The sequence below is a fragment of the Balaenoptera ricei genome, chromosome 19 (genome assembly GCF_028023285.1).
Source record: "Balaenoptera ricei isolate mBalRic1 chromosome 19, mBalRic1.hap2, whole genome shotgun sequence".
In the NCBI taxonomy this organism is placed as follows: Eukaryota; Metazoa; Chordata; class Mammalia; order Artiodactyla; family Balaenopteridae; genus Balaenoptera; species Balaenoptera ricei.
In genome coordinates, this window is record NC_082657.1 from 26,677,523 (window position 1) to 26,749,611 (window position 72,089).

A 72,089-nucleotide genomic window follows, 5' to 3' on the forward strand; every position below is an offset into this window, starting at 1 on the left:
CACCTATCAGACTGACCATCATCAAAAAGACCACAAATAACAAATGTTGGCAAGGATGTGGAGAAAAGGGAACCCTCTTACACTGGTGGTAAGCCACTGTGGAAAATAGTATGGTGCAGCCACTGTGCAGCCACTGTGGAAAATAGTATGGAGCTTCCTCAAAAAACTAAAAATAGAACTACCATATGATCCAGCAATCTCACTCCAGGTTATATATCTGAGGAAAACGAAAACATTAATTCAAAAAGATATATGTACCCCAATGTCCATAGCAGCACTATTTACAATACCCAAGGTATTGGGACAATGTAAGTGTCCATCAACAAATGAATGGATAAAGAAGATGTGGTATATATATATGCAATGGAATACTACTCAGCCATAAAAAAGAATGAAACCTTGCCATTTGCAACAACATGGATGGACTTGGAGGATATTATGCTAAGTGAAATAAGTCAGACAGAGAAAGACAAATACTGTATGATATCACTTATATGTGGAATCTAAAAAAGAAAACAAATTAGTGAATATAACAAAAAGAAACAGACTCACAGATATGGAGAACAAATTAGTGGTTACCACTGGGGAGAGGGAAGGGGGAGGGGCAATTTAGGGGTAAGTAATTAGGAGGTTCAAACTATTATGTTTAAATAAAGCTATAAGAATATATTGTACAACACAGAGAATATAGCCAATACTTTATAATAATTATAAATGGAGCATAACCTTTAGGAATTGTGAATCACTATGTTGTACACCTGAAACTTATATAATGTTGTAAATCAACTATACCATAATTTTTTAAAAAAGGAAAAAAATAGAAAAAAAAAAAAAAGAGGAGTCCCAATTGGCTTGTCCACTTGGCCCCTAGGTGGGGTATGGGGTCATTGCTCTAGCTCCTTCTCATACCCCAAGTTGCCTTCATACAGTCAGGTCTGGCACAATAAAGCCAATAAAAGGGTTAAAAGTTCAGTCTCTGTAGTCAGCTCGCTCTGGGCTTGACTTTCACTTGTGTGACCCATGGCAGGCAGCCTAACATCCCCGAGATTCACTGGCCCAGACTCACAGATGAAGAAACTAACAATTGTCCCACTAGCCAACATGGTAGTTCTTCCCTCAGCTCCTAGAACATAATTAATGCCAGCCAACATTTATTGAGGACTGAATACCATCATCATTAGTAACTAACTTACGGGCACTTAACTGCCTAAAAGAAAAGAGGGAGAAAGAAAAAGTTTAGAATCAATCAAGAGGTTAACTGTAACGTAGAAAAGGAGAGAGCCCTGGCACAGATGTTGCCTCATCTTATTCTAGTGAATGTGTAAAAGAAGCAGGACAGGAACCATTATTCCCGTTTCACAGGTGGGAGAAACTGGGAAATGTGAAAAGATTTGCCCAAGGTCACATGGCCAGGAAGCAGAAAATCCAGGTCTGAGATCCAGATCTTCTGCTCCCAAATCCTCCATTCCTCCCACCAGGCTAAATTGTTTCCGACTACAAACCATGAGTTCTATTCTTCATAACCTTCCCAGAGGGCCAACTTTGTAACTCAGCAGCTCGGAAGGTGAGTTTGCTAATTAAGAGTCACCTCGGGAAAAGCCAAAGGGACCCTGCACAGGTGCTCCTCATCCTGGTCCCCAAACGCCCTTGCTCTTCAGTGTGGGCAATGAGGCAAGATTTGCCCCAAATCCTCCTGACACCTTTTCTATCTGCCCTACTACATTTAAAACCACCATCCCTGCCCAGGGGATGGGAGCTCTGCAGCAAGCTCATGGGCCCATTTCGTAAGAAAACTGGTGACTTTGAGAATAAGTTAAATGGTAATGAAAACAGTCAAGCTTCAAAATAAAAAATCACCAACGTAGTAACTTAAGATATAACAGGACCTGCGTGACTTTTGAAATTAAAAGTGAAACATTTCTTATAAAGTGATTATTGACTTGATATCTTAGACTCTTCAGCTCAAATGCTATAGTTTATGCCCTCACTATGATATAGTCTCCAGCTTGGGGCCTTTTTGACTCACCCCGAGACCACAGTGAAGCTTCCTAATTAAAGCCCTACCTCTCCCCTCCAAGTCCTTGTGTCCATGATAAGTCTCAGAGTACTTTCAGCGTCAGTGTCCTGGGTTCATCATCTTTTGCCTGGTGTTCAAAGCCCTCAACAGCCCACCCCAAATTAACTGTTGGCTTTCTGTCTTACTACTTCCCTGCACAGCCTAGCACTGCAGCCAGAAAACTCTCCCAGGAAGGGCCCTTGCTTAAGTGGCAGAGGAAGGGTTTCCAAAGCCCCTGTAACATTCTTCTCCTTCCCCCCAAAATATCTGTGATCAAGTAAGTTTGGGAAATTTTGCCTACTCTATCCCCTTCCCTTAGTTCCACCGTTTGGGAATTCACAGTGCACACTGGCATACTAATCCTGCAGTAAAGGGTTACACAGAACCCGTTTAAACACCCTCCAAACTTACTTCACCACAAGCTCTTTTTGCAGACAACACCTGCAGAACTGCTATTTCTTGAAACACCCTTTGAGAAATATTTTCTTAGTGGTTAAGAGAAATCCCCTTACCATTTCTGGGTCGAATGCTTAAAGTGCCCAATACTCACACCAGGCAGGATTCCTGTGAGGATTATAATGCTTAACACACTGCAGGCACATAGGCAGTGCTCAATAAATTGTACTATTAAAAAAATTTTTTTCGGAGTTGGTTCAAGATGGCGTAGTAGAAGGACGTTCATTCACTCCCTCTTGCGAGAGCACCACAATCACAACTAACTGCTGAACAATCATCAACAGGAAGGCACTGGAACTCACCAAAAAAGATACCCCACATCCAGAGACAAAGGAGAAGCCTCAACGAGACAGTAGGAGGGGTACAATCACAGTAAAATCAAATCCCATAACCACTGGGTGGGTGACTCACACACTGGAGAACAATTATACCACAGAAGTCCACCCACTGGAGTGAAGGTTCTGAGCCCCACCTCAGGCTTCCCAACCTGGGGATCCAGCAATGGGAGGAGGAATCCCCAGAGAATCAGACTTTGAAGGCTCAAGGGATTTCATTGCAGGACTTCAACAGGACTGGGAGAAACAGAGACTCCACTCTTGGAGGGCACACACAAAGTTGTATGTGCATCAGAACCCAGGGGGAAGGAGCAGTGACCCCAGAGGAGACTGAACCAGACCTACCTGCTAGTGTTGGAGGGTCTTCTGCAGAGGCGGGGGGCAGCTGTGGTTCACTGCGGGGACAAGGACACTGGCAGCAGAAGTTCTAGGAAGTATTCCTTGGCTTGAGCCCTCCTGGAGTCTGCCATTAGCCCCACCAAGGAGACTGTGGGCTCTGTGCTGGGTCACCTCAGGATAAATAACCAACAGGGAGGGAACTCAGCCCCACCCATCAGCAGACAAGCGGATTAAAGTTTTACTGAGCCCTGCTCACCACCAGTCCCTCCTATCAGGAAGCTTGCACAAGTCTCTTAGATAGCCTCATCCACCAGAGGGCAGACAGCAGAAGTAAGAACTACAGTCCTGCAGCCTGGGGAACAAGAACCACATTCACAGATAGACAAAATCAAAAGGCAGAGGACTATGTACCAGATGAAGGAACAAAATAAAACCCCAGAAAAACAACTAAATGAAGTGGAGATAGGCAACCTTACAGAGAAAGAATTCAGAATAATGAGAGTAAAGATGACCCAGGACCTCGGAAACAGAATGGAGGCAAATATTGAGAAGATGCAAGAAATGTTTAACAAAGACCTAGAAGAATTAAAGAAAAAACACCTAGAAAAATTAAAGAACAAACAAACAGAGATGAACAATAAAATAATGCAAATGAAAAATACACTAGAAGGAATCAATAGCAGAATAACAGGCAGAACAACGGATAAGTGACCTGGAAGACAGAATGGTAGAATTCATGCTGCAGAAGAGAATAAAGAAAAAAGAATGAAAAGAAATGAAGGCAGCCTAAGAGACCTCTGGGACAACATTAAACACACCAACATTTGCATTACAGGGGTCGTACAAGGAGAAGAGAGAGAGAAAGGAACCGAGAAAATATTTGAAGAGATTATAGTCGAAAACTTCCCTAACGTGGGAAAGGAAATAGCCACCCAAGTCCAGGAAGCACAGAGAGTCCCAGGCAGGATAAACCCAAGGAGAAACACGCCGAGACACATAGTAATCAAATTGACAAAAAGTAAAGACAAAGAAAAATTATTAAAAGCAACAAGGGAAAAATGACAAATAATATACAAGGGAACTCCCATAAGGTTAACAGCTGATTTCTCAGCAGAAACTCTACAAGCCAGAAGGGAGTGGCACAATATATTTAAAGTGATGAAAGGGAAGAACCTACAACCAAGATTACTCTACCCAGCAGGGGTCTCATTCACATTTGATGGGGAAATCAAAAGCTTTAAAGACAAACAAAAGCTAACGGAATTCAGCACCACCAAACCAGCTCTACAAGAAATGCTAAAGGAACTCCTCTAAGTGGGAAACACAATAGAAGAAAAAGACCTACAAAAACAAACCCAAAACAATTTAGAAAATGGTAATAGGAACATACATATCGATAATTACCTTAAATGTGAATGGATTAAATGCTGCAACCAAAAAGACACAGGCTTGCTGAATGGATACAAAAACAAGACCCATATATATGCTGTCTACAAGAGACCCACTTCAGACCTAGGGACACATACAGACTGAAAGTGAGGGGATCGAAAAAGATATTCCACGCAAATGGAAATCAAAAGAAAACTGGAGAAGCAATACTCATATCAGATAAAATAGACTTTAAAATAAAGACTATTACAAGAGACAAAGAAGGACACTACATAATGATCAAGGGATCAATCCAAGAAGAAGATATAACAATTATAAATATATATGTACCCAACATAGGAGCACCACAATACATAAAGCAAATGCTAACATCTATAAAAGAGGAAATTGACAGTAGCACAATAACAGTGGGGGACTTTAACACCTCACTTACACCAATGGACAGATCAACCAGGCAGAAAATTAATAAGGAAACACAAGCTTTAAATGACACAACAGACCAGATAGATTTAATTGCTATATATAGGACATTGCATCTGAAAACAGCAGATTACACTTTCTTCTCAATTGCACATGGAACATTCTCCAGGAAAGATCACATCTTGGGTCATAAATCAAGCCTCAGTAAATTTAAGAAAATTGAAACCATATCAGGCATCTTTTCCAACCACAACACTATGAGATAAGAAATCAATTACAGGGAAAAAAGCCGTAAAAAACAGAAGCCCATGGAGGCTAAACAATACGTTACTAAATAACCAAGAGATCACTGAAGAAATCAAAGAGGAAATCAAAAAATACCTAGAGACAAATGACAATGAAAACACGACGATCCAAAACCTATGGGATGCAGCAAAAGCAGTTCTAAGACGGAAGTTTATAGCTATACAATCCTACCTCAAGAAACAAGAAATATCTCAAATAAACAATTTAACCTTGCACCTAAAGGAGCTAGAGAAAGAAGAACAAACAAAACCCAAAGTTAGTAGAAGGAAAGAAATCATAAAGATCAGAGCAGAAATAAATGAAATAGAAACAAAGAAAACAATAGCAAAGATCAATAAAACTAAAAGCTGATTCTTTGAGAAGATGAGTCTTCTCATCTTAGCCAGACTCATCAAGAAAAAGAGGGAGAGGACTCAAATCAATGAAATTAGAAATGAAAAAGAAGTTACAACGGACACCGCAGAAATACAAAGCATCATAAGAGACTACTACAAGCAACTCTATGCCAATAAAATGGACAACATGGAAGAAATGGACAAATTCTTAGAAACTTCTAAGACTGAACCAGGAAGAAATAGAAGATATGAACAGACCAATCACAAATAATGAAATTGAAATTGTGGTTAAAAAACTCCCAACAAACAAAAGTCCAGAACCAGATGGCTTCACAGGTGAATTCTGTCAAACATTTAGAGAAGAATTAACACCTATCCTTCTCAAACTCTTCCAAAAAATTGCAGAGGAAGGAACACTCCCAAACTCATTCTACGAGGCCACCATCACCCTGATACCAAAACCAGACAAAGATACTACAAAAATAGAAAATTACAGGCCAATATCACTGAGGAATATAGATGCAAAAATACTCAACAAAATGCTAGCAAACAGAATCCAGTAACACATTAAAAGGATCATACACCACAATCAAGTGGGATTTATCCCAGGGATGCAAGGATTCTTCAATATACGTAAATCAATCAATGTGAAACACTGTATTAACAAACTGAAGAATGAAAACCATACGATCATCTCAATAGATACAGAAAAAGCTTTCAACAAAATTCAACACACATTTATGATAAAACCCCTCAGAAAGTGGGCATAGAGGGAACATACCTCAACATAATAGAGGCCACATATGACAAACCCACAGCAAACATCATTCTCAATGATGAAAAACTGAAAGCATTTTGTCTAAAATCAAGGATGTCCACTCTCACCACTATTATACAACATAGTTTTGGAAGTCCTAGCCAAGGCAATCAGAGAAGAAAAAGAAATAAAAGGAATAGAAATTGGAAAAGAAGAAGTAAAACTGTCACTATTTGCAGATGACGTGATACTATAGATAGATAATCCTAAAGATGCCACCAGAAAAGCACTAATGCTAATCAATGAATGTGGTAAAGTTGCAGGATACAAAGTTAATGCACAGAAATCACTTACATCCCTATACACTAACAACAAAAGATCAGAAAGAGAAATTAAGGAAACAATCCCATTCACCATTGCAACAAAAAGAATAAAATACCTAGGAATAAACGTACCTAAGGTGGTAAAAGACCTGTACTCAGAAAACTATAAGACACTGAGGAAATAAAACAAAGATGACACAAACAGATGGAGAGATATATCATATTCTTGGATTGGAAGAATCAATATTGTGAAAATGACTATACTACCCAAAGCAATCTACAGATTCAATGCAATCCCTATCAAATTACCAATGGCATTTTTTACAGAGCTAGAATAAATCTTAAAATTTTGTATGGAGACACAAAAGACCCTGGATAGCCAAAGCAATCTTGAGGGAAAAAAACGGAGCTGCAGGAATCAGACTCCCTGACTTCAGATTATACTACAGAGTTACAGTAATCAAGACAATATGGTACTGGTACAAAAACAGTAATATAGATCAATGGAACAGGATAGAAAGCCCAGAGATAAACCCACGCACCTATGGTCAACTAATCTATGACAAAGGAGGCAAGGATATACAATGGAGAAAGGACAGTCTCTTCAATAAGTGGTGCTGGGAAAACTAGACAACTACATGTAAAAGAATGAAATTAGAACACTTCCTAACACCATACACAAAAATAAACTCAAAATGGATTAAAGACCTAAATGGAGGAGAGGACACTATGAAACTCTTAGAGGAAAACATAAGAAGAACACTCTTTTTTTTTTTTTAATAAATTTATTTATTTTATTTATTTTTAGTTTGGGTTGTGTTCAGTCTTCATTGCTGTGTGCGGACTTTCTCTAGTTGCGGAGACCGGGGGCTACTCTTCATTGTGGTGTGCAGTCTTCTCATTTCGGTGGCTTCTCTTGTTGCAGAGCATGGGTACTAGGTGCACAGGCTTCAGTAGTTGTTGCACGTGGGTTCAGTAGTTGTGGCTCGCGGGCTCTAGAGCGCAGGCTCAGTAGTTGTGGTGCACGGGCTTCATTGCTCCGCGGCATGTGGGATCTTCCCAGACCCGAACCCGTGTCCCCTGCATTGGCAGGCAGATTCTTAACCACTGTACCACCAGGGAATCCCCTAGGAAGAACACTCTTTGACATAAATCACAGCAAGATCTTTTTTGACTCACCTCCTAGAGTAATGGAAATAAAAACAAAAATAAACAAATGGGACCTAATGAAACTTAAAAGCTTTTACACAGCAAAGAAAACTATAAACAAGATGAAAAGACAACCCTCAGAATGGGAGAAGATATTTGCAAATGAATCAAAGGACAAAGGATTAATCTCCAAAATATATAAACAGCTCATGCAGCTCAATATTAAAAAAACAAACAACCCAATTAAAAAATGGGCAGGAGACCTAAACAGACATTTCTCCAAAGAAGACATACAGATGGCCAAGAGGCACATGAAAAGCTGCTCAACATCAATAATTATTAGAGAAATGCAAATCAAAACGACAATGAGATATCACCTCACACCAGTTAGAATGGGCATCATCAGAAAATCTACAGACAACAAATGCTAGATAGGGTATGGAGAAAAGGGAACCCTCTTGCACTGTTGGTGGGAATGTCAATTGATACAGCCACTATGGAGAACAGTGTGGAGGTTCCTTAAAAAACTAAAAATAGGGGCTTCCCTGGTGGCACAGTGGTTGAGAGTCTGCCTGCCAATGCAGGGGACACGGGTTCGAGCCCTGGTCTGGCCCTGGTACACAATTGTATGGGTAGTTGGTGGCAGAAGTCAAGAAAAAGGAATTTTCACACGATTCTAGACATTTAGAGTTCTGGGCTTTCTTGCATACATGACCACCAGGCAGTAATGTAACAGATGTTTTCTTTTAAATTATCTATGCCAGAACTGATTTAGACCAGTTATTTCAGAATCTTGAGAGGGTGGGGGTGCCTATGCATAAGGTGTTTGGGTTTTTTTTTAATTAATTATTTATTTTTATTATTTTTGGCTGTGTTGGGTCTTCGTTGCTGTACATGGGCTTTCTGTATTTGCGGCGAGCGGGGGCTACTCTCCGATGCAGTGAGAGGTCTTCTCATTGCGGTGGCTTCTCTTGTTGTGGAGCACAGGCTCTAGGCGCGTGGGCTTCAGTGGTTGTGGCACGGGGGCTCAGTAGTTGTGGCTCACGGGCTCTAGAGCGCAGGCTCATTAGTTGTGGCACACAGGCTTAGATGCATTGTGGCATGTGGGATCTTCCTGGACCAGGGATCGAACCCGTGTCCCCTGCATTGGTAGGCAGATTCTTAACCACTGCGCCACCAGGGAAGTCCCCCGTAAGGTTTTTTGTTTTTTTTTTTAAGTGCACCAAGTGACTCTAATGTGCAGCTAAGTGCTGAGAATCATCCTCTAGTACTCTAGCCTTGTTATCTTACAGAACCGGCATGGAAAAAGAAACATAAAAGGGCTGAAATGATGACCCTACATGCCTGGTCTCTAGAAATGGCTGGGCAATACCGGAAGACTCAGACTCACATGCATTCACAACCAACACCATGAGTGCTGAACTTGAAATAATTCCACCTCCATGTCCTGTGGAAATTACCCTTAGACTCTCTAGAAGCAAAAGTGCTGGATAAACATGAGATATTCATACATTTCCATGATCTCTAAAATAGTATCTTCTGAGAGCCTCCTATACTCCTGCCATTTTCTACATCCTTAACATCTTCAAAAATTGGATGCGGAAAAGACCCAATCTCTTTCCTCAAGCACCTAGATGCCCTAACACATGTTACAGAAAAATACCTGTAGACCAACATTTCTGTCTTGGGAAAAATGACTTGGCTTTACTACTGTCAATATTTGCTTTAATATTCTCAGATCTTTCCATGTGACATTATGCAGTTGATTTCATAGTGTAAGCACTTATCTAACATTACTAGTACATATCAGCCTCCCCTCCAGAAAAGCGTTTAGGTGGTAGTGTTCTGCAGAGCACATTTGCTCTCTCCCCTCATCCCAGCATAATGCCATCAGCAAATTAGGTATTACATTCCACAGAGCCAGAACCCTCCCTTAACAACTGCTGAATAGTCAATTACAGCCTAGACAAATGCGTTTTTCACTGATTAAAAAGAGAATTATAGCCATTGATTCTGCTTTTCAAATTAAGGGACAACATCTACGTAATACGGAATTACAGAGACTTGGCTTAACAAAATGGTTATTTAAAAGAACAGAAAATTGGGTTTAGAGGAAAACTCTGTGATCAAGACAATGTGACTTTCCAAAACCAAGGAGTATGAAATCTGTTAGCCTTTCTAAACCCATAAAATGGAAAGCCTCCAGGGAACTGTAAACTCTAACCTAATCGATAACTATGTTGAAAAGCCAAAATGTTAATTTCCTCCAGCACTGGAGAGGATTTGTCTCACTAGCAAATTTTAGATATAAACATCAAGTCAAAAATAATTCTCCAATGTCTCTGAGCATTTTACCAATGACAACAGATTTGAAATGCATTTTAGAAGCAATGAAAGGGAATTAAATAGATTTCTAGTGCTATAAAGCTTAATGTTACTTTAGAAAGTGTTAAACTGTCTGCTCATCTTCCTTACAGCTCATTTGGTACCTTGTAAGCACTGAAGAAAAGCTAAGTGCAGGAGCATTTTATTAATGTACCAAAAGCCACATTAATGTTAATATGCCTAACACCTTCAGAAAGTTTTTTGAGCAATCTAAAATAAAACAGTATGTGAATTCCTAAAAGTCTTGATGGAAAATATCACCAGCTATCACCTAGGAGAGTTGCCTCTAGCTCAAGGACCAACTATAAATTAGGGATACTTGATTTTTCAAGAACATTCACAGGTAACTGCAATGCATTGTGCTTCACATGAAAATAATGTAAAGATTCTAATTAGTTTTTAATTGCTTGCTAAATTGGTCCAATTTTATTCAAAATGGCCTTTAAAGAGCTATACACCAAGATTATTTCAGTGAGAAAGTTGTCAGCCCACCTGGCCTGAAGGCAGTAAAAGCTGAACTCCAAAACCATGCATGCATGCATGGTAAGCTTACACAGGCTTCTTAATAAGACAGGATTTTATTTACCAATCAGCCTTGACCTCACCCACACAAATAAGTCTGAATGCAGAAAACTCCTAATTTTGGATGTGAGCAAACCAAATTAGGGTTGGCTCAGATTCTAGAATGTGAATGTGTTCAACCGAAAAAGTTAATGGCCTGTGACACCACCCCACCCACACTCCCCTTTATTTAAATGTGCCAAAAATGTTTTTATGGTCAAATACCAACCAGTCTAGTAAAGATTTCAACAGAAATAAGCTAGAGAAACTCAGAAATTTGACCTGGTTACCAACTGGTTCTAACATAGAGTCCTCCATTTCCTTTGGAAATGGTTCCAACCTGGAGGATTCAAGAAGAATTTCACTTCTAGTCAAGATTGAGTAACAAGTTTCAGATTTACCCTCCTGCCTTAAATAACTAGAAAACTGGACAAAACTTATGAGACAATGGTTTTCCAGACATCAGATAACAGATAACACAGGACTGTGATACCTGATAAGGGAAACAAAATTATAGCAGCTTACTTCTTGGAGGCAGTTTCCAGGCCTCCGTACAGGGAGGGGGAACAGAGCACAGTTGATTCACTAAGGTAAGGAAACAGAAATTAGAGTTTAGAGGCCAAGGCACCTAGAATTTGCAAGGCAGAGTACTAGAGAAGGGAGATGCACAGAAAGAGAGCTTCAGAAACCTGCAGTGGGTCTCCTTGAGTACTGGTTGAGTACCAACCTGCATATGTGTGAGAAGAAACTACACAAGGCTGGGGAAAGGGTCACCAGAAAAGAATGAGCAGGAAAAACTTCACTCCTACCAGCCAGAGTGAAAAGATCTCATAATACATGGGGCACCAGATAGATTTCTAGAAAGGGGAAGGGAGGTGTATTCAACTGATTCCAAGTAACTGCATTCCAGGAAAAAAAAAAAAAAAAGCCAACACTTTAAAGGACTAAAACAAATTACAGCAATAACATAAAATTCATGATGACTAGCATCCAATCAGAAATAAGCAGCCAGCAAAGAAACAGGAAAATATGACCCACAACCAAGAGAAAAATCAATCAATAGAAACAGACACAGAAGCAACAGAGATGATAAAGCTATCAAATAAGGATACTACAATAGGTATTATAAATATGTCCTATATGATCAAGGAAGTAGAAGTAAATACAATCATGTTGATAAGAGAAGGGAAAGATGTTATAAAGAGTCCCCCCAAAAAACCATCTTGGGATTTAAAAAATGTAATATCTGAAATGAACAATTCATTGGGTGAGATTAACAGCAGTTTAAACTGTGTGGAAGAAAATTTTAGTAAACTTGAAGACATAGCAATAGAAACTATCCAAAGTGAAACACATAAAAAAACCCTGAAAAATGAATAATGCATCAGTGACCTTAGGGACAAAAAAACCCCAGAGTAACATGCATGTAATTAGAGTTAAGGAAAGAGAGATGAGAGAGAGTAGAACAGAAAAATCATCTGAAAAAATAAACTCACACAATGAAGAAGTACAATGAACTCCATGCAGAATAAACAAAGAAATCCACACAAATATACAGGATAATGAAATTGCTGATAACCAGAGATAAAATCTTAAAAACAGTCTGCTTGCCAGAAACTATGTAAGCAAAATGACAGTGGAACAACATCTTTAAATACTGAGATACACCGTCAATTTAGAATTCTCTAAGCAGCAAAAAGTCATCTTTCAAAATTGAAGACACAATAAAGGCATTTTCAGACTAACAAAATATAGAAGAATTCATTGTCAGCAGACCTATACCAAAAGAAATGATAAAGGAAGTTATTCAGGTGGAATATGATACCAAATAGAAATTTGGATCTATACAATGAAGAATGAAGAGTACCAGAAATGGTCCATACGTTAATAAATATAAAAGATCCATTTTAAAATCCTTCTGAAGGCTAATAGTTTAAGGCAAAAATGACACAAAATATTGAGGGGCTTATAACATATGTAAGAGTAACATGTTTGACAACAATAGCACAAAGGATAGAAGGGAAAATGGACCTTACATATAAAGTGATAAAATATTTGAAGGTAGTTTGTATCTATTGTAAACTCTAGAGCAGGGGTCAGCAAATTCAGGCCATAGGCCAAATCCATCTTGCTACTTATTTTTGTACAGCTCAGAAGCTAGAAATGTTTTTTACATTTTGGAACAGGGTGGGTAGAAGGAAATATGAGACCATGTATGTCATAGAAAGCATAAAATATTTACTCTCTGATTCTTTACAGAAAAAGTTGCCAAGCCCTGACCTGGAGCAGGAGCCAATCTTGGCACAGTTGACATTTTTGCCCAAAATGTCATTCCATGATGTGAGGGTAGTCCTGTGCATTGTAAGATGTTTAGTGGCAACCCTGGTCTCTACCTAATAAATACCATTAGCACCTCACTCACAGTTGTGACAACCAAAAATGTCTCCAGACTTTGGCAAATGTCCTTTTGGGATGGGGGTAGGGGGCCAAACTTGCTTCTGGTTGAGAACTACTGCCTTGAAGCAAAACTATAAAATATATAATATATATTCTATATATATATGTATATATAATAAGCCAAGGGTAGAGGTAAAATGGATCCATTTAAAAAAAATTAAAACCCTCAATCCAAAAGAAGGTAGGAAAAGAGAAAACAAGATTTTCAGATAAGACATAAAAAGCACAAACCATAAAAAAAAAAATTGATAAATTGGACTTGATCAAAATTTACACTTCTGCTGCTTAAATGGTACTGTTAAGAAATTAAAACCCAAGCCACAGGAAGAAAGGAAATATTTGCAAAACATATATTTGATTAAAAACTCGCACCCAGAATTAAAAAAAAAATACACACAAACCTTACAACTCAATACAACAACCTGATTTGGGGGGACTAAAATAGGCTAAAGATTTGAATAGACACTTCACCAAAGATATAGAAATGGCAAATAAGCACATGAAAAGATGCTAAACATCATTAATCATACGGGAAATGCAAATTAAAAACACAGTGAGCTATCACTGCACATCCATTAGAATACTTAAAATTTAAAAGAATGACAATATCAAGTGTCAGCAAGGATATAGAGCAACTAGAATTCTCATACACTGCTGGTAGGAAAGCAAAATGGGATAGCCGCTTTGGAAAACAATTTGGAACTTTCTAATAAAGTAAAATGTGCACTTACTATACAGCTCAGCAATCCCACTCACAGGTATTTACCACCAGAGAAATAAAAACAATATGTTCAGACAAAAACCTTTACCCAAATATTCTTAGCAACTTTATTCATAATAATCAAATACTACAAACAACCCATGTGGCCCATCAACAGGTGAATGAATACACAACACTCAATATCCACACAATGGAAAACTACTCAGCAATAAAAACAAACAAACTACTGACACAGGAAACAACATAGATGTATTTTAAGAGCATTATACTAAGCTTAAGAAGATGGACACAAAAGACTATATAATGAGTCATCATTCTTTTTATATGTAATTCTAGAAAAGGCAAAACTATGGTGACTGAAAGCAGATCAGAGGTTGCCAGGGTCCAAGGTTGGGGAGGGGGGGATTGACTGCAAAGAAAAATGAGACCTTTTAAAGATGACAGAAATTTTCAATATTGTGTTTATGGTAGTAGTTACACAACTATATATATTTGTCAAGACTCAGAATTATAGACTTAAAATTGATGATTTTTTATTATATCAAAAAAGCTGATAAATGCTAACAAAAAAAAAAAAAAAAAGCAGCTCAATAGCCAAGAAGGTTTTGAAAAATAAGAATGGAATGGAAGTGAGGTTACATTTTCCTCAAGTCACTAGGAGGAAGAACAACTTGCTACAATGCAGGATGGCTAGAAAACATTTTTTCTAGTCAAATGTGATTGAGTGCTAGTGAGCTGGATCCTAGTAACAGAATATACATTTAGCTGGAGATTATCAGACAGGAGTTTTTAAGCCAGAGGGTCAACTGTAGGCAAACACGGGAATTCAGCATGATTCCAATTACGTGGGGAAAAAATGAACTAATCAATAGACAATATCAAGAGAACTTGATAACCATTTAGAGAAAAAGAGTTCTACACCATATCACACATAAAACCAAATTACAGATGGATTAGAAATGTGAATTTAAACAAGCCTACTTGTACTAGAAGATAATATAAAATATTTTTATAATCTTGTAATAGACAAGCCCTATGTAAATAAGTCACAAGACCCAGAAGAGCAGATTTGACTACACGTTAATATTTAAAACTCAAGTAAATACTTTTTCCATGTCAGTGTTTTCACCTCAACTGTCAAATCCACATCCCTCCAGGGCTCTCTCTATACTCCCTGGACTAAGTCATCTGAGATGCTCAACTCTCCCCAATAAGCAAAAGTACTCTACGTGACTTAAATAAGAATACACTAGGCCTATTCACTAATAGTTTATAATTTGAATAAAAATTAATGTAAGATTAGATTTAAACTAAGATAGAAATGAAATCTGAAAAACCATCATCCTATAATAAGGAACAACAAGTAACTTACCTAGTTACTTGTCACTCTCTTGACACTCCAGCAAGTTACAAGAAAATATACAAAGTCTAAACTCTAAGATAGAAAGGAAATTTAATTGGAAAACCAATTTGATTTTTTTAAGTTGAATAGATGGTTTTTAAATAAGTATTTGGCTCAAGTTGATGCATAATTAATTAGCATTACTTTTGCAACAGGATTTCAAGAGTAAAAGAAAAATATCTTTCAATGGTCAAACAAAAAAATCTAACATAAATCCTTCCATATTTAGTAGCATCTGAAAAATAAAATTATAATTTATTCAAATTTAAGGAAAGACTTCACTGAGGAAAAATTTTAATACTCTCTCTGAAGCACTAAAAAGATACCAAAATATTGTATGTATTTCAAAGGATCACACATGCTACACAGGCACTATGGCCCCTAAAGCAATTGGAAAAATATACCAAGATTCAGTTTATTACTTCATCATTATAATTTTAATCAGTAGGAATTTTAATGTCACATACACTTTTTAAAAATATAAATACTTTTAAAAGCTGTATTTTACAATATGATATCAAGAACACAGAGCTGATACAGGTTGTATAGGTAATAATTTTGACTATGTAAGAAATTTGATCAGAATACTGTTGGTGAAAGAAAAGCACCTTCTTTTTAATCATTCATATTCAGCAACAGTGAAAATGCTCTATATATATGCATTGGCTCTGAATAACACGTTTCATTTCTGTTTCAAACCTGATATGCTATTACTGTTTTGATGATTACATAGTTCAACATAAAAAGGCATTCCCACTAAGATTCTCAATAATAAGCCTGATAAGGGAGATAACCTCCCAATCATAAAAGCTTTTAAGACAAGTATTATGCAAATAAAGCATGGATATCAGACTCACTATAATTGGGATTAAAAAGACAACTATAAGAATACTGCACATTGATGCCTATTGCGTTTTTGTGCGCTCATCTTGCATTCCCTGCCTTCGTTCCTCCTCTTTGAAGTGCTAAAGTGTATTTATACTAGAAAGTTATTAATAGACTTAATACGAGAACTATGTGTTTGAAAAAGCAAGACTTTCTAGATAAGAAATCTCCAAATATTTTCTATTTTATGTTTTTATGACCTTCTTTATAAAGAGAGTGTTTTATGTGCAACACCTGCAGACAGAAATAAATCTACGTTTCACTCAAACCCAATCGAATATATCAGATACAAAATATAGACATGAAGCAAAGTAATGATAGCAGCAGTGATTCTTGGGGGCAGCATGTGCAAAATCCAATATTTGCTATTTACATCACAGTGGTCAGAAGAGAAATGTGCCAAAACTCCCTTTCCCATTCCACTTGAACTGGTTCCCCACAATTGAAACAAACATCTCCTGTGACATTAAGTTGTCATCGGCAAGTGTGATCCCCAGTTCACTCAACCTTTTCTTCTTCAACTGGCCTTTTTGTGTGGAGGCAGCAACTAGTTCATTTACAATTTCACAATTGCCTTCGACTTGCTCAGAAAGGTCAGCTCTCGCATAAAGCTCCATTTTACCAGTTGCACATTCAATCAGCTCTTCTAGATCCACTCTTTCAGCTACATCTGCCTCTCCACTTGTCTGAACTTTAAGTGCTTTATTTTCTGAAGAAACAAACAAATTATAACAAATAGAGTTAAATATACAAACTAACCCAACTAAAACATGTATTTCTACAGTCTATCAGAGCTTTCAAGTTTTTTCTGTTAAGGATTCCAGCTGTCATCTGACTGGACTTCACAAACTCTCTGCCATAAGTATCTCAACAAGCAGGTGTCTTAGTCTTCAAGGTCTCCTGACTCTAATACAAGATTACCAATTTTGAATTTTCTTTTTTTATCCTAGATCTCATTTACTCAACAGACCTCTCCTGGATATTTACTAAGCACTGTATTAGAAGCTAGATGCAAAGATAAATAAAACTGCTCTTTTCCCTAAAGGAACTCCCAATCTAGCAGCTTTATAAGTGACTGCCTGTGATGGCAGAATTCTAGATGGCCCCATGATGCAGGGTCATCTGCCACTTGGTGTTATTTTCATAACTGTTAAATGGCAAAAGGACCTTGCAGATGTAATTAAGGTTACTAATCAGTTGATAACTCAGGTATACGTAACCTAATCATATGAACCCTTTAATAGCAATGTTTTCCCTGGCTGGATGAAGAAGAGAAAAGCATAAAGAGATTCAAAGCATGAAAAAGATTTGAAGCATGAGAAAAAGTTTAAAGGATGATGAGTTTAAAGGATGATGAGTAGACCTAGAGTTTTCTTTGAGGGAGGTCTTCTGTTGCTGAAATGGAGGGGGTTATGGGGCAAGGACCCAAGAGTGGTCCCTACGAGCTGAGAGCAATCCTCAGCCAACAGCCAGCAAAAAAAGTAGAGACCTCTGTCTTATGACCTCAAGGAAATTGATTCTGCCAACAACATAAAGGAACTTGGAAGCAGATTCTCGCCCCAGAGCTTTCAGATAAGGGCCCCACCCAGCTGATACCTCTTTCACCCTGTGAGACCCTAAGCAGATAACCCAGCCAAGCTCACCTTAACTTCTGACCTACAGAACTGTGAGGAGAAAAAGAACTACCAGATAGCTGGAATGGATCCTGAAGGATGACAAGGACTACTCATCATCCTTTAAACTTTCCTCACCTATGCCAATGCACAATCCTTCTCCATGACTGAGATTTCATAGTAATCTGGGTCATGGCTTGAAATTCATGAACTTCCCACTGTGTTACATCAGCTTTGCTGCCAAGAAAGACAGCTGACAGGGAGGTATTTAATTTTACAAATAAAAACTAGAGGTGAACTCCATGATCCCCTCCAGTCAAATGCAGCCTTCAACCTGGCACATTCATTTTTCTGCCTCCATCCTTAACAAATGCCAGCAGGAGCCACCATTGCTATCATATGCCCATCCTTATTCTATAAATTTATAGAAAGCCAAGCATGGTAAGAAGGTTACTGCAGGACCACAGAAACCACACATCAAGGCTTTGACCAGTTGACTAGTTGACCTTGAAAGTTTCTTTCACTCCAAGATTCCATAATGTTATAGCTTTATCAAGCTTCTCTATCTCCATGCCTAAGCATATGCTAGTTATCTTTTTTAAAGAGGAGAAGAAGATTAAGACCTTTAATCAGAGTTTAATGCTGAAATACAATAAATTAGGTCTGGTTTTTATTTTGAAAATTACTAAATATACCATACCTTCAGTTTCATCTTGGGCATTTTCTTGCAGGTCAGAGAAAATTGTAGGTTTCACCAAGACAACACCATAACCTTCATTATTATGTATGACATTACTCACCATGGATATTTTGGGAATGTCATAATGTTCATCTAAGAAGTCCTGTGACATTGAAAACAAATATTTTAAGGAACTGTCACATTCAACACTGCCTGCTTTAAAAATCTCACTTTTTTCAGGCTATTCTAAAAATAAAATAGAAAGTTATGCTTATTAGTACGTGGTAGCACAATCTGAGCTCTGAGTGACACAGCATTCCTTTGTCATTTCTGCAGATCTATAGATAACAAAGTATTCTCACAAGAGACTTCCAACCACCAACTATTGATATTATTAAAATTTACATACCGTTTATGCTTTTCAAAACCAGAAAACAACAGGAACAACATGGGAATTTAATAAAACATAATTATTTCTTAGGTAAAACCATTCTAACCTTTGGAAAGAGGGTGTCTCAGCAGGTGCTCACCTTAATGAGGATCCCTTCCTTGCAGTGATGGATCCCATTGTCACTCAGGGTGCACTTACTCCCAGGATATATTTCTATACCTGCACCCTACAAGTTACATTTTAAGGTAATGACAATCAGTTTAAAATAGGCAAGACTATAAAAGAAGGTTTGTCACTTCTTAGACTTTAATGCAGTGCAAATATAAAGTATTTTATAGAAAGTTTTATTAGGTATTTCTAATCAACACTTCCATTTGCTTCATTTCCAGCAAGTTGTCTATCATTTATTACTTTCAAATACCACACACACACACACACACACACAAAACAATGGCTAAGAGTTTCAACACTTGATTACTATTTCACTCTCTTTCATCTGGGACAAATCAGTTTTCTGATTCTGCCAAAAAACAGTTAACAATTATGTTGAAAGATACACTTATTAAAAATGACCATTCTCTCAGAAATACTCAGTTAGTTGGAGAACAGTGTTCAAATCTAGTAAAATATTGTTAAGTTGTAGATAGAAATAAGGCCCTATATTTTTAAAAGCAGACCAGTTTAAAAATATCCCAACCTAACTTGAAAATCGCTTCCAGGAATTAAAATAATTAATGGTCCCCACTACTACACACATGTTAAGTTAGTAACCAATTCAAGTGTCCTGTTTATACCTACAGAGTAACTAGAACAATTCATGCATGGCCCAATGCTCTCACATTGTCCCTTGGTACCACATGGTACCAACAAAAAAAGTAACAATAATAGGAATGATTTCCTGATGCTATGCTAGGCACTTTAGTAAGTAAAAATGGTTCGGCTCAAACCTCTATGATTATTTAAAAATTCATTTTTGGAATAATTTCATACACAATATCCTAGATGAAGAAGAGTTGCTATTAACCATTTATGACACATCTATTGCATGTATATTGAGTTGTTTTCCTAGGAATGGGAGTGTCCCATGAGAAAACATTTATTATTACTTTCCCCTTTAGGGATTACTAAAACATATATGTAGTGGGATGGTCACTACACACAAACCTAACTCTCTGTAGAGAGGTCAAAAGATCTGGGAAATAGGCCTTCAGCTAAGATTTTCAGTTTATAGCTATATACAAAATAAGATTTAGGGGCAATAACGTTAAAAATACATACACAATGAAATAGTTAAAATTAAATATCAAATTATCAGGAATCATGTAAAACTTAAAGAGAAGAATAACTTAAGCCACAGCCACTTAGTAAATGGGACAATCATGTTCAAAATATGCTATGAAGCTGAACAGATATTCAGTAACTAAAAAGAAACTGAAGAGGCTGCCACTTCTAAGATGATGGTACAAGTAAAAACCATGGACATCATATATAAAACAAACATAAGATGGTTGAAAAGGCAGACCAGCTAGACACCTCAACACCTGAGGAATGACACCAACACATTGGTGCATTTCCTGGGTATTCTTTTTGCCTTATATTCCCAGACATGAAGCTAAAGAAGCTGGCAATCCATAAGTGCCGAACAGACCAGAAATGCCTCCCTAAAAGCCTGCTCTCTTTAGCCAAAGGACCAGGCAAGCCTAGAAGGACAGAAAACCTTGAAACAATAACAGCTCTATTCTATCCAAACACGATAGGAAAAAAACTGGCCAACCCTCACCCATGCTGGCAAGTGCCAAGGGGAGCCTAGACTTCCACCCTCTTGAGGCTATGACTAGGCACCCCAACACCCACACTGGGATTTTCAGTTAAGGCCAAGGATTTTCATCCCCACCAGCTAGTAACAAGGCCCTCCCATTTGTGGAGACTACATATGGGACCTGCACTTGTATCCCCAACTAATAATAACAAGGTGCCACACCCCTTTCCTACTGGAGTGGTGTCAGAGCAGGCCCAGTGGAGGGTCTAAGACTTTCACCACTGCCAGTGGTAACAAGACCACTGAGATGTGCCAGAGCATCAGTGGAGACATGTAAGAAGCTGGAATTCTCACCCCCACCCAGCAGTAAGAAGGATCTTCCCTACTCAACTTGGATGTCAATGGAAGCCAAATGGGGAACTTGGACTTCTACCTCCACCTGGCAGTAACAAGGGTAAGAGAAACCCAGCTAAAACAGAAGATGCAGATTCTCATAGTATAATATAAAATGTCCAGGTTTCAGTGGAGAATCACTTCTCATACCAAGTGCCAAGAAGATGTCAAACTTAATAAGATAATCAGTAAAAACCAAAACCAAGATGTCAGAGATGATGGAATTACCTAACAAGGATTTTAAAGCAGCCAATTGCTTTAATGAGCAATTATGAATATACTTAAATGAAAAATATCAATAGCAGGCTGAACAACAAAATAGAAAGTCTCATCAAAGAGATAAAAGATAAAAGAACCAAATGGAAATTTCAGAACTGAGAAATACCGTAACTGAAATAAAAAGCTCAGTGGATGGGCACAACAGCAGAAAGGTGAGAACAGAGGAAAGAATCAGTGAAACGGAAGACAGAACAATAGAAATTATCTAGTCTGAACAACAGAGAGAAAACAGTCTGAAAAAGAAAAGTGAACAGAACCTCAGGGACCTATGGGACAATAACAAAAGATCCAAAATTTGTGTCATCAGAATCCTAGAAGAAGAGAGGAAGGGTGAAGCTAAAAAAAATTCAAAGAAGAAATAGCTAAAAATTCCCAAATTTGGCAAGAGACATTAAGCCTACAGACTCAAGAAGCTGAGAAAACCCCAAATGGGATAAGCTCAAAGAAATCCATTTCAAGATACATCATAATTAAACATAACACTGTCTAACGTGGTCTAATGTGTCTATAAGTTTGAAAAGGAAATACTGAAGATAATTATATTACAGACAGGGGATGGTAAAGAGACGTTAAGGGAGGTCAAGTTTCTAAACTTCACTCAAACTGGTGAAATAACATCAGTAAACTGTGGTAAGTTATGTACATATAATGCAATACCTAGAGCAACCACTTAAAAAACCATACAAAGAGATATACTCAAAAACAAATGGAATTCTAAAAAATGTTCAGGTAACCCACAGGATGGCAAAAATATTAAAATGAAAAACAGAATAGAAAACAAAAAATAAAATGGCAGAATAAAGACTTAACATCAATAGTTACACTAAATGTAAGTGGTCTAAATACACCAATTAAATGACAAAGACTGGCAAAGTGGATTAAAAAATAAGATCCAACTATATGCTGTCTACAATTCACTTGAAACAGAACAATAAAGACAGGATGAAAATTAAAGTATGGAAAAAGATATACCATGCAGGGACTTTCCTGCTGGTCCAGTGGGTAAGACTTCACCTTCCAATGCAGGGGGTGCGGGTTCGATCCCTGGTCAGGGAGCTAAGATCCCACATGCCTCACGGCCAAAAAACCAAAACATAAAATAGAAGCAATATTGTAAAAAATTCAATAAAGACTTAAAAAACGATCCACATCAAAAATATCTTGAAAAAAAAAAGATATACCATGCAAATTTTAATCAAAGGAAAGCAGGTGTGGCTCTATTAATATCAGATAAAGTAGAATTCAAAGCAAAAAAAATTACCAAAGATAGACAGTAACATTATATAATGATAAATAGGTTGGTTCACCAAAAAAAAAAAAAAAAAAAGCAATCCTAAATGGGTATGCACCAAATAACAGAACTACAAAATATGTGTAGCAAAAACTAATAGGACTGAAAGGAGAAAGACAAATCCTCAATTATAGTAAGAGACTTTAACAATCCATCTCTCAAAAATTGAAACAACTAGACAGAAAATCAGAAAGAATACAGAAGAACTCAAAAACATTATCAACCAACCCGATCTAGTTGACATTTATACTCAATAACAGCAAAATACACATTTCCTTTCAAAGGCCTATGGAACATATACCAAGACAGACCATATCCTGGGCCATCAAAACAAACCTCAACAAAATTTTAAAAATTGAAGTCATGCAGTGTGTTTTCTGACCACAATGGAATCAAACTAGAAATCAACAACAAAGATAACAGTAAAACTCCAAATACTTGGAAACAAAATAGCACACCTCTAAATACTGCATGGGTCAAAAATGAAAATACAACCTATCAAAATTTGCTAAATCAGTGCCAAGAGGGAAATTTATAGCATTAAAAGCATACATCCGAAAAGAGAAAAGTCTCAAATCAACAATCTAAGCTCTCATCCAAAGAACCTAGAAAAAGAGCAAAATAAACCCAGTGTAAACAGAAGGAAGGAAATAATAAAGACAAGAGCAAAAATAAATAAAATTGAAAACAGAATAGTGAAAATCAATGAAACAGTTGGCACTTTGAAAAAAAGTCAATGAAATTGACAAACCTCCAGCAAGATTCACAAAGAAAAAAGGAAAAAAAGAGAGAGAGACTACACAAACTATTAATATCAAGAATGAAACAGAGGATATTACCGCAGGCCCTGCAAACATCTAAAGAATCAGGGAACACCACAAACAACTCTATACATTTGACAACTTAGAAGAAGAAATGGTCCACCTGAATCCCCAGGCTGGTGTGAGGCCTAATAGGATGGGGGGCAGGGTGTGCAAGCAACACCCCTGCATGCAACATGGTGCATGTAGCAGGTGTGCCAGCAGCCTGCTGCCATCGCTGTCAAATAGGAAAGCCCTTCACCACTGACTGGGTCCTGGTCACATGGGCTGTATACCCTATGAGTGCATCCATTAATTCACCCAGCATGAAATAAGTCATTGAATAGCCCTATAATTATTAAGGAAATTTAATCCATAATTTTTAAACTCCCAAAAAAGAAATCTCCAGGCCCAGATGATTTCACTGGAGAAATCTACCAAACGCTTAAAGAAGAATTAACACCAATTCTGTACAATCACTTCCAGAAAACAGAAGAGGGAATACTTCCAAATTCATTTCATGAAGCTAGCATTACTCTGATAACAAAACCAGACAAAGACAATACAAATAAGGAAAACTTCAGACCAATATCTCTCATGGATATAGACATATAAATTCTTAAGAAAATATTAGCAAATACAATTCAGCAATATATAAAGAATTATATACTATGACCAAGTGAGGCTTATTCCAGGGATGCAAGGATGGTTCAAAATTTGAAAATCAATCACTTGTAATCCACCAAAAATTGATGCAGGAAAAAAGCATTTGACAAAAGCCAAAACAAATTTATTATAAAAATTCTCAGAAAACAGAAATAAAGGAGAACTTCCTTAATTTGATAAAGAATATTTACAAAAAACCTACAGTTAACCTTATACTGGTGGCAAATATGGTGAAGTAGGAAGACCCTGAGAACCTCCTCCAACAGGCACACCAAAATTAAGTTATTTACCAGAGTGACTATCAATGAGAACAACCTGATGACTAGCAGAAAATATTTCCCACAATTATAGTTATAAAGAAGGAACTGCAGCAGAGACCCAGTACAGTCAAGACCTACACCCCCAGGGTAGGCAACCCAAAAACAGGAATTAGGCAAAATGAGGTGACAGAGGAACATGTTCCAATAGAAGGAACAAGATAAAAACCCCACAAGAACTAAGTGAAGTGGAAATAGACAATCCACCTGATAAAGAGTTCAAGGTAATGCTCAAAAGATGATCAAAGAACTCTGGAGAAACCTGGAAGAACATAAAGAGAAGTGTAACAAAGACTTAGAAAATATAAAGAAGAACCAAACAGAGACGAAATACAATAACTGAAATGAAAAATACACTAGAAGAAATCAATAGTAGATTAAATGATACAGAGGAACAATCAGCTAGATGGAAGACAGAGAGGTAGAAATCACTGAAGCTGAACACAGAAAAAGAATAAAAAGAAATAAGGACAGTTTAAGTGGCCTGTGGGACAACATTCACATTATAAAAATCCCAGAAGGAGAACACAGAGAGAAAGGGGTAGAGAACATACTTGAAGACATAAAAGCTGAAAACTTCCCTAACCTGGGAAACAGAAATCCAGGTCCAGGAAGCAGAGAGAGTCCCAAATAGGATCAAACCAAAGAGGGACCATATCAAGACACATTATAATTAAAATGGCAAAAATTAAAGATAAAGAGAATATTAAAAACAGCAAGGGAAAAGCATCAAGTTATGTACAAGGGAACTCCCATAAGGCTATCAGCTGACTTTTCAGCAGAAACTCTGAAAGCCAAAGGGTACAATATATTAAAGGGATAAAAGGGAAAAACCTAAACTCAAGAATACTCCACCCGTGCAAAATAATCTGAAAAAATATACAGATATAAAACTGAATCATTTTGCTGTACAGCTGAAACTAAAAAGATATCATATATCAACTATACTTCAATAATCAAAAAAGAAGAAATCCTGATATCAGACACCAGCTAATGAAAGGCCAGCATACTTCATGGTCCACCCAAAAGAAGAGAAAGCCAACAGGGATGGCCAGGGACAGATCAAGACACTCCTGGACTGGAACGTGGTGGGAAGGAAGACACCCTGTAGGGACAGTGAGGCTAGAGAGGGTCAAGGAGAAAGCTGGAGCCCAAAGGATGCTTCCCACCATCCTGGCTACATCATTCCCTTCTTCCTGAGATACAACTCACATACCATGCAATTCACCCACTTAAGTTTAATGTACCATTCAATGGTTTTTAGTATATTCACAGAGTTGTGCAACCATTACCACACTCAATGTTAAAACATTTTCATCACCTTAGAAAGAGACCCTGTATCCTTCAGTTATTACCCCAATCCCCTCTTCCCCACCTTACTCCCAGCCCTAGGCAATCACTACTCTACTTTCTATCCATATAGATGTGGCTGTCCTGGACATTTCACATAAAATGACTTACACAATATGTTGGAAAAAAAAAAAAAGAATACTTTATCTGGCAAGGCTTTCATTCAGATTTGATGGAGAGATCAAAAGTTTTATAGACAGCAAAAGCTAAAAGCATTCAGCACCACCAAGCCAGCTTTGCAAGAAATGTCAAAGGGAATTCTCTAAGCAAAAAAGAAAAGGCCACAACTAGAAACATGAAAATTATGAAAGGAAAAAGCTCACCAATAAAGGCAATTAATTATACAGTAAAGGTAGTAAATCAACCATGTACAAAGCTAGTAGGAAGATTAAAAGAAAAAAGTAGTAAAATCATCTATATCTGCAATAAGTAGTTAAGGGATATACAAAACAAAAATGTAAAATATGATGTCAAAAAAACAGTAACTGTAGGGGGAGGGGAGTAAAACTGCAAGGTTGTTAAAATGTGTTTGAAATTCGGAGATCAGCAACTTAAAATAATCACATAAAGATTGCTATATGTAAATCTCATGGTAACCACAAATCAAAAATCTATAATAGATACACACACAAAAAAGAGAAAGGAATCCAAACATAACGCTAAAGACAGTCATCAAATCACAAGGGAAGAGAACAAAAGACAAGAAAGGAACAATAAAGAACTGCAAAAACAACCCCCAAACAACTAACAAAATGACAATAAGTACATATCTATCAATAACTACTTTAAATGTAAATGGACTAAACATTCCAATTAAAAGACATAGAGTGGTTGAATGGATACAAAAACAAGACCCGTATATATACTGCCTATAAGAAACTCAGTTCAGATCTAAAGACACACAGACTGAAAGTGAGGGAATGAAAAAAGGTACTCCATGCAAATGTAAATGAAAAGAAAGCTGGGATAGCAATACTTATATCAGACAAAATAGACTTTAAAACAAAAACTGTAACAAGAGACAACAAAGGACATTATATAAAGATAAAGGGATAGATCCAACAAGGAGATATTTCAATTGAAAATATGTATGCACTGACACATTTGGAGAATATAAAGTAAGAAATTGACAGTAACACAATAATAGTAGGGTACTTAACACTCCATCAATGGATACATCATCCAGACAGAAAATCAATAAGGAAACACTGGTCAGATGGACGTAATAGATACATAGAGAACATTCCATCCAAAAGCAGCAGAAAACACATTCTTTTCAACTGCACATGGACAATTCTACAGGCCACAAAACAAATCTCAAAAATTTAAAGACTGAAATCCTATCAAGCATCTTTTCTGATCACAATGGTATGAGACTAGAAATCAACTACAAGGAAAAAAATGCAAAAAACACAAACATGTAGAGGCTAAACAATATGCTACTAAACAAACAATGAATCACTGGAGAAATCAAAGAAATAAAAAAATACCTGGAGACAGATGAAAATAGAAACACATTGATCCAAAATCTATGGGATGCAGCAAAAACAATTCCAAGAGGTAAGTTTATAGTGATACAAACCTACCTCAGAAAACAAGAAAAAATCTCAAATAAACAATAACGTTAAACCTAAAGGAACTAGAAAAAGAACAAACAAAATTCAAAGTTAGGACAAGGAAATAAATAATAAAGATCAGAGCACAAACAAATGAAATAGAGACTAAAAAGCAATAGAAAAGATCAGTGAAATTAAGAGCTAGTTCGTTGAAAAGATAAACAAAATTGACGAACCTTTAGCCAGACTCACAAAGAAAAATGCCCAAATAAAATCAGAAATGAAAGAGGACAAGTTACAACGGACACCACAGAAATACAAAGGACCACATAAGACTACAAGGAACAATTATATGGCAATAAGATAGACTTACCTATCTTATAGACCTACCTATCCTCTAACCTAGAAGAAATGGATAAATCCCTAGAAATGTACAATCTCCCAAGAACAAAACAGGAATAAATAGAAAATATGAATAGATCAATCACCAGTAATGAAATTGAATCAGTAATAAAAGAGCTCCCAACAAACGAAAGTCCAGGACCATACAGCTTCACAGGTGAATTCTACCAAACATTTAAAGAACAGTTAACACCTATCCTTCCTAAACTATCCCAAAAAATTGAAGAGGCACACTCAGAAGCTCAAATTCTATGAGACCAGCATCACCTTGATATCAGAATCAGAAAAAGATACCACAAAAAAACAAACAAAAAAATTACAGGCCAATATTCTTGACAGTCATAGATGCAAAAATCCTCAACAAAATATTAGCAAACAGAATCCAATGATACATTAAAAGGATCATACACCATGATTAAGTGGGATTAATCTCAGGGATACAAGGATGGTTCAATATCCACAAATTAATCAACGTGATACAACACATTTACAAATGAAAGAATAAAAAATCATTTGATCATCTCAGTTGATGTAGAGAAAACTTTGGACAAAATTCAATATCCATTTATGACAAAAACTCTCAACAAAGTGTCCATTGGTGGAATATATCTTAATATAATGAATGACATAAATGGCAAGCCCACAGCTAACACCATACTCAGTGGTGAAAAGCTGAAAGCGTTTTCTCTAAGATCAGGAAAACATGACAAGGATGCCCACTCTTGCCATTTTTATTCATTGTAGTATTGAAAGTCTTAGCCCCAGCAATCAGACAAGAAATAAAAGAAATCCAAATTGGAAAAGAAGTAAAACCATCACTGTTTTCAGATGACATGATACTATCCATAGAAAATCCTAAAGATGCCACCGAAAAACTACTAGAACTCATCAATGAATTTGGTAAAATTGCAGGATACAAAATTAACATACAGAAATCTGTTACATTTCCATACAATAATAACTATCAGAAAGAGAAATTAAGAAAACTATCCCATTTACAATCACATCAAAAAGAATACCTAGGAATAAATCTAACTAAGGAGGTAAAAGACCTATATTTATGGGACTTCCCTGGCGGTCCAGTGGTCAAGACTCCGTGCTTCCACTGCAGGGGGCATGGATTCAATCCCTGGTCAGGGAACTAAGATCCTGCATGATGCATGGTGCAGCCAAAAAAAAAAAAAAAAAAAAGACCTATACTTAGAAAACTTAAAAAACTGATAAAAGAAATTGAAGATGACACAAACAGATGGAAAGATATACTGTGCTCATGGATTGGAAAAATACTGTTAAAATGATCATACTACTCAAGGCACTCTACAGATTCAAAGCAATTCCTATCAAAATACCAATGGCGTTTTCCATAGAACTAGAATAATTCTAAAATTTGTATGGAAAAACAAAGGACCCCAAATAGCCAAAACAATCTTGAGAAAGAACAACAAAACAAGAGGTATCATGCTCCCTGACCTCAAACTATACTACAAAGCTACAGTAATCAAAACAGTATGGTACTGGCACAACAGACACATAGATCAATGGTACAAATAGAGAGACCATAAATGAACCCCACCATCTTGACAATTAATCTACAATAAAAAGAGGCAAGAATATACAATGGAGAAAAGACAGCCTCTTTAACAGATGGTGTTGGGAAAACTGGACAGCTACACACAAAAGAATCAAACTACACTACTTCTGGAAGAAAACAATGCCAGTGCCCTCTTTTACATTGGTCTGAGCAATATTTTTTAGATATGTCTCCTTAGGCAAGGGAAACAGAAGCAAAAATAAAGAAATGGGACTACATCAAACTAAAAAGCTTTTGCATAGCAAAGGAAATTATCAAGAAAACAAAAAGGCTGCCTACTGAATGGGAGAAGATATTTGCTAACAGTATATCAGATAAGGGGTTAATATCCAAAATATACAAAGAACTCATACAGCTCAACATAAAAACAAAACAAAACAACCGGATTTAAAAATGGATCCTAATAGACATTTTACCAAAGAAGACATAGAGATGGTCAACATGCACATGAAAAGGTGCCCTGATAACTAATCATCAGGGAAATGCAAATCAAAATCACAATGAGATATCACCTCACACCTGTTAGAATGGCTATTATCAAAAAGACAATAAGCAGTAAGTGTTGCAAGGATGTGGAGAAAAGGAAATCGTAGTACACTGTCGGTAGGAATGTAAATTGGTGCAGCCTCTATGGAAAACAGTAAGGAGAGTCCTCTATAAATTAAAAACAGACCTACCATACAATCCAGTAATTCCACACCTGGGTATTTATATGAGAATACGAAAACACTGATTCAAAAAAATATACATACCTCAAAAAGGTGTATGTTCGTTGCAGCATTATTTACAATAGCCAAGATATGGAAGCAACCTAAGTGCCTAACAACAGATGAATGGATAAAGAAGATGTAGTGTCACACACACACACACACATGCACACACACAAATGGAATATTACTCAGCCATAAAAAAGAATGAAATCTTGCCATTTGCGATGACTAAGATGGACCTAGACAGTATTATGCGAAGTGAAATAAGTTAGACAGAGAAAGACAAATAGTGTGTGATTTCACTTATATGTGGAATCTAAAAAACAAAACAAACAAACAAAACAGAAACAAAGTCATATATGCAGAGAACAAACAGGTGGTTGCCAGAGGGAAGAGCGGATGGGGAATTAAAAAAAAGGTAATGATGTGAGGTAATGAATGCTTGACTGTGATGATCATTTCATAATGTATATTTATATGAAACCATCACATTGGACATCTTAAATATATAAAATTTCTGTCAATTACACCTCAATAAAGCTGAAAAAGGATTTTTTTTAATTCTTAAAAAAGCACTAAGCCCATGCGCCACAACTACTGAGCCTGCGCGTCTGGAGCCTGTGCTCCGCAACAAGAGAGGCCGCGATAGTGAGAGGCCCGTGCACCGCGATGAAGAGTGGCCCCCGCTCGCCGCAACTAGAGAAAGCCCTCGCACAGAAACGAAGACCCAAAACAGCCATAAATAAATAAATAATAATTAATTTAAACAAAACAAAACAAAACAAAAACATTTGGGCTTCCCTGGTGGCGCAGTGGTTGAGAATCTGCCTGCCAATGCAGGGGACACGGGTTTGAGCCCTGGTCTGGGAAGATCCCACATGCCGCGGAGCAACTGGGCCCGTGAGCCACAATTACTGAGCCTGCGCGTCTGGAGCCTGTGCTCGGCAACAAGAGAGACCGCGATAGCGAGAGGCCCACGCACCGCAATGAAGAGTGGCCCCCACTTGCCACAACTAGAGAAAGCCCTCGCACAGAAACGAAGACCCAACACAGCCATAAATAAATAAATAAATAAAAATTTAAAAAAAAAAAAAAAAAGCAAAAAACACCTTATACTTAACAGTCCAATACTGAATACAGTCCCCCAATATCAAGACCAAGGTAAGGATATCTACTCTCACCACTCTTATTCAACGTAATGCTGGAAGTTCTTGTCAGTGCCATAAGGCAAGAAAAGGAAACCAAAGGCAGACTGGAAAGGAAGAAATAAATTGTCTCTATCTGTAGATGACATGACTATCTACATAGAAAAATCCCATGAAATCTATGAAAACACTCCTAGAACTAATAAGAAGGTTCAGCAAGGTCACAGGATATAAACAAACATACAAAAATCAATTGTATCTCAATATACTAGCAATAAGCACAATAAATTAAAAATACAATATCACTTACAATGAAATGTTTAGGTACAAATCTATAAAAACACATACAAGACTTGTGTTGTAACTACACAATGCTGATGAAAGAAATCAAAGATCTAAATAAATGGAGAGACATATCATGTTCACAGATGGGAAGACTCAACGTAAAAAAAGATGTCCATTCTCCCCAAATTGATCTATATAGGTTTATTGAAAGTCCTATTAAAATCTTAGCAAGACTTTTTGTAGATACAAACAAGATATTTCTAGAATTTATATTGAAAGGCAAGGGAACTATAATAGCTGAAATAATTTTAAAAAAAAAAGACAAGTGAGAGTGGGAGGAATTATTCTACCAGAAAACCCAGAAATTGGCCCACAAAAACATACTCAAATTATTTTTGATAAAAATACAAAACCAATTTATTTAAGGATACACTTTTCAAGAAATGGTGCAGTCACCACTGGACATCCATAAGCAAATAAATGAACTTTGACCTAAAACTCACCTTATACCAAAATTAACTCAGAAATGGTTCATGACCTTAAATGTAAAATGAAAACTGTAAAATTGAAAAAAAAAAAAGGAGAAAATTTTTGCACCCTAGGGCTAGACAAAGAGTTCTTACACATAAAAGTAAAAATTGATAAATTGGGCTTCATCAAATTTTAAAACTTTGCTCTGTAAAAGCCCATGTGAAAATGATGAAAAAACAAGCTACAAGCTAGCATAAGATATCTGTAAATGACATACCCAACTGGGGATTCATATCTAGAATTTATAAAGAACTCTTAAAACTCTACAGTAAAAAAGAACAAACAATCCAATTAGAAAATGGACAGGGCTTCCCTGGTGGCGCAGTGGTTGAGAATCTGCCTGACAATGCAGGGGACACGGGTTCGAGCCCTGGTCTGGGAAGATCCCACATGCCACGGAGCAACTAGGCCCGTGAGCCACAATTACCGAGCCTGCGCGTCTGGAGCCTGTGCTCCGCAACAAGAGAGGCCGTGATAGTGAGAGGCCCGCACACTGCGATGAAGAGTGGTCCCCACTTGCCGCAACGAGAGAAAGCCCTCGCACAGAAACGAAGACCTAATACAGCCAATAAATAAATAAATTAAATAAATAAATTAAAAAAAAAGAGTGTCCATCTCCATAAAAAAGAAAAAAAAGGACAAAAGTCATAATACACATTTCACTGAAGATAAGGATGGCAAATAAACATTTGAAAAATGTTCAACATCATTAACCACTAGGGAAATGCAAATTAAAACCACACACCTATCAGAATGGCTAAAATTAAAAAGTAGTGAAAATACCAAGTGCTGCTTAGGATATGGAGAAACTGGATCACTCAAACATTGCTAGTGGGAACGTAAACTGGTGCAACTACTCTGGAAAAGTTTGGCAGTTTCTTAAAGAAAGTAAGCATGCAACTAACCACATGCTCTGCAACTGCACTCCTAGGCATTTACCCCAGAGAAATGAAAATGATGTTTGCACAAAAACCTGTACACCAATGTTTATAGCAGCTTTATTTACAAAAGCCAAAAACTGGAAACAACCCAGATGTCCTTCGACAAGTGAACAGTTAAACTGTGGAACAACCATACACGGAATACTACTTAGCAATAAAAAAGAACAACCTATTGGTACGTGCAAAAACCTGGGTGAAGCTCCAGAGAACTGTGCTGAGTGAAAAAAAGCCAATTCCAAAAGGTTGTATGTTGTATGATTCTATTTATATAGCATTCTTGAAATGATGAAATAACAGAAATGGAGAAAGGATTAGCGTTTGCCTGTGATTAATGAGAAGGTCAAAAGGAGAGGCACCTAGATATGGCTTTAAAGGGCAACATGGAGGATCCTTGTAGTGACAGAAATATTCAACTTGACTGAATCAATCTTATCCTGGTTGTGATACTGTACTATAGTTTTGGAAGATGCTATAATTAGAGGAAACTGGTAAAGGATACACATACAGACTACCTCTGTATTACTTCTTACAACAGAATGTGAATCTACAATCTCAAAATTAAAATTTAATTTAAAAAAATCAACCCAGCCGCAGTTGCTACATCATTTACAAAGTTACAACTTAAAGGGTCTAACCTCTTTTAAAGGTATGACAGAGAAACTGTGAGATTTATTATTTTCTTTCTAATCTCTGTTTTGAAAATGCTAAATAAGAAGACCCTTATACAACTGAGTCTGGTTGACTTAGTACATGTAAGTATCTGAACTTCTTTGAAGAAAGAGAACAGGAGTATGCATTTACATCTTGTCCCAGGACATTTTATTTACTTATTTAGAACTTAAACCTAAACTACTTCCCATAAGAGATTATCATACCTTGGCACCATATAAATCTGAGTTCTTCATTAAAAATTCTGCTGATGTTCGTACTGTGACTCCTGTAGTTTCACACTGCAATACACAGTTTTCCAATGTAGTCTTGCCACGGTGAATAACTATGATGAAAACATGCAATCAAATACTTTAAGAAGTAATGTGTCTTTTCCAATATTAGAAATGGCCTAGAGCTGATATTAGATACAGTCTAAATATTTCTCATTTAAACTGTTACTGGAATTATGAATTCATAATTTATAAAACAATGACTATTTTGAGTTATTTTCTATTGATAAAATCTAAAAGCAGCATTCTTAAAAAAGAATGACTTGCCCTCAGAAATGCAAAATCAAGTTAAAAAGCACTTCTCATTACAAAAAAAAATATCAGAAAGTAACTTTCATGACTATCTTAGAAGAGAGAAGAAAAGGAGGCCCAATTCAAAATAAGGGATACAAATCCCAGGAAATAAATACTATCACAATGTGAAGATAGTTGGTTTGAGTCCAGGGCTAAATCAAATACAAAGAACACAGACCACAATACTGGAATGTTTTAAAAGAAAAAACATGATCACACAGAAACAAATGTTAAACTAACAAATTTTCAAGAATACATTGAACTATTTTTCACTTTAGAGTAAGCTTCCTCAGTTGTCAAGCTATGTACACAAATAATTAATCAGCCTTGCATATTACTCAAGAGTGGTATTTTATTAAATTCTATCTTCCAGGGAAAGTACCATTTCCCTACAAATTCTGGAACAAATAATAAATGAAATATTCAGATATTTACTTAAGATTCCTTCCACGGCACCATGCTGAACAAATTTTATGCTTGAGATTTTAATATCCGCACCCGTACAATCCACAAAAGTGTCTCCTTTGCCTCTCTTTTCTATCACAATATCATCTGTTAGACCATATCCTAAGGAAGAGAGCAAGAACATTTAAGATAGGTGAGGGGAAATGTCTAAACACAAAATTTCTATGATCGATTCCTCTATTTCAAATGACTCCAAATGATATCTGAGACCAGTTAACCCAGTTACATTTAAATAAAATCTAATTATCTCTCCACATATCTTGCTTAATTTTTACCAAGGTATACAATTTTTAATAATAACAACTCCTCAATTTGCCTGCATATCAGGAAGACTACCCCCTATCAACCATCTCATACCAGTTTCAGCACTAAAGTCACTTACAAAACTGCTATTAAAAAAAATAGTAACAGAATGGCCATCATCAAAAAATCTACAAACAATAAATGCTGGAGAGGGTGTGGAGAAAAGAGAACCCTCTTGCACTGCTGGTGGGAATGTAAATTGATACAGCCACTATGGAGAACAGTATGGAAGTTCCTTAAAAAACTAAAAATAGAACTACCATATGACCCAGCAATCCCACTACTGGGCATATACCCTGAGAAAGCCATAGTTCAAAAAGAGTCATGTACCGCAATGTTCATTGCAGCACTATTTACAATAGCCAGGACATGGAAGCAACCTAAGTGTCCATCGACAGATGAATGGATATAGAAGATGTGGCACATATATACAGTGGAATATTACTCAGCCATAAAAAGAAACGAAATTGAGTTATTTGTAGTGAGGTGGATGGACCTAGAGTCTGTCATACAGAGTGAAGTAAGTCAGAAAGAGAAAAACAAATACTGTATGCTAACACATATATATGGAATCGAAAAAAAAAAAAAAAAGCTTCTGAAGAACCCAGGGGCAGGACAGGAATAAAGACGCAGACATGGAGAATGGACTTGAGGACATAGGGAGGGGGAAGGCTAAGCTGGGACCAAGTGAGAGAGCGGCATGGACATATATACACTACCAAATGTAAAATCGATAGCTAGTGGGAAGCAGCTGCATAGCACAGGGAGATCAGCTCTGTGCTTTGTGACCACCTAGAGGGGTGGGTTAGGGATGGTGGGAGGGAGATGCAAGAGGGAGGAGATATGGGGATATATGTATACATATAGCTGATTCACTTTGTTATAAAGCAGAAACTAACACACCATTGTAGAGCGATTATACTCCAATAAAGATGTTAAAAAATAATAATAAATAAATAAGTTTAAAAAAATAGTAATCATCTTAAGTACTCACAGCTGGGTCAGAGGGCTTTAAAGCGTTTAGCCCTACAAGCTTTTTATTTCCCAACTCTAAAATTCTATTATTCTATCGTAATTAGGTTTGAAAAAGCCTAGGCATTTCTCAAGATTTTCTAAATTTTATATTCTCTTAAACAGATTGACTTAAAATCTGACAAACTGACTTAGAACAATTTCAGCTATTGGAAAAATAGGTCTACCTTGTTAACCAATAAAAAACATTGTTCTCTACAAATCTTAATCAAACTAATAATACAGGCCAGACCTCTGAATGGGCTTATGAAAAACTGCAGTATCAGAAAACTAGAAAACTTTGCCTGACTTTTATCATAAAACAGAATCACATAGACAAAGCTTTAAGAAATAACTCTCACTGTCTAAAGTTGAGTCTTTGCTTGAGTAAATGAAAGCAGTGACAACATTAAACAGGCAAAGTCACTAAAGTTTTCTACACTTGAAGAGCACAGACAAGCCTTTGGGGACTCTAGAGAATGCAAGAGGACTCCACACACGGGAATGCTACCAGTGGTGGATTCTGGATGATTAGATTGTGAGTAAATTTCTCTCCCGATTCTTTTTTTTTTTTTAATTTATTTATTTATATATTTATTTTTGGCTGCATTGGGTCTTCGTTGCTGCGCATGGGTTTTCTCTAGTTGCAGCGAGCGGGGTCGACTCTTCATTGTGGTGCACGGGCTTCTCACTGCAGTGGCCTCTCTTGTTGCAAAGCACGGGCTCTAGGTGCGTGGGCTTCAGTAGTTGCGGCACACGGGCTCAGTAGTTGTGGCTCGCAGGCCCTAGAGCGCAGGTTCAGTAGTTGTGGTGCATGGGCTTAGTTGCTCCATGACATGTGGGATCTTCCCAGACCAGGGATCGAACCCATTTCCCCTGCATTGGCAAGTGGATTCTTTTTTTTTTTTTTTTTTTTTTAATTATTTATTTATTTATTTATGGCTGTGTTGGGTCTTCGTTTCTGTGCGAGGGCTTTCTCTAGTTGTGGCAAGCGGGGGCCACTCTTCATCGCGGTGCGCGGGCCTCTCACTATCGCGGCCTCTCTTGTTGCGGAGCACAGGCTCCAGACGCGCAGGCTCAATAATTATGGCTCACGGGCCCAGCCGCTCTGAGGCATGTGGGATCTTCCCAGACCAGGGCTCGAACCCGTGTCCCCTGCATTGGCAGGCGGATTCTCAACCACTGCGCCACCATGGAAGCCCAGCAAGTGGATTCTTAACCACTGCACCACCAGGGAAGTCCTTCCCTGATTCTTTTTATGTGTCTACCTGTACTTTGCACATTTTTATAATAGCTATGGCTTTCTATCATGTGAAAAATTAAAAATATAAAAAGAATGGCCGTATTACATTATATAAACAAGTTATTATATAAACAAGTTACGTAATCTTAGCAGTTTAAAACACAAAGCCCTCGCCTAATTGAATGGATTTTCTAAACAAGAAAGAAAAATCAGGGCTTCCCTGGTGGTGCAGTGGTTGAGAATCTGCCTGCTAATGCAGGGGACACGGGTTCAAGCCCTGGTCTGGGAAGATTCCACATGCCACGGAGCAACTAGGTCCGTGAGCCACAACTACTGAGCCTGCGCGTCTGGAGCCTGTGCTCCGCAACAAGAGAGGCCACGATAGTGAGAGGCCCGCGCACGGCGATGAAGAGTGGCCCCCGCTTGCCGCAACTAGAGAAAGCCCTCACAGAAACGAAGACCCAACACAGCCAAAATAAATAAATAAATAAACAAATAAATATAAATTAAAAAAAGACAGAAAGAAAAATCCTATTATAAGTACTGTTAATACCCTGCAAATAGCAGGTACTCAATATATATCTCTTGTTGTAAGTGTCAGCTATAGATCAGATAAGCTATCAGATAAGCTTTAATCTTACTCGTGAACAAGTACTCCATATATTCACACTAGAGATATCACCTGATTCCCCAAATTCTCAGAAATGCCCTCTGTTCATAAATTTACAGTCATTCTTACACTTAACTATCAGAATTCTATATGGTTATTTATGACATGTTGGCAATTACATTATAATTTCCTCACCAATCTAGGAAGAATGCTTATCCACCATACAACCTGTAATAGCAAATCTGTTTGCACTATGCCAAAAAAATAGTGTTTTTATTGCAGTGCTTTATCCTGCAGACGTGTTATTTATAAACACACATCTATTATATATCAAATTTTGGAGAGGAAAAAGAACAAAAATTACACACATAAAACAAAAAAGGGGATGAGGTGGTGTACTAGTGAACAGCAGGAAATTAAATTCCCAGCCTTGCTTCCATTAAGAACTCTTGACAAGATAAAATTAAAGAACATAGCTTAAGCAGTTTGTGAACAGCTGCACCAGTCCCAAAATGATATATGATTTTTTGCATGACAAGCTTTATTGCTAACTTGAAGCTCTTTTGGTAAATAGTTGAACAGGTGCATCTAAATTTGACACACTATGGAAATACAAAGGACCAAGGTGAACTACTGTAAAGTAACCTAAATTTAGGAATCACTCTAAATGTACAATAAGATTTTAACTCCTAAAAAGTTATTTTTAGGACTTCCCTGGTGGTGCAGTGGTTAAGAATCCGCCTGCCAATGCAGGGGACATGGGTTTGATCCCTGGTCCGGGAAGATCCCACGTGCCACGGAGCAATTAAGCCCGGGCACCACAACTACTGAGGCTGCGCTCTGGAGCTCGCAAGCCACAACTACTGAAGCCCATGCGCCTAGAGTCCGTGCTGCACAACAAGAGAAGCCACCGCAATGAGAAGCCCGCGCACCACAACAAAGAGTAGCCCCCGCTCACCGCAACTAGAGAAAGCCCGTGCACAGCAACGAAGACCCAACGCAAGCAAAAATTAAATAAAGTTATTTTTAAAAGATTCTTTCAACATTAATGTTCTCAAAAGTACACTTTAGAATTTGCGAGATTCAACAAGCTTTTAAAGAATTAAGGTAAAGATTTTGCATCTAATTTCAAGTTGGACCTATACCTTTCACAAAAGTAAGCGAACTTTAAAAAAAAAAAAAAAAAAAGCACCAATATGTCCACAACATATATGAAATAAGAGGAAGCAACAAATTAAAAAATATTGCTTGGAATGTTTTTTTAATTCTAATAATGAATTTCCTTTTCACCAACCACCTATAATCTGGAATTATACTTCTTCCTAATGGTCTTTTTTTCTCTATGTTTTTGTCTTCCCAACATTTATAATGCCACAAAGAATCACACCTCACGTTGCTCAAACACTGAGTCAATAACCTGTACACTCCAAAAACCCTTAATGTTTCAAGGAAACTCATTTGAAATCAAATGGGTTTAAATCAAATTCTCAGAGCTTCAACAAGATCAGTGACTTACTGTTATCTTAAGCGTATCATGCACGAGAGTTTGGTTGTATGACCTTCCATACTCACCTTCTAACTCAATGGAGTCAGCAATGGAGAATGTACCATGTACCACGTAATGGCCAGGACAAACAACAACAGTGTCGCCCTCATAGCAGGTATTTATAGCAGACAACGGATCACTATGGAACTAGAAAACAAAACAACATATTGCAAATATATACCCCTCAAATGCAACCTGAGTATTACTCCAGGTGCCTTCATGTTTCATTTTGAAAAGGGAGCCAAAACTGCGTATGTAGGTATCTCCTTTGCTACTGCACTGAGCTCAGTGCATGGTTGATAAGTGACTAATACTGCAGAAAGGCAGTGCTCTCACTGCTTTCCCTTTCACAGAAAACCAGCTCTGGGAAACTCCTAAAAACTTTTTGTAGAATTCAGGAAAGCCTGGGGTGAATCTGAAGAAAAAAAAGCCACCTGGAGCAAGAAACTCTCCTTTTACCTGAATTTCTATTTCTTCCTTACAAGGCTCTGGACAAAGCTTATCCCTGAGCAGGGACTGCAGCAGACCAGTCGTCATGGTGGAGGAGACCACATGGGTGACCTTCTGGCCATTTGGACGGATGCCTTTTGCTTGTATATTAGAATTCTTCTGATAACCAAACACATATCTTAAAGAAACCAAACAGACCTGTCAGTTCTCAGTAAGACAGCTGGTTAGAAAAGATGCCAACTAGTTGAGAAGAACAAAGATACACATACCTCAACAAAGGATTCTCAATGAGTTTTAGCTTTTGTTTCAACTGTTCAATCTCTGAATACAATTTTAACCCTTCCACCATGGAGATGTTTTCCTGCTCAGAATCAGAGTTACAATTTGACAAACTGCTTCTCAGATTTAAAAATTTCCGGTAACTCTCCTCACATTGAGTCAGCAGATTTTGATAGTCAACAATAAGTCCTGAAGGAACTCGGTCTTCAAGAATGTCATAATGCCTGAAAGTTTAAAAGCAAATTGAAACCCACTGCCTTTCAGACACATTTTCCCATCATCAAGACACCCATTTAGTCCTCAAAGACCCCATAAGAAAAGTGTTTCATAGTATGTAACTCAGGAACATGTTAAGTCTTACTGAGTAGGTGAAAGCTATTGAAAGCTTTAAGGACCACTTCATTAAGGTCACTAACTTTTCTCTTTTGAGGAGTTGCTATTTTTTTTTTCCCTTAGATCCAAACATTTGTGTTTTTGAAACACTGAGAGTTCATGTTGTACAATTTGTAATCGTTACTTAACAAGAAATTATTTTCTCATATATTAGATTCAAAATCTTAATAAATGGGTGGCAGAGGGCAACCTGGAGGTAGGGGTGGTGAGGATAGTATCCCAAGTAGTTTCATAACAATGTTTAAGATTACCACATTTATAGGATCAAAAATTTTAAATGATTCAAATCATCTAGTCCTTCCCTATACTTATTTATTTATTTTTAATTTAGTTTAGTTTTTTTTTTTTTTTTAATTTATTTGTCTGCATCAGGTCTTAGTTGAGGCACATGGGATCTTCGTTGCGGTATGTGGGACCTTTCATTGCGGTGCATGGGCCCTTCGTTGTGGTGCGCAGGCTTCTCTCTAGTTGTGGCGCAGGGACTCTAGAGTGCACGGGCTCAGCAGTTGCAGCACATGGGCTCTCTAGTTGTGGTGCATGGGCTCCAGAGCACACGGGCTCAGTAGTTGTGGCACGCGGGCTCTCTAGCTGTGGCGCATGGGCGTGGTAGTTGCGGCACTGGCCTAGTTGCCCCACGGCATGTGGGATCTTAGTTCCCCGACCAGGGATTGAACCCACGTCCCCTGCATTGAAAGGCAGATTCTTAACCACTGGACTACCAGAGAAGTCCCCCTTCCTTGCATTTAAAGCACTATGGAGGGGACTTCCCTGGTGGTCCAGTGGTTAAGACTCTGCACTCCCAATGCAGGGGGCCCGGGTTTGATCCCTGGTCAGGGAACTAGACCCCACATGCCGCAACTAAGAGTTCGCATGCTGCAACTAAAGATCCCACATGCCACAACTAAGACCCAGTGCAGCCAAATAAATAAATAAAATATTAAATAAATAAATAAAGCACTATGGAGCAGAATTTGCTGAATATTCCCTCAAGAAGATTATTAGAGTATTTCAAAAACATAAGCCTTTGTGATTCTGAGAAAAAAATAAAGGTGTTATTACTAAACTAGAGAGTGATTAAAACCAAATAACCTTGTATTGGACAACTTTGTTGGCACTTAAAGTTTATTATTAATTTATAAACCTTCTCAAATATATAGACAGAACAAAAAGTACTTCTAGATACAATAATTTATGAATGTACAATCAAGTTAATGGATATGAAATTAATGGATTTGAAAGTAAACTGCAATATTATTGTCATTACCTGTCGTTTTAAAATAATTGCTTTATTTCTCAGTTAAAAGCACACTGACTTAGGCCAGAGCTTCTTAACCTTGGCTGCTTATTAGAATCACTGGGGAACTTTTAAAAATACAGATGATCAGGTCCCCATCCAGACCAATTAAATTAGTCTCTAAAAGTAGAGGGGTATTTTTTTAAAGTTCCCTGGGGATTCTAATGTGCAGCCAAGGTTGAGTACGATTGCCTTAGATAATGTCTTCTTAATTTCGTCACGCTCTAAGTAAGGTACAGGGACAAAAAAACAGAACCATATCCTAAACAAATTTACATCAAGTTACAGTGAACATTTAAATAGTATTTAAGATGAATAGAAAATATTTTTTCCACTTTTCAAGTAAATGAATTAGGTGAAGCTTGAAAAGCAAGGATTTTGTCTGCTTTGGTTAATCCATACTCATTTAAAGATATTCTAGAAATCCACTTTGCAAACAAGAAATTGGGGACCCAACCACTGACTGCTTGATCAGATCTATTAAGTTACAAAGATTAAGACTCAAATTTTAAAATTAGTTTCTTAGCATTTCCAATATCCATGCCAATCAGCTTATTTCTTCTCATTATAGTGATACTTCATAGTCTGAAAGTAATGAACCAACATCTGTGTCTCAGACCCATAAGCTCTGAAGCAGAGTGTTTTGAATTAGAAAGGAAAAATATTTACTTCACAGTACAAAATCAAGACAATATGGTTTGATTCCCTTTAACTCTTGCCTGTGAATAGCTCTACTCCTGTCTTAGCCTAGGGACCTTTTAAAGAGTCTGCCTATATTTGATAACATTCCAGTTTCCCAATCAAGTACCATAGTTTCTTCGCCATAACTGAAAACAATTCCTCCCCTATGCTTTCCCATCTGCCAGTGATGTATAAGATATGTATGTAAATCATTTCTTGTTGTTAGAACATGTAAGACTGTCAAATCGGAATACAGTTATTTTCCAAGTAAAGATCAAATTTGCCAGATACATGATATTCATCCACCATTACACTTCCCTTCAATCAAAACCAACCATTGCTCTTTAAAAGCAAGTATATCAAAACTAGAAAATATGCAAGCTTATTGAAATTCTGGCATTTTATTGAATACACTATGAGAAAACAGGAAATGCATAATGGAAAAATTGGAAAGGCTAAATAGAAATCACAGCCAATTTATGAAAAGCTGAAATCAGACATACATAATTCTAAACCAGGTAGAACCAACCTTAACCAGACTTCTCACGTATTTTTTACTTATGATTTACTGTTTAAATGAAGAGAAACTTACTAAATCAAATTGGTTACACAGAAATGTAAAGTTACTGCCTTATCTTATGTAACCAAATCATCTTTCACACAGGGACAAAATTACCTTCTACAATTTTTTTTTTCTTTGTTTTGGCCTGCAAGGTCTAATTTTATTCTTATTGCGGCACTGCGTATTAAAGTACCATGCACAAGTACCAAAAAGTTACCTGGTCTTATAGCACCATCTAGTGGAAGCCACATTTAACAAAGTCAGTGCAGGACAACTATTTGGGTTGCATGGTTAATTTGGGGTATTTTTATAATGGAAGGGTTTTTCCCTACCAAAATGTGATAAATCAGTAGAATGTATTTAGGTATTTTGGAAATTTTTATTCACCATCAATATTAACTATTTAGTATTTTCATCTATTTATCAAATAAGATTTAAGGAAAAGAACTTGACAAAACATCCTGAGGTAAGTCTGTTTAGCCTACTATGTTTTACTGTAAGAACTTAAGAGTAAAGCCATGTCTTTAAAAGTACTCTAAAAAAAAAAAAGTCTTCCATAATTCAATTAATTTCACTGTTCTTTAATTGTTTTTATTGAGTTTAGTAACGGGTTGTTTCTTTTTAACACATTAGCTCAATTAAGTTTTATTCAAATTTACAAGAGTGAGCTGTTAACTTGCATGTTCTTGAATTCTCTGCTTTTAGATTCTAAAAACACTACAAGTAGGTTTATAAACACTAAAAGTAGGTTTCTCTGCACCTGTACAATTTTTATTTAATAACTTGTCAGTGGGTTATATTATTTGTATATCAGTCTGTTTCTATCTGTAGGCCCCTGGAGTATATATACAGTATATACAAAACACAGGTGAAATTTAATCACAAATAGCTATTTTTTCCAACATGTACAAGGCCACTAATAAATACTTACAATCTCAATCGAGGTTCAACACATCTAACAAAATAATCATACTCATCCTCTTCTTCTTCATCCCAACTCCTCCAAATGTTCTGATAGAAAAACCTGAAAAGGAAATTAGTATCACTCAAATTCAATCACTGGCTTAAAATGTTAGGGTTTTGGAGGAATAAGAGTAAATCAAAACAAGTCTATCAAGTATGATAGAGAAGATTGAATATTTGCTAGATTTGATAGTCATGAGTCACACATGAACTTCTTTGGACTGGCTAAAGAAGTTTTCTACAACATTGATTCTATTAGGACCTTCTTTTTATCAGAAGAACTATTTATTGACCATCTGTAACTTGGTGGAAATTAGTGCCATTTGTTAAGATAGAAAAGACTGGGAGAGAAACAAGTTTAGGGTTGAAAATAAAGAGTTCTGTTTTCACCATGTTCAGGTTGAGATGCCTATTTGAACTCCAAATGGATGATGTCAAGAGTGCAGATAAATATACGAGACCAGAGCTCAAGGAAAAGGTCAGGGCTACAGACATAAATCTGGAAGTTGTCAGCATATTGATGGCATTAGAGCAATAGATGAGATCATCCAGGGACATAAAATAAAGCAGTAGTTCTCAACCCTGGCTGCCCATTAGAGTCCCCTGGGAAGCTTTTAAAAATTGATTTTCAATCCTATTCCAGACCAATAAACCAGAATCTCTTGGGTGGGGGATGGGGGAGGGAGGGTGCAGGATCCATATTTTTTTAAAGCTCCCCAAAGTGATTTGACAAATTTTTCATCATGGAAAATTTCAAACATATACAAAAGCAAACATGAAAACATGAATACCATGTATCCATCACCAGCTTCAACAATTATCAACTCACAGGTAATCTTATTTCACCTCTACTCCACCCACTTACTTCTCTGCTCTCCTACCCCCACCATCCTGACACTGGATCATTTTAAAGCAAATTTCTGACATATCATATCACCTATACATTTTGAGTATGTGCCTCTAAAATAAATCTTTATACAAAAAAAGTTTTAATTCCTTAATAACCAAGTATCCAGTCAGTGTTCAGTTTTCCCTAATTATCTCTTTTGTTGTTGCTGTTGTTGTTTTACAGTTGGCTTGCTCATCAGGGTCCAAACAAGGGTCAGCCATTGAATTTAATTAAATCACTTATACTCTATAGATTATCCATCCCTCTTTTTCACCTTGCAATTTATTTAATAGTTTCCCACACTCTGAATTTTACTGATTGCATCCCCATGGGGTCATTTAACATGTCCTTCTGTTTCCTTTATTTCTAGTAAACTGATAGTAAGGACGAGAGACTTGATCGTCTTTAGGAAAGACTTTTTGGCAAGAATACTTCAAGGGAGGTATAAGGTAGCTTCATCATGAAGCACATGATACCTGGTCATCTCTTTTGATGATGAGCTTACAAATGATCAATGGATTCAGATATCGTCAGCCTGATTTATCTGCCACAAAGTTCCCCATCAGTTTTTCACCAATGGCTGTAGCAGCCATTGAGGATCATTGCCTGAAACCTTTATTTTATTATGGGTTGCAAAATACCGATATTCTCATCTTACCATTCTTTCTTCATGTAGTAGTTGGAATACTCCTATAAAGAAAATTTCCAGGAGATTCTAATGTGCTTTCAAAGCTGATTAGAGAGAGGGAAGTGTAGATAGCCTAGGCCTGAGCCCTGGGTAACTTCAACATTCTAAATTTTGAGCATGAGAGGAAGAGCTGGCCAAGATTACTAAGAAAGCAAGCTCGTGACACACTATCATAAAGCGGTGTCCCAGAAACTGGGAAGACAGTAGAGTATGTTAAGAAGATGGGAATGATCAAATAATTAGAATGTGACCAAGAGGTCAAGGTAAGATGAGATCAGAGGAGTGACGACTGGATACGAGAATATGGGTGACCTTAAGCACAGTTTCAATGGTACTGTAGGAGTAGAAGCATTAGTGGAATGCCAGGAAGTACAGACAATATAACTTGTCAAAAAGTTGAAAAGGAAGGAGCAGTGAAAATGAAGCCATCTCTTAATTTTTATAGATGAGACTGTCATTCTCTTCACCCTCTAGAGTCCATCTCTTAAAAACAAAATAAAACAAACCTGAGCATGCCTTTACTCAACCAAAAAACTCTACTGGCTCCTTGGTGTCCTCAGAACAAAGTCCAAATTCCTAAGCTTGGTGATATTACGCGGACTCACAGCCCACCTCTAGAGCACCTCTCTTGCCTCAGAGACCCTGTGCGCAGACTACCAACTTCACAAGCTCTTTCAAACCTGCTGCGACATGCTGGTCAGGCTGCCTTCCACCTTTTCCACCTGGTAAGCTTATATTTACACTTCATGACCCAGCTCAAATATCCTCACCAGTTCAGTACTGGGCATTCATATTTCATTCACATCTGCACCTCCTCCAGTGTTTATTCTCTCAAGACAGAAACTTGGGAGTCAGCCTTGACTTCTCCCATATCCACTCTACCACCAAGTCTTAGCCATCCTACTTTCTCAATAAGCTTAATCTGTACTCTCCATATCTCCACCCTAGTCTACTCTGTCTCTTAACTGATCTCTCTACCCCTTCCCCCTCCATTTACTTTCTACACAGCAGCCAGAACGAACCCTTTAAAACACAAAGCTGATCATATTCATCCTTGATTGAAAACCCTTCAGCGGTTTCCCACTGCTCTTACAGACAAAAATGATTCATTGGCTGACAAATCCCTGCATCTTCTGACCCCTGACAACCTCTAAGCTGGTTTCCTAAGTCTCTTCCATTACTGTCTATGTTCTAACCACGTTGGCCCTCCGGCTCCTTAAACTCACTGAGTTCCTGAACCTGTTCCCTCCCCTAAACTGCCACAACCACTTTCACCTAGCCAACCCTTCAGACCCAAGTGCAAATACCATTTCCTCAGGAAATGACCTACTACAGCAACCTGACCTGGTCTTAGAACACTCTGTAATCCCTCACAGCTCTCACTGCAGTTTCCAATCGTACACATATCTTTACGTGATTATTTCATCAAGGTGCACCTCCCACCTTTAGACTGACGTCTCCCTGGTGATGGTGATTGTGTCTGTTTTGTGCACCAGTCAAATCTCACCCTCAACTCAGGACCTGGCACTGAAATACTTACTGAATAAAATGAACAAATGAAAACCCTCATAATTTGACCTTTTCTGGACACTGACCAGAATCTGAGCCCTCACCTCAAAATAAAGAATAATTCAGCCAGACTCGCCTTCAAATAATACTATTACTAATTCCAGATACTTGTCTTTCTATCAGCGTCTATACCCATAAGAGATTAGCTCCCTGATTCCTAATTTCCTAAGCTCGTCAATTATCCCTTTACCTTCATATGCCTCAACTGACAGATTTTTTAAGTGAGAGAAACATAAGAGAGTTATTTTGGTTCTAGACATAAGCCAGTTCTTTAGATTTATATTGTTTGGCCTAATATTGAATACCTACAGTCCTTGCACTGTATGCGAGTCCAATGTCCTTGCATACAATTAGAAATTTTCTATGAAATGTCAGAAGCAGGGCCCAAGACGCTCTACTTCTTTGTAGAGTATCAAATTAAGCTCAGCAAAACCAGGCTAACTCACTAAAGGTATAGAAACTGGAAAGTACTTTTTGAACTACAAAACACCAAGCAACATTATTAACATGACCTTTATACTATCCAGTCTTCCAGTTCATGGAGGAATATAAGTCCATTTTTAAATAGCCAAAAATAAGCCTTCCTTAGTAAATATACTTATAAAAAGAACATTCAAAAGAACTATCTGTATCAGGAACTATCCGACAAAAAAGTTATCTGAAAAACTAAAAAATGCATACCTATTAATGCAGGTATGGGCTTTCCTTCTCACTTAAGGGACAAGGCATGCACCTGTGCAAGTGGAAACCGACTAAGCCAAAAAAGGTTGAAAGGCATGCACATACCCGCTAAGGATCCTGGAAGTGGCCTGACAAAACACCTTCTTTGGCCAGACATATCCTTGAAAACACTGTACGTCAGTCTTATCAGTGCACAAGTGATGGTATACCACCTTATTTACCTTCTTTCCTTTCCTCTTATACTCAAGTGCATCAACTATAGCCTTAGCATCCAGAACTTTTAAGACAGTTTCTAAATATATACAAACAAAATTTTAAAATCCCCTATCTTTTGTTAACATTTGGGGACACTGAGAGAAGGCTATACAGGAATCCCTAGTACTACTTTTGTCAACTTTTCTGTAAGTCTGAAATTACCTCAAAATGAAAATTTTAAACATTGAAAACATTTTTCTAATTTTAAAAAGTTTCCCCTGTCTTTGAATATTTTAAAATATTGCAGTGACCAAGTTTACAGTTTGAGTTTTAAATGTAGGTATAATACAGACCAGAATTACTGCATTTCATCCAAAGTTTTTGGCCACAAGATTACTTTTATCAACCTCTTTTCCTACCTGATATGCTCAATGGCAAGTGCTGTCTGGTCAAACACTCCAGAATCATCAAATACCACCCACAGCTCCTGCAGGGGCAACTGGTGTTCCTTCAGATCGAGGAGCTCTTTCATACACTCCAAAGTAAAAGTGCTGACTTGAGATTCACAGAGGTACGGGTCAGCAAGCCTCACCACTGCCTTCAAGGCTGCAAAGTCCGTATCCGTGACCTGAAATTTAAAATAACGTGACTTAACATATGCAAATCAAAATTAAGATACATCTAAAACACTACTTACAGCCTGATTTTTTTCAAGCGTGGAATGGGAGTGGGGAGCCTTCTTCCATAACATAAAAGGATAAACAAGACGGGCCTGGCTTGTACCCACATGGAGCTGACATTGTAATTGAGAGGACAAATAAACAAACAAGATGGCAACAAGTATGTGACACAGAATAAGTAGCAGGGGTGGTGGTCTGGTTTTACTGGGAGGGTAGGGGAAGTCACTTCTGAACTGCGATGAAAAGGATGAAAAGGAAGCAGCCGTGTGAAGAGCAGGAAAGATGCAAAAGGCCCTGGGGCAGAGACAAGCTTGGCAGCTGGAAAAGCAGAGAAGCAGTGTTTCTTGCTGGAACCACAGGAAGGAAATGAGGTATGGGCAGCAGGAGGTGAGGTGAGAGAGAGGCAAGAAGATCAGGACAGGAAGGGCATTGGAAGGAGCTTGGCTCTTACATGTTATCTAGCACAATGAGAAGCCATAGAGCCAACACAGGCCTTTGGTAAATGCAATGCATTAGAGGTTTTTAAGCAGAGGAATGGCACATTTCTCTTTTAAAACAATGACTTCGACTGCTTTTAGAGAATTGAGGTGTGTTGGGGGAAGGGAGCTACTATCATAATCAAATTAATAGGCCTGAACTGCAACCAAAGACATTAGCATAACCCCAAATTTAAAAATCCACGAGGAACAGCTGCTTGCAAACCATTGCCTCATATATAATCACTGCAGCATGTGATGTCATTTTCTGAAGGGGCTGCAGCCACAACTTGTATTCATTCACACTCCCTGGTTTACCATTTTAGTTTAACGGGGGTTTTGTGGTCCGGTTAACAAACACTGAGAAAAATTCACAGCTGTAATTAGAGTGCAAATTTAATGTAAAAGGCCCAGTCCGTTGAAAAATAAGACTGTTTTTACTTTCTGCAATGGAACATCAAGAGGTTAACCACATACCTACAAATTTGTTAGGCAAAAAATAGGCTAGTTTTAAAATGCCTGCTTGGTTTGAGCTACTTTAATGGGCTACAACTTAAGAAGGTAAAAAATCAATTCAAACCCCACTGACTTTATAATTAGGCTTCTTTGTTTTTTAAACGGTCTCAAATACCTCCCTCACTTCATAGGTTTCTAATCCATTTCCCCTTTTTAAAGGACACTGAAACTTAAACCACCTCAATTCCCTGGTAGCCCCTCCTCAGTTGCCTTTAAAATTTGTGGAACACTTCATACACCGTGGCAGATGTGAAAAACATGCTATTTTCAATCAGCTCATAAACCTTAATTAAAAATAAGCACTGTGGCTACAACAGTCTGAGGGAAAGTGTTTTTAGCTAGAGATAAATGTCTTAACAACAGAATTAAATTTACCTCGACCAGCACCTTGAACACATTAGTGTGCCAGACCGCCCGCCATCCAGATGGTTCCAGGACCTTCTCTAAGAACTCAGCTGTGAATTCTTTTACCTCAGAGGCCTTACAGTCAGCTACAAACAAATTAAAGGCAATAAGAATTGGGGCTGCATAAAGGAGAGAGAAGTTAATAAATCCACTTAAATCTACTTCCTCAGAACCAACAAACGGCAGTCTGAGGAACTGAGACCATCTATTGAATACATATAAATTAAAAGACAAAAGAAGCAAAAAAAAGGACCTACTCACCTAAAATGTAATCTTGATACGCTCTGAATCGCTCATAGAACAAAAGGTGACTTGTCTGGAACATTTCTGGGAAATTAGTTTTTCCTTCTGGCACAAAACTTTGTAAACTAGTACCTGGTTTATCATAATTGCTACAATCACTGTATGAATCTTCATCTTCAAACAAACCTAAGAGAACAAAAATAGGCAGGCTCAACTATCCCAGACACTTCCAGTGCTTATAAACTGCTTCTATTATCATATACTTGCTTAGAAATTCCAAACAAATAAAAACAAGGATTTGGCTATAATGCTTTACTTACCTCTATCATTGTCAGAAAAAAACAGTTTTCTAAATTTAAAAATATCTCAAAATCCAAGTTCTACTTCAAAACAATAAGGACTTAAAATCCTTCATGGGTTAGGTTTTTTTTTTTTTTTTAAAGCACTCCTGACTTATTTATTTATTTATTTATTTTATTTTTTTGGCTGTGTTGGGTCTTCGTTTCTATGCAAGGGCTTTCTCTAGTTGTGGCGAGCGGGGGCCACTCTTCATCGCGGTGCGCGGGCCTCTCACTGTCGTGGCCTCTCTTGTTGCGGAGCACAGGCTCCAGACGCGCAGGCTCAGTAATTGTGGCTCACGGGCCTAGTTGCTCCGCGGCATGTGGGATCTTCCCAGACCAGGGCTCGAAGCGGTGTCCCCTGCATTGGCAGGCAGATTCTCAACCACTGCGCCACCAGGGAAGCCCATGGGTTAGGTTTTTGTTGCTCTTCTGTGAGGAAGAGGGTTGTTTTTAATTAAGTGGGAATCACCCAAGTTCTCCTTCAGAGGACACAGCTATGATTATTACTAGAGCTAGCAAGTTATAATGGTCACATAGCTTACAGTCATTTTTTTCCAAAACAATTCCATAAAGCTGCATTAAATATGGAGCTGATTTCCTATACTCCATCTCAAATTGAAACCTCCCTCTAATTTCTACAGTATCGCTTGTCAATGCCCCTCAATAAACAGGGATGAGAGATTCTTAATAACGCATAAGGTTTACTTCACCAAAGCTTCTAGGTTCCTCCTGACTAATTTCAATGCCTGTGTCTAAGGAAAGGATTAGAAAATGCTAATCGCATTAGGTTTGGGCTGTATGTAATTATGTTTCACAAGGCGTGATTGGGCCAGTGACATATTTAATTCTGTGCAATACGATGTTTTTAATAGACAAAACGACTACTAAATAAATGCTGAGGGTAGCATTTAGACTGGCAAAGTTCTTTCCTGTGCTTTCAGGAAGGGTATCTGAGACAATTACTAGCAGCAGTCTTTCTCTTCCCTCACCTCTTATATTTCTCCTTCCTTTTCTCCCTCCTTCCACTTCTCTGCCCCTGTTCAGGCCACCAGAATTATGTGACCCCCACAGACTGTAATAGGAAAGAACAAATCTGACTCCATATTGGATCTGTTTCTTATACTTTACCCTTTGTATCCTATTGCTTTTGATACAAGAATGTTGCCTATAGCCTGAAATACACAGGATAGCCCCTTCTCAAAGCTCTGACCTTTAAAGGTATAACACTTTTCCACTCATATAGAGATAAAAAGTTGCTAAACAGAGAATAACATTTGTCTTGCTGGAGGTTTACAGGAACATCCTGACCTGACCTACCTGGATAGTTGCAAGAACAAAGGATTCTGACACCAAGAAGTTTGCAACAACCAGCCACAACCTCTCCCCTTTTAGTATAAAGGAAGCCTGAATTCTAACTTTGGCAAGATGGTTCTTTGGGACTCTATTCCACCATCTTCTCAGTCAGCTGGCTTTCCAAATAAAGTCTCTATTCCTTGCCCCAACAACTCGTCTCTCAATTTATTGGCCTGTCATGCAGCGAGCAGTACAAGTTTGGACACGGCAACAAGATGACCAAGGTGTACTGAAGGGCTTCCTGCTTACAGATTATCAATGCACCTGAGCCTCAGAGAACACAATACCTCACCTGCTGTGTAACAATCTCTCTGTACCCAAAGGAAGATGAAAACAGTATGCCAACTTCAATTAAATTAAGAGAATAAACTATATGTTAATCACTTACAACAGTACCCACCACATAACATAGATATCTCACACATATCAGGTGACTATTATCCAAAAAACAACAAGAAAAACTATCAAGAAAACAAGTGTTGGCGAGGATATGGGGAAACAGGAACCCTTGTGCACTGTTCGTAGGCATGTAAAACAGTACAGCCACTGCGGAAAACAGTCTGGTGATTCCTCAAAAATTTTTACATAGAATTACCATATGACCCAGCAATTTCCAAGAGAATTGAAAGCAGGGTCTCCAAGAGATATTTGTACACTCATGTTCATAGCAGCATTATTCACAATAGCTAAAATTATTTAGCTTTAAAAAGGAAGGAAATTACGACAAGTGCTGGATGAACATTATACTGAGTGAAATAAGCCAGTCACAGAAAGACAAACACTGTGCAATTCCACTGATATGAGGTACTTAGAGGAGTCAAAATTATATCATAAAGACAAAGTATAATGGTGGTTGCCAGGAGCTGGGGGGAGGGGTGACTGGGGGTTTATTATTCAACAGGTATAGAGTTTCAGTGTACGAGATGAAAAGAATCATGGTAACAGAGGGTGGTGATGGCCTCACAACAATGTGAATGTGTTTAATACCACTGAACCGTACACTTAAAAATGGTTAAGATGGTAAATTTTGTTATGTGTGTCTTACAATTAAAAAGAATACCTTACTTCAGCACAATTCTTTAGGTCCAATTTGGAAGTATTTCTTTTCACACATTATTTCACTTCACCTTCACCACTCCGTAACACCACTACCTGTTTTCCAGATGGGCAAACTGAAGCCAAGCGACTGTTGCCAGTTCACAAGAGTGGTTGGTAGAGGAGTTAAGTCACACCTATGTTCTCTCACTTCTCCAGGACTCTTTCCACTACACAATACAACTGAAAATGTTAAAGTAAAACCACCTTAAAATATCAGGGGGAAAAAACGGAGTCTCCATGAAGAGGTAGAAAGGACTGAGAATTAGACCTGGGTTCTACTTTTAGACTCTGTCCCAAATTGGCTCCCCTACCTTCGGGCATGTCACCTGCCCTCAACGCTCAGTGCTGGCCTAGATGCAGCCAACTAGGCCAAGCGTTCAGGTTTCTTCTCTTTCGGGAAAGGGAAGGGTGCTACGTGATCTCCTTTGAGATGCACATTTAAAAAATGCACCCACTCTGGACTCACAAACGCGTGCACGAAGTCCGGGGGCCCCATCCAGACAGCAAAAGTAGGAATTCCCGGCCCGGCCCAGTTCCCTCCAGTCTCGAGCAAGCTGAGGCCAGACTGGGCGGGGGGAGTTGCCCTGGGTACCTCCCGACTTCGACGTCGGGGCATCGCCCAGCCACCGCCGCCACCCAGGCCAGCAAGGTCCGGAAGGCCTGCGCCTGAGGCGGCCTCGGAGAGTCCCGACGCCCCCCGCGCTGCCGACACGGCCTGTCGCAGGCGGCGGCTCCTCCGGCCCGTCACAACGGGTGCTCACCTTTCCCGAAGGGCGCCAGCTCCTCTTCCACAGCCCAGCCGGTGCGCTCGTGGTCCCGCGCCATCGCCTCCGACCCCAACCCACCACCGGCCAGCAACCCGTCAGCCCTTTCAAATTTCCGCGGGCGGCCGCCCAGCCCTGTAACGCGATGAAGCAGCCGCTTCTGATTGGATAGTGGGCCGAGGCTCTTCGACCAATTAAAGGAAAGTTTGCGTGGCCCCCCCCCCCCGTTTCCGCACGAGCCCCGCCCCTTCAGCCTCCACCCACCCCGCTGGTAGTGCCTGGGCGCCATCTACTGGCCGGAAGGACTGCTCTTCTCGTCCAAGCTCTTGCTCTTTTTGTTTACTGGGACGAACTTGGGCAAAGTTGAATTAGGACATAATTTGGGATGAGGTCCGAAAAACTAACAAGCCATACCTGGAAGTGAGGTAGAGCGGAAAAGACACTGGCTTGAGAGTCAAAAAACATAGCATTTAGACTTGTTTCTTCCATTACCACTGGTATTACCTTGGGCAAGTCACTTCACCTCTCAGAAGAGCATCTTCAGTTCTAATAGTATATTGGCCTAGATGGCTCCAAACTTTTCACCACCAAAAATCAGTTGCTCTATCGCTTTTTCTCTCTCTCCCCCTCTTTCATTCACTACCTACACACAGAGGATATTTTCAAAGAATGTCAAATAATATTTAGAATGTAAAAGTATGTTTTACCCACATTTATTAGTCAACAACTATAACCTCCAGTGATATAGCTAACATTTGTTGAGTACTGTGTGCGAGACGCCCCTGCATATTTTATCTGCAGTATCTTATTCAATCTTCAAAAACCATCCTATGAGACAGGAAATATTATTATTATTCCCATTTTACAGATGACGACATGGAGTCACCAAGAAATTAAGAAATGCCCAATTTAACCCAGCAGTGCCAGTATTAAAAACCAGCCAAATTCCTGAATCCACGCTTTAATGACTCTGCCAGGCCATGACTAGTCAGACCTGAGATGGCCGGCAACAGCAGAGGTTACCAGAACAGCAGGAAGATGAGTCCCACAGAAGGACAAGAGCCTGGTCATGACAGTGTTATCACAGGGAAGACATTTCCACTTACTGCCTTAAAGGAAAACCTTGGGCTGAAGTCTCTCAGATCCCTCACAGCTGAGATGAAATTGAGGACAAATCACTTATTAAACTGGATACATTTCCAGACCTATGCTTGCATGGATTATATGGGAAGTGTTTAGAGTTTTCCCCGAAGTGGAGACCTTTTAGGAGCACACATTTCTTGGGAGTTTGCTCTTCCTGCCCCCTCCCCCTTATCCTAAGGAAAGGGTTTTTTAATTCTTCCTTTCCAATCCCTCCATCTGCAGCCCATCGCAGCCTTCCACCTGCCTTAGGTGGGGTGGCACCCATTATTCCCAGTCTTTTTTATATCTTCACTCTCTTTCTCACCACTAGGTCCTTATACTCTGTCTACACAGGGGCTCGAAACTTACTGCCCTCCCGTAAAAACTTCCCAAAGCCCAACTGCAATCTTGAGGTACTGCATCCACACTTTCTTTCTGGAGAGCGCCAAATTGCTCTGGGGTAGTGCCTTTCCTCTCCTGCTTTCTCAACGGCCAGTAGTTTCCTCCAGAGGCCTGGCCTCCCTCTCTCCCATCACCCTCTGCCCGCTGCAGCACTGACAGCCCAGCATCCCCTTCCGTAGTCCTTCCTCCCCTGGCCCCCGGGCCTTCACTCTTCTGGTTCTCCTTCCTGCCTTCATTCCTCTTCCTCTTTCTCAGATCCCCTAAACCTAGGGGACTCCTGAGGGCATTATCCTGAGTCCGCCTTCCTCAGGAGGTAACAGAAGTGAGTGAAGAAGGCCAAGTGTGGACAGTGGCACTCACTGTGAGCACACAGGAAAGCAGATGTGCTAATTCACTTGACAAATAATAAATACAGAGAGTATAGACTGTGTGCCAGACATTGTTCTAGGCTCAAGGGAAGCAGGGGCAAACAAGCAGACAAGGTCCTGCCCGCACGGAATTCACAGCCCAGTGGAGATGCACAATGAACAAGTAAAAAATCAATTAACAAGCAAGATTCAATAATGAAAAATAATAAAATAAAATAAAATTCAGTGATGTGCTAGAGAATGATGAGTGGGGAAGACAGATTCAGACTTTTATGTGAAAATGCCTGATTTTAAGCTGTTAGCAACTATTTTTTTTTTTAATGTAAACACTATGCAACCTAGAAAAAACCTTATTTCCTAGGCCAAATTTGGCCCACAGCCCACTAGATTGGAACCTCTGTTCTAAGCCCCAGCCGCTCAAAGTACAGTCCAGGGACCAGGAGCTTGTTAGAAATGCAGAGTCCCTCCCCTACCCCCAGATCTGCTGGACTGGAATCTGCATTTCAACAAGATCCCCAGTCCTCAAGTAACATAATTCATGTTTGATACAAAGGTCTTCAGACCTGAGTTCTCTCCTGCAGCTATTTCAGTTTCATCTCCTGCTGGAAAACTTGACTTGGAACTCTCATTCATGATTCACGTTCATTAATGCTGCAAAGCCAAGTGCAGCCCATCCCCCAGCTCATAAGGCTCTCATCTCATCCCACCCTCCCTGCCACAGCCCCTGTGTCCACCACCATCTCCCATGCAGGCTGTCGAGATGGCACCTGGGAAATCACCGCACCTGAGAGGACTCACCCACTCTCTCACCCGCTTCCAGAATTAATTGCTCCCCTCTCACTACTCCTAGCACAGGGGTCTCAACGCAGTGCCCGGAATGGCCAGGCGGGTGACAGAAGGAGAGAAGTGGGCAGTGGTGACAGTCCCATGAGAAGTGATGGGTATGGACCTCATGTTGCCATGTTGGTTTTCCAATTGAAGCCAGAAGTCTAGATTTTTATAAGAAATTTCCCATATTAAAAGATTGGCAAGGAGGGCTTCCCTGGTGGCGCAGTGGTTGAGAGTCTGCCTGCCAATGCAGGGGACTCGGGTTCGAGCCCTGGTCTGGGAAGATCCCACATGCCGCGGAGCAACTAGGCCCGTGAGCCACAACTACTGAGCCTGCGCGTCTGGAGCCTGTGCTCCGCAACAAGAGAGGCCGCGATAGTGAGAGGCCCGCGCACCGCGATGAAGAGTGGTCCCCGCTTGCCGCAACTAGAGAAAGCCCTCGCACAGAAACGAAGACCCAACACAGCCAAAAATAAATAAATAAATAAATAAATAAATAAAGATTGGCAACCGGGTCTTCTCTGGTGGCGCAGTGGTTAAGAATCCGCTTGCCAATGTAGGGGACACAGGTTCGAGCCCTGGTCCAGGGGCATCTCACATGCCACGGAGCAACTAAGCCCGTGCGCCACAACTAATGAGCCTGCACTCTAAAGCCCGAGCTACAACTACTGAGCCCACGTGCCACAACTACTGAAGCCCGCACACCTAGAGCTCGTGCTCCATAACAAGAGAAGCCACGGCAATGAGAAGCCCACATGCAGCAACGAAGACCTAGTGCAGCCAAAAATAAATAAATTAATTTTTTTTTTAAAGTTAATTAAGAAAAAAAAAGATTGGCAACCAATTTTTAACAACTTAAACACTGTGCCAGCCAAATAAAACATATCTGTAGACCACGAGTTTGCAACTTCTGAGGCCTAGTCTACTTGTGACATTGCGTCAGAGGCTGTGGTTCTTTGAAGACGAGTACCATGTCATATTCGTCTTTGTACTGCTGGTAACTACTACTAAACTTCACTTAGTAAAGGGACAAACTAAATTAATACTGCTCCTTTTATTTATAGTGTAATATTATGATGCCATGAGCCAAAGGCTCAGGTTCAGGGTCAAATGGCCAGATCTGGGCCATTTCTGCTGCTGCTGCCCAGAGACCCCCTACCCAGAACCACAGATTCAACATTACTACCATTACCTAAGTCAGGGTCAGGGAATGCTGCCTGTATTGGGGGTCCTCTGCCCTCAAACCAGCCCACCAGCTCCCCAAGGACAGAAGCACTCTCTAAAGTGTGCAGCTCAGGACTTTGACCGCTGGGGGACAGAAGCCCAGCATGGCCCCCATTGCCCCACTTTAGAATGTGTTCCCACATCCATATGAATGGGTTTCTGAGCACAGACAAGGACAAAGACAGACAGTGCAAATTCTGAACATCAGAGAAGGGTGGGGAGAGCCCCCAGATCCTGGGAGGGGTCCCACTGGGGGAGGCCTGTCCCTCCATCTGCAGTTGTGGGGAGCTCCACGTGGGCCCAGGGTGGGCAGGTAGCCCACGATGTCTACTCCACTGCAGGGAGAGAAGAGATGCTAGGTCTCTGCTTCTCTGGTCTGAGAGTCTGGGGCTCCCATTGACAAAAACAAAGAATAAAAGCTAGGCCCGAATTTTGGCTTGTATTTTCCACTAGAGGGCAGCTTAAACTTTCACAATAAATCTTTAGCACTTGGTAAAGCATTGAGAAGTCCTTCCAGCCAGTTTCCTCTAGAGCCTCTGGGCCTTGTTGCGAGGCTCTAGGGATTAGAAGGGAACAAATAAACCTAACTCTTACCTCTGGGAGATCATGGTCCAGCAGGGGAGAGGCATATTAAACAAGAGAATACCCAGTGAGTGTAGTCAGACTTGGGATAAATGCCACCAATTAGAGGGAATCCTAGGCAGGGCCCTCTTTGCAGGGGTATTGGGTTAAAACCTTCAGGATAAGACAGAACTGAAACATTGGCTCTTCCTTCAGCTCAAGCCTGCTGGCCTTTGGGCTGAAACTATACCATCAGCTCTCCTGGTTCTCAGGCCTCTGGAATTGGACTGTGGAACTACCATGAGCTCTCCTAGGTCTCCAGCTTGCTGACTCACGCTGCAGATCTTAGGACCTGTGTGTGTATATATATATATACACATATACATACATACATATATATATGTATGTGTATATATATATATATATACATAGATACATACATATATATGTGTGTATATATATATATATATATATATTTCAGTTAATAGAGAACTCTATTACAAGTGGCTATACCATTTTCCATTACTACCAGCAATAAATGAGGGTTCCAGTTGTTTCACACCCTCACCAACATGTGTTTTTTGTTTTTTGCTTTTTAATTTGGCCACTTTAGTAGGTATATAGTGCTATCTCATTATGCCTTAAATTTGCATTTCCTTGATAAGATCATGTCATCTGCAAATAGAAGTTGTTTTACTTCTTCTTTATCATTCTGAATGTCTTTTATTTCTTTTTCTTGCCTAATTGCCCTGGCTAGAAGAACCTCCAGTACAATGTTGAATAGAAATGGCACGAGCTAACATCTATGTCTTGTTCCTGATCTTAGGGAGAAAGCATCCATTCTTCTACCATTAAGTATAATCTTACCTGTGGATTTTTCCTGACTTTATCAGGCTGAGGAAGTTGCCTTCTATTCCTGTTTTACTGAGTGTTTATCATGAAGGGGTGTTGAACTTTATCAGATGCTTTTCCTGTGTCTCTTGAGATGATCATGTGGCCTTTGTCCTTTATTCTATTGAAGTGGTGTATTACATTAATGATTTTTAAATATTAAACCAATCTTGTATCCCTAGGATAAATCTCACTCGGCCATGGTGTTATCCATGTTACGTATTGCTGGATTCAATTTGCTAGTATTTTGTTGAGGATCTTTGTATCCATATTTATAAGACATTTTCTGTAGTTTTCTTTTCTTGTGATGCTTTTGTCTGGTTTTGATATCAAAGTAATACTGACTTTATAGTCTCCTGCATTTTTCCTATATAAGATTTATCACAATTTACACTCCTCTGTATTCCTTTCTCCCTTTTAAACAGTAGCTCCATGAGGGCGAGAAACATGTTTGCTTTCTTATCACTAACTCCTAGTGCCTTGCTCAGTATCTGGCACATAATCAGTGCACAATAAATGTTTGTAGCATTCATCAATAAGTAAATCAGGACATGAGTATTGTGAAATAAAATTCATATCTTATAGCGAGACAAGAAAAAATTTACACATAAAAATTTTTCCCTGCCCTTTGGCCTCCTCACTCCCTCCTACTGCGCATTGTGTTATCTGCATTATGCATTGACCAAACCTCCCCCCTTGGCAGAAATACCTGCTCAACCATAAAGAGCAACATTCTCCTAGAATCAACAAGACAACTCCTTAAAAGATAACATTCCAGGACTTGCCTGGTGGCACAGTGGTTAAGAATCTGCCTGCCAGTTCAGGGGATATGGGTTCGATCCCTGGTCCGGGAAGATCCCACGTGCCAAGGAGCAACTAAGCCCGTGAGCCACAACTACTGAGCCCACGTGCCACAACTACTGAAGCCTGTGCACCTAGAGCCTGTGCTCCGCAACAAGAGAAGCCACCATAGTGAGAAGCCCGAGCACCGCAACAAAGACTAGCCCCCGCTCACCACAACTAAAGAAAGCCGGCGCGCAGCAAGAAGACCCAGTGCAGCCAAAAAAAAAAAAAAACCCACCAAAAACACTAATTCAAAAAGATACATGCACTACAATGTTCATAGCAGCATTATTTCCAATTGCCAAGATATGAAAGCAACTTAAGTGTTCATCAGCAGATGAATGGATAAATAAAATGTGGTGTGTGTGTGTATATATATATATATATATATATATATATGCAATGGAATACTACTCAGCCATAAAAATAGAATGAAATTTTGCCATTTGCAGCAACATGGATGGACTGGGAGGATATTATGCTAAGTGAAATAAGTCAGACAAAGAAAGACAAATACTGTATATCACTTATATGTATAATCTAAAAAAATACGACAAACTAGTGAATATAACAAAAAAGAAGCAGATTCACAGATATAGAGGACAAACTAGTGGTTATCAGTGGGGAGAGGGAAGGGGGAGGGGCAATATAGGGATAGGGAATTAAGAGATATAAACTATTACATATAAAATAAGCTACAAGGATATACTGTACAAAGCAGAGAATACAGCCAATATTTTATAATAACTATAATTGGAGTGTAACCCTTAAAAATTGTGAATCACTATATAGTACTTATGTTGTACACCTGTAGCTTATATAATATTGTACATAAACTTTATTTCAATGAAAAAATTCAAGGAACTTCTACTTTAGTGAAATCTCTAGGGGTCCAATAGTGTAGGGCATATCAAGATATTCCGTCTAAGGTGAAGGATAAGTTGTTGCATCTGGCTCCTCCCCACAACCAAGAAGGAGGCACAATGCATAGTGGACCTCTTTGGATTTTGGAGGCAACATATCACTCATTTGAGTGTGTTACCTGGGCCCATTTACCAAGTGACCAGAAAAGCTGTTAGTTTTTATATGGAGCCCAGAACAGGAGATGACTATGCAATAGGTAAGGCTGTTTATGCAGGCTGCTGTGCCACTTGGGCCTCAGGATCCAGCAGATCCAATGGTGCTTGAAGTGTCAGCGACTGATAGAGATGCTGTTTGGAGCCCTTCACGGCCCCTATAAGTGAATCGGAGCACAGGCCCTCAGGATGTTTGAGCAGAGCCCTGCCGTTCTCTGCAGATAACTGCTCTCCTATTGAGAAACAACTCTTGGCCTACTTCTAGGCCTTAGTAGCGACTGAATGCTTATCCATGGGCCCCCAAGTTACTATGCAACCTGAGCTGCCCGTCATGAATTGACTTTTATCTGACCTACCAAGCTACAAAGTTGGGTGTACACAGCAGCACTACATCATCAAGAGGAAATAGGATATACCAGACTGGCCCTGCACAGGCCCTGAAAGCACAAATAATTTACATGAAGAAGTGGCCCAAATACCCATGGTCCCCACTTCTGCTAAGCTGCCTTCTCTCTCCCAGCCTGTACCTATGGCTTCATGAGGAGCTCCCTACTATCAATGGAAGAGAAGACATGAGGCTGGTTTACAGATGGCTCTGCCTGATATGCAGGCACCACACAACAGCCCCTCTCTCAGACATCCCTGAAGGACAGTGGTAAAGGGAAACCCTCTCAGCAGGCAGGACTTCAACCACCTTGTGGTTCACTTTGTGATTGTACACGGATTCACGGGCTATGGCCAACAGTTTGGCTGGATAGTCAGGGGCTTGGAAGAAATGTGATTGGAAAATTGGTGCCAAGGAAATTTGGGGAAGAGGTCTATGAGTAGACCACTCTGAATGGGCAAAACATGTGAAGATATTTGTGTCTCATGTGAATGTTCGCCAAAGGGTGATCTCAGCAGAGGAGAATTTTTATAATCAAGCGAATAGGGTGACCCATTCTGTGATACCAGTCAGCCTTTTCTTCCAGCCACTCATGTGAACACCCAATGCACTCATGAACAAAGCGGCTGTGGTGGCAGGGATGGGGGTTACCCATGGGCTCAACAACATAGGCTTCTGCTCACCAAGGCTGACCTGGCTACAGCCACTGCTTGGTGTCCAATCTGTCAGCAGCAGAGACTAACACTGAGCCCCTGATATGGCACCATTTCCCACAGCGATCAGCCAGCTACCTAGTGGCAGGTTGATTACACTGGCCCGCTTATGTCATGAAAGGGGCAGCATTTCGTTCTTACAGGAATAGACACTTATCCTGGATACAGATTTGCCTTCCCAGCATGCAATGCTTCTGCCAAAACCACTATCCATGGACTTACAGAATGCCTTATCCACCATCATGGTAGTCCACATGGCATTGCTTCTAATCGAGGAATTCATTCCACATCAAAAGAAATGCAGCAATAGGCCCATGCTCATGGAATTCTTACCATGTTCCGCATGATCTGGAAGCAGCTGGTTTGACAGAAAATGGCCTTATGAAGACTCAACTACAGCACAAGATAGGTGCTAGCACAATACATTGCAAGGCTGGGGCAAAGTTTCCAGAAGGCTGTATATGCTCTGAATCAGCATCTGATATATGGTCCTATTTCTCCCATAGCCAGCATTCATGGGTCCAGGAATGAAAGAGTAGACATGACAGTGGCACCACTCACTATTACACCTAGCAACCCCTTAGCAAAACTTCTGCTGCTTCCTGTTCCCATGATGTTATTCTCTGCTGGCCTAGAGGTCTTAGTTCCGAAGGGAGGAATATTTCCACCAGGAGACACAACAATGATTCCATTGAACTGGAAGTTAAGGCTGCCACCTACGCACTTCTGGCTCCTCATTCTTCTGAATCAACAGGCAAAGAAGGAGTTACGGTGCTGGCTGGGGTGATTGATCCTGATCACCATGGAGATTACTTCCATTATTACTCCATGGAAGTAAGAAAGAGTATATCTCTATCTGTATCTATCTATCTATCTATCTATCTATCTATCTATCTATCTATCTATCTACCTATCTCTCTGAATCACTTTCCTGAACACCGAAAGTTAATATTGTAAATCAACTATATTTCAATTTAAAAAAAAAGAGTATGTCTGGAATATAGGAGATCCCTTGGGTGTCTCTTAGTTTTTACCATGCCCTGTGATTAGGGTCAATGGAAAACTACAACTCAATCTAGGCAGGACTACTACTGACCCAGATCCTTCAGGAATGAACGTTTGGGTCACCCCACCAGGTAAAGAAGTACAACCAGCTGAAGTGTTTGTTTAGGGCAAAAGGAATATGGCATGAAGAGTGAAAAAAGGTAATTATAAATAACAGCAATGACCATGTGACCAGTTACAGAAACAAGGACTGTAATTATCATGAGTACTTCCTCCTTATTTTGTTATAAATACACATGTGTGTGCATATATAGAGATAGATATATAGATATAGAAATGGTTTTCTTTCCTCTTCTACTCCCTAGCATGTAACATAAGATATATTGACTTTACATCATAGTATTTAAGTATTGTTATTTTCACATCATAGTATTTAAGTTATGGGATAGCAAGAAGAGTAAACATCACTCAATGACTTTACCTCCTCTTCTGGGGAAGGGGTTAGTGTGTTATCAGTTGTACACAAGATAATTGTATCATGTTAGATGAAATTATGACCTTGTTATTACCTTTATTTGGAGATTAAGTATGGTTTCAGAAGTTGTGTATGGGTGCCTAATTGAAAAATGGTGGAGTTGTGATATGGTTAATTTTATGTGTCAGTTTTATATGCTCAGATATCTGGTTAAACATTATTTCAGGATGTGTCTGTAAGGATGTTTCCAGAATTAACATTTGAATCACAAGAGTAAAGAGGATTGCCTTCCCCAAAGTGGGTACCATCATCCAACCCACTGAGGGCCTGAATAGAACAAAAAGGAGTAGGAAAGGAAGATTTGGAGGAAGGAAGGTGGAGGAAGGGAAGAGAATGTGGCAGTACCTTCTGTCTGAGGGCTGGGCTGGAATACTGATCTTCTCCCACCCTTGGCACTCCTGATTCTCAGAATCTATACTATCAGCTCTCTGGTTCTCAGATATATGGCATTATTTCACCTTCCTTTAGCTCAGCCCCAAGAAATCCCACTGCACTGGCCCAAGCCTAACATATACAGAGCAGCACCATGTGTCATATGCAATCTGATGATCCCAAAGCAGGGCAGACTCTCATGAAGCATCTGATTTGGAGACAGAAGTATTTTTAATTGAATGTCTTTTCATTATTTCAGGTACTTGTAACTGAGGGGCATTGATAGTAAAATAAAGCAGTTAAAATATTAATTTAATGGCCCCAATTGAAGTGACTCACATACCCCAGGTTTCTGTGTCCTGTCCTGTCCTCCTGAGCTCAGAGTCACCTCCTCTCTGACACTGACCCCATCTCTTCCACTAAGTATTTATGAGCCATTCTCCTTGTCTTTGCAAATCTTACCCATCCTTTAAGGTACAGGGCAAGCCCATATCCTCCAGGGAGCCTCCCTTGCCTGCTCTCCTCTGAACTTTTTGTAGTCATTAAAATTAGATCTTACTTGATGAGTTAAGAAAATAGCACATATATTACTATATCACAATCTTTAAACAATTTGATAACTGCATTTCATTATAATTGGCTTCATTTGTAATCCTATATATTTTACTTGTGCTCGTAAAAATATTCTTCTGTAAAGGAGTCTGGAAGCTCCACCCAGTGGGACCATGGCACAGAAGAGGTTAAGAATCTCTGCTTACACTCTCCTACTTTTGACTCTCCTATCAGCTGAACTGGGGGGCCTGGAGTGGCTGGAGGAGCGGCCATCAGGTGGTTGCCGCACCCCTCTGCCTACCCACTGGAAAGCATTTACAAGTAGGGCCTGTGGTTAATCAGACCAGCAAAGAGCCCTCTTATAGCATATGGGAGACTCCAGCTGCTCACCAGACAGCATTACTGGGAGTAAGAGTTGTCAGATGAAAAGAAAGCTTGGGGCCCAGCCAGCTTGGGCCCCCAGCCAGGCCCAAAGCAATGATACTAGGGCCACCAGGACCATTGCTGCTATATGTTGGACTGCAAGGTGGACTGAGAGAGGCTGCTATAGACTGAATCTGAATGTTCCCCCAAAATTCACATGCTGAAACTTAACAACCAATGTGATGATGTTAGGAGGTGGGGCCTTTGAGAGGTGAATAGGTCATGAGAATAGAAACCTCATGTTCTAGGATTAGTGCCCTTTTTAAAAAGACACCAGAGAGCATCCTCACTCCTCCTGCCAGGTGGGGCCACAGCCAGAAGACAGCCATCCATGAACCGGGAGGTGGGTCCTCACCAGACACTGAATCTGCCAGTGCCCTGATCTTGGACTTCCAGCCTGCAGACTGTGAGTGATACATTTCTGTTGTCTATAAGCCGCCCAGTCTGTGGCATTCTGGGATATCAGCCCAAACAGTCTAAGACAGAGGCAGAGCTTTCTTCAATCCTCCACTGCATTCAAAACATACCTGGATTCAAATCCCATGTCTGCCACTTCCTAGTCATGTGGCCTTGGGCAGGTGTTAACCAGTCTGTGCCCTGTTTCCTCACCTGTATTATCACCTGTAGGGATAACAAGAGTACCTGTATCATGGGACGGTCAGGAGGGAGAAGTGAATTAACATACCAGGTCCTTTAGAAAAGAGCCTGGCATGTAGTAAGCAGTGTGCACGTGCCAATTTTCTTGTTGCTCCTCCTCACTTAACCCCCCACTCATTGAGTGACATGAAGCACATTGCACCTACCTCATGGGGGCCTGACACAGAGTGAGCATTCAATAATGGCCCGCTGTTGTCATTTTGACCATGATTTTCAGCTCCAGGCACAGGACTGATTTTAGAAGAATTAGTCAAGCCCTAATTTGAAAGAAGATTCCAGTCACAGGGCCTTTGGCTCAACAACCTAGTGCAGGTATCCTGGAGTAGCCATTGCCAAAAATGATGACTCTGGGTTCAGGGAACATAGTTGGACCTGTGACACAACCAAGCTGGAGAAAGATGGAGATGAGTCTGACCAGACTGATCTGCTGACCACTCTACATTTCCTGACTATCCCTGCCTTACCCATCCTTCCAGGCCCAGCACCACCCCCTCCAAGAAGCCCACTCTAGCTACTCCAGCCTCTGGGATCCCTCCCTGCCATGAAGTTCTCAGCCCTGGCAGTGCACCCCTCGGCACTATGCCTCCTGCTGCCCCCTGAATTAGTCCCCAAGCACCTCAAGGGAAGAACAACAGCTCCCCTGTCCCCTTGGCTCATTGACACCTTCTGGCACAGGATTAAAGCCATCACTCAGGATGAATTGATTAGTTCATCAATTGCTGGACTGGAGGTCAAGAACTGTTAGGAGAACTTAAGCAGTGATAAAAAAACTTCAGGGATGTTGGAATCATATAGCATCTACTCCTGTGTCCAGCTTATTGACTCATCATTCTGAACTAGATCTACATGTATGAACATGGATACATTCTAGAAACACTGTTGAATAAAAATAACAAAACTTCAAAGGATATGCTAAACCTACTAGATTAGTCATTAGTGCTATCTACCAATTATTTCCAGCTCTTCCAAGCACAAGATTCCCACCCCTGGGAGCTAGGTGAGGCCATGTGATTTGCTCTGGCCAATGAAATGTGAGAAGTGACATGACTCACTTCTGGGTGGAAGCTATGAAACAGAGCACAAGTCATCATTTTTTCCTTCCTCTCTTGGCCTCTGTCAGCCTGGGTCCCTCAGGGACTCCAATAAACAGAACCCCATTGTAGACACTTGTCAAATATATGTTGGAGTGACAAATAAATGTGTTAAGCCACTGAAATTTTGGAATTATTTGTTATCACAGCATAGCCTAGCCCAACCTGACTGATAAACACACACACACACACACACACACCAATAGATATATTTTTTAGTTTATTTTATGTTTAAAATATTTAAATGTTTATTTTAAAAATATATTTGGGGGCTTCCCTGGTGGCGCCGTGGTTAAGAATCTGCCTGCCAATGCAGGGGACACGGGTTTGAGCCCTGGTTCGGGAAGATCCCACATGTCGCGGAGCAACTAAGCCCTGTGCCACAACTACTGAGCCTGCACTCTAGAGCTTGCAAGCCACAACTGTTGAGCCCATGTGCCACAACTACTGAAGCCTGCGTGCCTAGAGCCCATGCTCCACAACAAAGACAAGCCACCACAATAAGAAGCCTGCACACTACAACGAAAAGTAGCCCCCACTCACCGCAACTAGAGAAAGCCCACACTCAGCAACAAAGACCCAATGCAGCCAAAAATAAATAAATTTATAAATATATATATATATATATGTATGTATTTTTTTTAGTAGGTCATACGTATTAAACTGGTCATAGGAATGAGTCATGAGATTAGGAGTGGTAGTTGGACTTCAGCTTTATATATAAAACGATCTACTTTAAAAAGTAGGATGGATCGTATTTAATGTTATAATTTTTAAAAATTACAAAACAATATGGTTATGCCCTCTCATATCTTCAACATGTTCTTTCTTTGACGGGCAGCCAGGTAACTGTGTCACGGGGTAAAGACCACAACCCTTGTCCACACACTTGCTCAGCATGGGGGCTCTATGTTCATTTGGGGCCAAGAGTATTCCCAGCCCAGTGCAACAGGCAGACCAGCTAACCACAGTAAAAAGTAGAGCTCTCTGACCAAACTGTGCAGGCTAAACAGCTGCTTCATCATTGTAGACTATAATGTTGCCTTGGGTCTCTGGGAGAGGGGCATTTCTCAGGCTCAGGACAGATTGGGGAGGGGGAGAGTCCATGAGTTCTTGCTGGACATAACATCAGACATACGGTAGCTCTATGTTTTCTCTCTGCTCAGCACCTCTTTGGGGAACCACCCCTCACCCTCACTCAGTCCATCCACTTTGGGGATAGGCACACGAACCAGATCAAGCCACTTGGGAAACCCCATTTCCCTGGCCATAGTGATTGGCACAAGGATGGGGATATCATCAAATCTGGCCAGTCAGAATTCTCCCCAGGACTTTTGCCAGAACTATCCAGAAAGAGGAGTTTCTCCTCTTACTAGGACCACCAGCTGTGAGTATGATATAAGCTTAGCAGTGCCAGAGTTACCTTTGCCAGCCCATGGGAGAATCTGCTGAATGAGAAGCTGACACAGAAGAAAACAAAGCCAAGAACTAGAGAAAAAGAGAAGATTCCTAGGGACCATAATTCATTCCCTGGGTCCACCTGTGCCTAGGCCAGATTCACACACACACATACACACACACACACACACATATGCATGCTTGTGTATGAACACACACAAACATACACACATGATCTTTCTAATATCATGAGTCAATCAGTTCCATTTTTTAATATTGTTTTTTAAATTTTGAATCAGTTTTCTGCCACCTCCAAACAAAGACATCTGTCCTGACTCATACCGTACTCCTTTTTCAAAGCTTCTTTGCAGCCCATGTGGTCCTCACACCATCACCATAGAGTGAATGAAACACATATTCCTCCACATGTTTTACCAAGAGGAAACTAAGGCTCAGAGAGAGGAAGCAATTTGTCCCAACACTACAACAGTAAGCGTCATTGCCAGGGCAGACGTCAGCCCAACCACAGTGCCTTGGGTCCCTATTTATACTCCCCATCACTTCGTCACTCTGCTGAGAGCCTTGTGGTTGTGGGTTGATGAGGGCAGGCAGGAACCACACTCTCTTCCAAGCTGGAAACAGGATGGGCACAGCTTCCTCCCATTAATCTCTCCAATGCAGAGACTCTAAATTAACAGATACAACTAGCACAATCCCTCTCCTGGTAATTCAATCTCTGCTGTTAATCTTTAGGTCACTAACCTTCACTCTGATAATATTCTCCTGTTTAATTTAAGCAGGTCTGCTCACATTGCAATCAGAATCTCTGTCCCATTCTGGAAAGGGTCGAGGGTGGAAGTGGTGCAGGGAAAGGGAGGGAGTTTCTGGACATTTCTCTGACCTTCACTGAATTTTGTCTGATCTCAAGAAAATAACACCACAAGCCTCAGACAATTCTTTGGCCTCAGTTTCCCCAAATGAAAAACAAAGAGTTTGAACTAAACTCAACCCAAAGACATCCAAGAAAGTTCCAGGAGTGGGTACAGCACTTTTTCCTCCTCAACCGGAGCTGCTATGTTTTTAACTGTTTTTTAAGTTTTGTTTTTAATTTCATCAGAAACATATAAATACATTCCCATTGTAAATATCCAACCAACAAGGTTAAGTTCCCTTGACCACCTCTCCTAATTCTGATTCCCCTCTTTTCACCCTTAGAGGTAACATATTATTTTGGAAGAGTTTTACCTTTCCAAGCCTTTAATACTTATTTATATATATATAAACCCTTAGAAAATGGACAGTATTTGTTTGTATGTGTGAGTTCTTTTAATATTTTTTTAAAAGAAAATAACTTTGACAACTTACTCTTTAACTTGCTATTGGGGCAGTATGTCTTGGAGATAATCCATCTTAGTACCTAGAATTCTACCTCATTCTTTTTAACTGCTACCAAGTCACTTCATTGTCAAGGCTCTGAAATAATAAAACATTTCCCACTTTCCTGTAGTGTTCTTTTTTCTTTCCTGATTTACCAAACCAGAATACCACATAGAATCACATTAAAGGGTTTAATAGATAATAAAAGGAATCATTTGTGAAAGGTAAATGGCATTATGACATGCATTATTTGAAATAAAAACTTCATCTGACTTTTTTTTTTTTAATGTGAGTGTCTCAAAAACACCAAAAAGAAAAGGCGGAGTGTTTTAATCATACTCAGAGGGCAATGTTGCCCTCAGTGGAGCAGACTCACTAGCTTCTCACCAGTTCTGTAAGGTTGCTCCCAGGAGGACCTGAGCTCATTGATTCCGCATTTCCAGGTAATGATGTAACTTCCTTCCAGATTGGCAGCTGCCTTGCCAGCCTACCACTTAATCTGGCCTTGGTTCCAATTTTTCAGATAAAAAGTCAAGAGGAGAGATCACAGAACAAGGTCACTCAGTGAATAGACAATATGTGGCCAAAACTGCAACCTTTTCCTCAATTTGGAAACAAGGCCCATTAAGTCCAGGCTACAGGATCTAGAATGAAGAAAGGAGGAGATGACAACCGATTCTCCTTTGTGTGTCTGAAGCAAGTTACTGAGACTCTGTATAAAAAGCCACTGAGTCAATGTCTCTTTCTATGTGGTGGCGAGCAACAGAAACAGACTGGCAAACAGAAGCAAAACTCAGCAACAACAGAAATAAAACTTGGAAACATCTGGAATAGCTTATGTTATGGAATAAAAGCAAAAGGACAAGGCTTTAGGCAGGATAGGTCCCAAGGAAGATCTGGGTTTCAAAGGAGCAGTCTCTTTGAGGTGCCTTCTCCTGGATGATCTGCTTTCCCAATTTTCTATCCTTATGTCATCTGCTCAAGATTCAGATTCAACTAGCCAAGCTCAGTCACATGCCCATCCTCTGGCTAGGGGAGGGCAGGCACCTTGATTGACAACCTCGTCAGCCCCTGTGGGTAGAGATAGTTTGCAAAGAGAACTCACGGTCCCACTGTTACCAGAAAGAGGAAAGATATATACTGAGGAGGGAAAAACTCGATGTCCACTCAGTTAGACGACCATTTCACAACTATTGACTGACTTCAGTGCCTGATAGAGTTTGGGTAGAGGAGGAGGAAGAAGTGAGTGGAGGAAGAAGAAGACAAAGAAGAGAAGAGGAGGAGGGAAAAGAGGAGGAGGAGGGGGAATCAGGAAAGGTGCTGTGAGGGCCCTAGGGACCTGAGTAGAAGGGTCCACCCTAGGCTGTAGAGCCTTCCCTTTCTGTCTCCCTGGCTAGTAACCATCATTCCATCTGGAAATAATCCTGGTAGTCACCCAGCCTCTGAGCCACCACCTTTGGAAGATCTTTTTGTTTCTGAACATTTCTCTGGCTTTACATGTGTTTGGTCTTAAGAAATTAACTGCAATAAAATATCATGATATTACCCATACCCACAGCCTCAGATCTGCAAAGAGTTGACAAACTTAAAAAAAAAAAAAAAAAACTTGACAGTATAGAAAAGCAGACTGTAGAACATTTTAAAAGCCATAATTTTCTTCCTGTCTTTTTTGTTTGCAAGTTTATAAAAATAACATAACATGGTTGAAATTATGCAATATACAAGGTTTATGACCTGCTTTTCTCACTTACAGTAAACATTTTCCTATGTCACTAAAATTCTTCAAAAACATAATTTCAATGTCTATAGAATATTCTACCTTATAATTACAGTATAATTCATTTAATGCCAATGGTTAAAGGCTTAGAGTCTCTACTCAGAAGGAACTGGGTTCACATCCTACCATTTACTTATTGACCTTAGGCATGTTGCTTATCCTCCACTGGTCTATTTCCCCATCTGTAACATGGAGATCATAATAATACCTCCCTCCTAGGTTGTCGGGACGATTAAATAAGAGGACACATGTGAAGCTCGTGGCACAGGAATACCCATGTTACTGAACTCAGGTCTGGCTGCTTGCCGCTTGAAAATCAATACTTCAGAGGCAAATGTTGGTAGAAAGAAAAGTTGATTTAATCAGAAAAGCCAGCAATCTGGGGAGAAGGTTGACTCATGTCCCCAAAACCAACTCTGAAGATTCTGCTTGGCCGTGATAGTTTTTAAAGGGAATAGGGAAGTAATCTCAGTTAATCATTGAGATAGGAGATCAGATTCATCACCGTCTCCCACTGTGTTCAGGATTGTTGACTCCTTGTGATCTTTCTTTAGATGCTACCTTGTTCACACAGTTTGTTC

At 39.3% G+C, this 72,089-nt stretch overlaps 1 protein-coding gene across 1 annotated transcript; it reads right to left on the reverse strand.

The window, feature by feature from the left end:
• Positions 1 to 16,582: 16,582 nt before the first annotated feature.
• Positions 16,583 to 54,197, reverse strand: SHCBP1 (SHC binding and spindle associated 1). Its single transcript, XM_059903748.1, has 13 exons — positions 53,906 to 54,197; positions 50,371 to 50,538; positions 50,080 to 50,195; positions 48,452 to 48,660; positions 43,979 to 44,071; positions 40,108 to 40,341; positions 39,848 to 40,016; positions 39,415 to 39,535; positions 34,646 to 34,777; positions 33,851 to 33,969; positions 19,099 to 19,185; positions 18,590 to 18,731; positions 16,583 to 16,985 (listed from the first exon to the last, which is right to left on the reverse strand). The coding sequence occupies exons 1-13, from the start codon at positions 54,195 to 54,197 to the stop codon at positions 16,660 to 16,662; spliced, it is 2,208 nt and encodes a 735-aa protein (XP_059759731.1). The 3' UTR covers positions 16,583 to 16,659.
• Positions 54,198 to 72,089: the final 17,892 nt, after the last annotated feature.

Excerpts from the sequence above, each read along its gene's own strand:
- SHCBP1 (XM_059903748.1), bottom strand. The coding sequence starts at position 54,197 with ATGGCGCCCAGGCACTACCAGCGGGGTGGGTGGAGGCTGAAGGGGCGG. Across the intron at positions 50,196-50,370 it reads GTATCAAGATTACATTTTAG|CTGACTGTAAGGCCTCTGAG; the intron begins GTGAGTAGGTCC and ends ATTTGTTTGTAG. Across the intron at positions 40,342-43,978 it reads GTTGAACCTCGATTGAGATT|GCATTATGACATTCTTGAAG; the intron begins GTAAGTATTTAT and ends TTAAACTTTCAG.